Source organism: Halichoerus grypus, chromosome 9, assembly GCF_964656455.1.
Source record: "Halichoerus grypus chromosome 9, mHalGry1.hap1.1, whole genome shotgun sequence".
Taxonomy (NCBI): Eukaryota; Metazoa; Chordata; class Mammalia; order Carnivora; family Phocidae; genus Halichoerus; species Halichoerus grypus.
The window spans coordinates 24040703-24112791 of NC_135720.1; positions in this window are offsets into that span (position 1 = coordinate 24040703).

Genomic DNA, 72089 nt, shown 5'->3' on the forward strand with positions numbered 1-72089 from the left:
TGCCTTTTCATTTCTGACTTTGAGTCTTTTTTTTCTTAGTGCATCTTGCTAAAGATTTGTCTATTTTGTCTTTAAAAAAAAAAACAGTTCTTACTGTTCTGAGTATTCTGAGTTTATTATGGAAAGGATATGTTAGGTTTAAAAGGGCGAGAAAATTTTGTTTAGAAGTTATAAAATGTGTAACTAAAAATTTTATACAGATTTCTATAAACGCAGGTGAGGCATTGTATATACATATTTTCCCAGAAAATATTTTTACATAAAGTTTATGTTCGAATTTTTAATTTAAATTCAATTATAAAGATAATATAAAGTTCCAGTATATGCTCCACAGAGATGCCCCTATTAAAATCTTCCATGAGTATGCTATATTTGTTAAAATTAACAAGTAATATCAACATGTTATTATTAACTGAAACCTATACCCTCTTTAAAAATCCTTACTTTTGCCTGATGTTTTTTACTGTACCAAAATCTCATCTGGAATACTAAAATACATTTAGTTATCATGTCTCCTTTTTCTCTTGTTGGCTGTGACAGTTTTTCAGACTTTCCTTGTTTTGGAAGACTTTCAGAGTTTTGAGGAGTATATTGGTCAGGTATTTTATAGAAAGTTTATCGCTTGAGATTTGTCAGCTGCTTTGCTCACAATTAGATTGAGGTTGTGTGTTTTTTGGAGGGGGAAGACTACGGAGGTAAAGGGCTCTCATTACATCATACTATCAACATGACTGTACAAATTATCAACATATTTATCACTATTGATGCTAACTTTTGTCCAAGGGCTGAGGTAGTGCTTATAGGTTTCTCCACTACAAAATATCCTTTTTCTTCCTATCTTTCCACACTGTACTCTTTGGAAGGAAGTCACTATTAGCAGCCATGGTTAAGTAATGGAGAGTTTTGCTCAATCTGTTGAGGGCCAGGTTTTTGCCTCATGCATTTCGATCTGTTTTTAGGTGCAGACGTGTCTAGGATTGTTATGTCTTCTTAGATAATTTACCCCCTTATCACTATAAAGTGTCCTTGAAAACCGATAAAACTGTGTTCTGAAATGTGCTTTGTCTGAAATTAATCTAGCTGCTCCAACATTCTTGGCTAGTCTTAGTGTCACTAGCTAGACGCCAAGACCTGACCTTTACTATCCACCTGCTTATACTCACTAACCTTTGTCTTTCATTTTTCCTTAAGCACTTCTTTCCCATTTACCTCATAATTCAGGCAAATGAAACCCAAAACCACCCCTCAGGTGATAGAGACTGTGCAGACAAGACTTCCTTACGGCCCAGGCCACCCAGACCCTTTGAGCGAAATTTCCAACGTGTGCCTGTACAGATGGACCATGGAGTTAATGCCTGGAATGACCTAGTTATCTTTACCTCATTATAATACTAAAATCTCTGGTCAAGGAGGAGCCTCAGCCTCATTTACATAATAGACAGTGATTAAATAAACATATTTCCTTAAGGCACATGTGTGACCTTATGCCTGCCACTACATATCATGACAAGAATTCCCTATCTAAATATTCATCTTAACCCTAAACAAAAGGATCCCACTTCACCCTCTCTCAGGGAGTCATGGCTTTGAAAGCTATGCCCCATGATCTCCTTATTTGCTGCAAATAAAGTTTTCTTTGTAAATGGGATTGTTTTCTTAATTTCACTTTCTGCTACTTTATTAGTAGTATATAGAAGTGAACAGATTTCTGTATATTGATTTTGTATCCTGTTGAGATTTGTCAGCTACTTTGCTCACAATTAGATTGAGGTTATGTGTTTTTGTATCCTGTGACTTTACTGAATTCATTTATCAGTTTTAGTAGTTTTTTGGTGGAGTCTTTGGATTTCTATGTATAGTATGTCTTCTGCAAATAGTGAAAATTTTACTTCTTCCTTACCAATTTGGATGCCTTTTATTTTTTGTTTGATTGCTGTGGCTAGGATTTCCAGTACTATGTTGAATAAAACTGGTGAGATCCTTGTTTTGTTTCTAATCTTAGAGGAAAATCTCTCAGCTTTTCACCATTTAGGTTTTTCATATGTGGCCTTTATTATATTTAGGTATGTTCCCTCTAAACCTACTTTGTTGAGAGTTTTTATCATAAATGGATGTTGTATTTTGTCAAATGCTTTTTCTGCATCTATTGAGATGATCATATAGTTTTTATCCTTTCTCTTATTAATGTTATGCATTATGTTGACTGATTTGTGAATATCTAACCAACCTTATGTCCCTGGAATAAATCTCATTTGATTGTGTTAAATGATTTTTTAATGTATTATTGGATTTGTTTTGTTAATATTTTGTTGAGGATTTTTGCATCTATGTTCATCAGAGATATTGGCCTGTAGTTCTCTTTTTTTTTGTGATGCCTTTATCTGGTTTTGTGTCAGGGTAATGGTGGCCTCATAGAATGAATTTGGAACCTTCCTCCCTTTTCTATTTTTTGGAATAGTTTGAGAATAATAGGTATTAAATCTTTTTTAAGTGTTTGGTAGAATTCACCTGTGAAGCCATCTGGTCCTGGACTTTTGTTTATTGGAATTTTTTGATTGTTGATTAAACTTTATTGCTAGAATTCATTCTGTTCAAATTTTCTATTTCTTCCTGACCTAGTTTTGGAATATTATTTTTTCTAGGAATTTATTACTTTCTTTTAGGTTGATCAATTTTTTGGCATATAATTTTCATAATATTGTAATTCTTTGTATTTCTGCAGTGTTGATTGTTATTTCTGATTCTATCTGAGTCCTTGCTCTTTTTGGGAGGGGTTAGGTTTGGGAGGGGGCGTTTGTTGATCTTTTCAAAGAACCAGTTCCTGGTTTTATTGGTCTGTTCTTTTTTTTATTATTATTATTCTCTATTCATTTATTTCTGCTCTAACCTTTATTATTTTCTTCTTTCTACTGACCTTGGGCTTTATTTATTATTCTTTTTCTAGCTCCTCTAGGTGTAAGGTTAGGTTTTTTATTTGAGATTTTTCTTCTGTTGGTAGGGCCTATATTGCTATAATCTTCATTCTTAGAACAGCTCTTGCTACAAAGATTTTGGACAGTTATGTTTTCATTTTCTTTGTCTCTATGAATATTTTGATTTCTTGGTTGACTCATTTTTTGTTTAGTACCATGTTATTTAGTCTCCAAGTATTTGTGTTCCCCAGAATTTTTCTTGTGATTGATTTCTGGCTGTGGTCAGAAAAGATGCATGACATAATTTCAATTGTTTTGAATTTGAGATTTGTTTGTAGTGTAACAGGTGATCTGTTGTGGAGAATGTTCCATGTGCACTTGAAAAAACGTGTATTTTGCAGTTTTTGCATGAAATGTTCTGAATATGTGTTAGATCCATCCAGTCCAATGTATCATTCAAAGCCAGTGTTTCCTTGTTTATGGTGTGTGTATGTGTGTGTCTGGATGATCTATCCATTGATGTAAGTGGAATGTTAAAGTCACCTACGGTTACTGTATTCCCTACTGTTAGTTGCTTTATGTATCTGTGTGCTCCCATATTGAGTACATAGATATTTGCAGTTGTTATATCCTCTTGTTGGACTGTTCCCTTTATCATAATGTAGTGTGCTGCTTTTTTTTTTAATTATTATGTTAATCACCATACATTACATCATTAGTTTGTTTTTTTTTTAAAGATTTTATTTATTTATTTGACAGAGAGAGACACAGCGATAGAGGGAACATAAGCAGGGGGAGTGGGAGAGGGAGAAGCAGGGAGCCCGATGCGGGGCTCGATCCCAGGACCCTGAGATCATGACCTGAGCTGCAGGCAGACGCTTAATGACTGAGCCACCCAGGCGCCCCACATCATTAGTTTTTGATGTAGTGTTCCATGATGGGTTGTTTGCGTATAACACTCAGTGCTCCATGCAGAACATGCCCTCTTTAATACCCATCACCAGGCTAACCCAGCCCCCCACCCCCCTCCCCTCTAGAACCCTCAGTTTGTTTCTGAGTCCATAGTCTCTCATGGTTTGTCTCCCCCTCCAATTCCCCCCCCTTCATTCTTCCCCTCCTGCTATCTTCTTTCTTTTTTTTTTTTTTTTAACATATAATGTATTATTTGTTTCAGAGATACAGGTCTGTGATTCAGCAGTCTTACACAATTCACAGTGCTCACCATAGCACATATACATATACAATGGAATATTATGCAGCCATCAAAAGGAATGAAATCTTGCCATTTGCAAGGACGTGGATGGAACTGGAGGGTATTACGCTGAGCGAAATAAGTCAATCAGAGAAAGACATGTATCATATGACCTCACTGATATGAGGAATTCTTAATCTCAGGAAACAAATGGAGGGTTGCTGGAGTGGTGGCGGGTAGGAGGGATGGGTTGGCTGGGTGATAAACATTGGGGAGGTATGTGCTATGGTAATGTGCTTCTTTGACTCCTGTTATGGTCTTTGTTTTAGAGCCTTTTTGTCTGATATAATATCACTACCACTGCTTTCTTTTCACTTCCATTTGCATGATAAATGTCTTTCTATCTTTTCAGTTTTGATCTACATGTGTCTTTAGGTCTCACATGAGTCTCTTGTAGGCAGCATATAGAAGGTCTTGGTTTTTTATCTATTCAGTCACTTTATGTCTTTGATTAGAGCATTCAGTCTATTTACATTCAAAGTAATCATTGATAGGTATGTACTTATTGCCATATTGGTAGATGTTTTAAAGTTGTTTTTGTACTTCTCTGTTCTTTTCTTCTCCTACTCTCTTCACTTGTGGTTTGATGGCTCTCTCTAATGATATGCTTAGATTCCTTTCTCTTTATTTCTTGCATATCTAGTACAGGTTTGGTTTGTAGTTACCTCTAGGCTCATATATAGCATCTTATTCATATAGCAGTCTATATTAAGTTGATGGTTGCTTAAGTTTGAACTCATTCTAAAAGCACTAAATTTTTACTCCCTCCCACCCAATTTTTATATATATGATGTCATATTTACATCCTTTTATTTTGTGACTCTCTTGACAGATTTTTATAATTAAACACTGTTTCTTGCTGGGACCATGATGGCTAAAGCAGTAGCACCCAGCTCAGGTTCTACCACAAAGAAGGCAATCACTAAATGTTATATTTGTTTTATTGTTTTAGGAGAGAGAGAGCGATGAGAAAGAAAGAGAATGTAGTAAGAAAGGATATAAGGTTTTGAGCCTGTTGACTTTAGATTTCTGCTGCCATAAGAGGAATGAGAAGTCCTATACCTAATTTGTCAGAAATATAAGAAAGATTGGATAAAAAGTTCAGTGTGGGACACGGAGATAAATGAGACATATGATGGACAAGAAGTCAATGTAACATGCAACTGAAGAGGCCTGTTGGGAATACAGGCTAGAGATGTGATTTGTTGAAACGTAAATTTGGGATTAATTTATACATAGATGAGAAGCAGTGCATAATAAAACAAAGAAAAACTTATAAAATAATGCCATGTTTAGAATGCTCAGAGAAAAAATAAGATCCCATATAAAGACAGGAAAGGGCAAGAAGTGAAAGTAGGTGATTCCATGTCAGAGAAGACAAAAAAGGAAAATTTATGTTTTTAATAAATTGGTCTATAGTTTTGAGGATGTCAAAAATCAAGAGGCTTTTGAATGTAACAGCTAGCAGTGATTGTGAATTTTCAAAGAATAGTATTTCTTAGTTTTCCCACCAAATATCACTGTAACAGAGAAAAACAAAACTATTTGGGCCTGGAGTTAGGGGTGAAAAAGTGGTGGTATTATAATATTTCATCTTATTCCTTTTTTAATTTGTAAGAAAAAAGGAACCTATTTTCCACTCAAATATATCTTTTGTTTTATATGGAAAAATATTTTTAAACTACCATATTTTTCATAGGGCATCCATAACACATTACCACCAATTGGGTGGCTTAACACAACAAATATATTCTCTCACGTATCTGGTGGTGAGCAGTTCAAAATGAAAGTGTAGGCAGGATTGGTTCCTTCTGGAGAATCTGAGGGAGAAATCACCCCATGCCTCTCTCCTAGCTACTAGTTCTTGCTGGCATCCTTGGCATTCCTTGGCTTGTAGATGTGTCACTCCAATTTGTTTCCATTTATACATTGCATTCTAATCTGTATGTCCATGGTCATTTGCTCTTTGTATTTAGGGTTTCCCCTAATCTAATATGAGGTCATCTTATATCTACAAAGACCCAAATCCCAAATAAAGTCACATTCTGAGGCTCTGGGTAGACATGGATATTGAGGGGGCATTACTCAACCCATTATAACTAACACATTAAAGTAATTTTTTTTCCCAGAACAATACCTCTACTTAAAGTTTATACTCTGACACAATTTGCCATTTTTATCTAATTGATGGCTTGACATAACCCCATGAGAAATGATTATGAATAGTTTCAGTAGGATAAGCGCTGGAAAATATGAAGGCACATAAAGAATAAAAGTTCAGAAGGTGTGCTGAGTCTTTGCTAAGGAGCTTCACTTCAGAGACAAAAAGGGAGGGGGAAAAGGAGGGGCATATGTAGTCACTGTAAGACAGAGAAGGGATGTGAGGGGAGATCCATCCAATATGTTGTGGCATCTTAGATGCCAACTTTTTGAAAAATTTTAAACATTTTTTCCTTTAAAATGTAACCTATTGCAATCATTTATGACTGTCTCCACCCTGTGGAATGAAAAGTAAACAAAAATAAAACATACCTTTTGAATTAAGTGGATTTTGTGGGAAAATAGAAAAAAAAAATCTATCAGGGAAAATGTTTTCTTTAATGTTTAAGATTGAGATATTTACTAATTTGAAGGGAAAAAAAATTCCTCTGAATTTTTACAGGAATCTAGTCATTTTAGGTTCCAAGCTGCAAACTTTCTCTTCCATTAACAGCAAATAGAGTTTCTTGTTTAGGGCCTGTAAAGCAATTCTAATAATCTGAATAAGCCTGGAGGCCCTTCAAAAGCTTTAGTAGGAAAATTAATTGAAGATTCACTGTCCTTGGAATTTACTATTGGTACTTAATAGCTCAGATAAAGTCTCTCTCATATGTTTCTGAATTACTGGGGCATATTAGCACTTTTCTCTTCTAGTCATTGTTCTGTGTGACCACAATTATATCCATATTTATATAATTCCCCACACCCTCATGAGTACCTGTTTGCTATTTAATTCATAGGAATTTTAAAGGATTATAAATTTAACTTAAGCTTTTTGCTGTCTGTATTATCACATAATATTCAGTGTTAATTGGCAATTGTTCTTTTTCTGATTCAATTATTTTGTTTTGAGTTGAGATTCTCTTAAGGAGAATTAGCCTGGCATTACAAAAAGGAAGAGTAATACTTGAACACATAAGAGATACACACAACAGCACTCAGACCTAAAATTCGTTTTGCCCTTCTGGCAATGTGGTTATGTTCTCTCTTGCTATTGCCTTCTTGTCTCTGGTTATTGAAACTGAAAGACTAGAGTAAGATAAAGAGCTGCTACTTCTCACAAATTCATTTACTATGAATGTTTAGTAGCTCTGTGTTCATTAAATGAAGCCCCTACATACATTTTGGTTTTTATTGAGCAATCTATAGCCCTGAAGAGAAAGATCCACTTCATTCAAATCAGACTTTGCCCCAAAATGTAAAGTAGTTGTGTTAATCCAAAGATGACAAAAACAATCCTGTATTAAAATTACCACACCCTAAACAAACATGACCAACACTTCAGTTTATGCATTAGTCTAGGTGTGTGCATTTTTCCGTGTTTGCGAGAGACTGAGGTGACCAAGTTATTGAAATGATAATGGAGTAGGTCACAGGCTCAAACAAAGCCTTAGCTTGTGTATTACAATTCAGTTTCTTGGTGGAAGGGAATGCCCCAGGAGTAGGCAAAGGAAAAGCAGCCATTGTAGAGCTATTGCCATCTTTAGGAAGGAGCGCTGAGCTCAGAGCCCCTGAAATTCATTGGCTGGGCAGCACCAGGGAGGAACTTCAGTAGCTGGTCTCCTGTGTGCACAAATCAAATCAAAGCATATGTGTTGGAAGGTATGCTGTTGGCCTTAGGGCACCTAGGAACTCTGAGGCCAGGACCATTCAGGAGTTGAACAGAATTTTTTAAATATCTTTAAGTAGTTTGTTGGAATGATATTCAACACAATTTGAACTTACACAGCTATTTGGAAACTACACATTTCTGAGAGTGTGGCCTACATTTCCAGCTCTGACTCAAGACTTAAGCAGAGTGTGTTTTGCATGACCTTTCTCATTTTGATAAAAACGATTTAAGAATCAGGCTGATTTCTGCCTAATCAGCAGGGATGTTGAGAACTCACTCCTGCAGTTTCTGCTGACACTTATTTATGGGATTTGCTGATGGCAGATAAGGAGACATGAGGATGTAAAAACCCATGGGTGGGAGAGAAAAGAGTGGATAACAAGGCAGATGCACTATCTAGTTAATTTCAGTAAAAACCCAAACTTTAAAGTTAAATGAAAGATTGAACTGAAGGATGTACAAGATAGGAGATGTGAAGACTCATGCAATTTCAAAACTGATAAATCTCTGACTGCTGCACAATGGAGGATCTTCCATTTAACTATGTAGCAACGTTCATAAATCCGTTGGCTGTGGAAACTGCACTATAAGAAAATGCACTCACATTTTTAAAGCAAATATGTCTGTGCTCCAGCACTTACCTGTGCGTTTGATACTCACACCTTTGATTTTTATTGTTAACAAACAGTAAATTCTCAATCTCCCGTAAGTGTTAGAGAAAACAAACCTATTTTATATTTTTAAGTTTTTATTTATAAATCTTTTTTCTACATACTGGTCTTCCAAATCAGCAAGAGTTTTTTTTTTTTCTTTTGAGAAATTATTAAAGACATACATGAGTAGGTGAAAAGTATACTGAAGGCCCATATTGCCATTCTCACATATGTCATTCGCAACAATTCTGCACCTTTTGCAAACTTTATCTGTTAGAATCACCTGTTTTGTTGGGAGTATGTCAAAACAAGTCAAGTCACATCATTCAGAATTCTTCGTATCTATTTACTAATGATAATGACAATTGCTAAATAAAATTTACCATTAGCACACCAAAATAAATGGATAATTACCATCTAATAATTACAAAAATTCCCCAACTCAAGGATGAATTTTACTGTTGGTTTGCTCACATCACATGATTCCTACAAATTCCACACATTGCCACACTGCATTTAATTTTATTCCAAAGTCTAATTTGTATTCTAGAGCAGGCTGTGTGTGTGTATGTGTGTGTGTGTGTGTGTGTGTATGTGTGTATATGTACATATACATAATTTAATTGAAAACCAGGTCATTCATACTGTAAGATATCTCACATTCAGGATATGGCTAGTTGCTTTGGCATGGTGTATTACCTTATTCCTCTAACCCTATAGGGTTGGGAATAGGTTATAGGTATATATAGGTTATAGGTTAGGTATAGGAATACACTGGATGCTTGATTTACGATCTTTATTTATTTATTTATTTTTGGTTAGCAACAATGTTTTATAGGTGCTGCTGTGTACTTCCTACCAAATCTCATTACATGATGCATATGAAATCTGCTTTTCCTACTGTTAATAATTACGTTATTGTTTACCAGATCTCATCATTATAAATTTATCAACATTTCATGTAATGGTTGTCGCATCCATTGATAATTTTTGTCTACATCCTTTGTTTTCATTATTTAACTAGGTATTGTCAAATGGTATATTTCAATTTTGATTATCCCTTGTCCATTTATTAGCTAGAATCCTTCTGTTAAAAAAGAAACTGCCTTATCTACTTGGCTTTCTTAAAATTAAATTTTATTAGGAAAGGCAGGATAAATACTTTGAAAATTAATAAAGGGAAAAAGCTATGAGTCCATCACTAACAGATTTCAGTGGGGACTGATAATTATTTGTCGTATCATAATGAACATGAACTGATGGTTTATCATGTATTTATATGCCCGCTATGTTTTTCAAAATACCCCACTGCTGATGGCAGAGTCTTGCTTAGGAACTCTAGAGTTCTGCCTTGTGTTAGTATTACACTGGGCCTTGCCATAAACTCCACAAGGCATGTTTATTACCACCAATACCTCTAATAGTATTGGGTTAGCCAGATTATATGGTCCAAGTATCAGGGCTGCTTAATAGCACAACCTGAATCTGCTAAGTCCCTTTCTATCTTTTTGTGCAATCAATACGGTCACCCACTGATATCACCTGTCTATGGATCAGAGCAAGATTCATAGGTCTGAAGTATCCTTCTTGAAGGATACTGTCAGATGTTTTCCTTTCTTAGATTTATATTTGTCCAATTCTTGGACCTACTGCAGAAGGCTTTCCTTCTCTGGGCTCTAATCAAAACTGGCAGCCAGTCATGTCACCTGGACTGTAGTCTACCCAACTATAAAGTACATTGTCTACAAGAACCAGAGGAGTCTAAAGTATTACACTTTTTTCTCCATGGTGCGATGTGTGAAACAATGTATTTTGGGAGAGGTAGTGTGGTGGCGAGATGTTTTAGCATGTCCAATACCAATGGACACCTAGAAATGTCTGAGTATTTGTAAAGTTCTTAGGATTTAACTCCTACCCTCTGAAGTCCATACATCCAACCCAGGCAATGTAATAGCTACTTCTTGCCTGACTGGTCCTATTAGCATGAATTCATCAATGTAGAGGCCTGGTATGCTGTTCTGCCCAAAATATAGTTGGTCTAGCTTCATTCAGACTATATCATGACTAGATGGCAAAGCTATAATTTTTGGGAAGACTGAAAATATAGACTTTGAGCCATTCTGAGTGAACCCAAACTGTTTCTGATTATCCTTTTTGATTGGGATAGACAAGAATGCACTCATCATTTAATGGGCACATACCATGTACCTCGGGTGCCTTAATGTGCATTATGATAGATGCCACATCTGGCAAAGAGCTTCCATTACGTAGCTGAGTGTGCAGCAGTATTCTTCCTTCAGGGTGTGGCTCTTTCTTATAGAGACCCAACTATGAATTAAATAGAGGGGTAATGGGGACCACCACCTCTGCATCCTTTAGGTCTTTAAAGGCAACACTTACTCTACTAACCCTCCAGAATGTGATGTACACAATAGATTTTGATCTTGGCCAGAAGTTAGAAGCAGTTTCGGATCTTTCCATTAGACTTTCTCTACTCTTACTTTTTTTTTTTTTTAAGATTTTATTTATTTATTTGACAGAGAGAGACACAGCGAGAGAGGGAACACAAGCAGGGGGAGTGGGAGAGGGAGAAGCAGGCTTCCCGCGGAGCAGGGAGCCCGATGTGGGGCTCGATCCCAGGACCCTGGGATCATGACCTGAGCCGAAGGCAGACACTTAATGACTGAGCCACCCAGGCGCCCCTTACATTTTTTTTTTTTTAATTACAAGTCACAAAATCAATGAAGGCATGGTCCCACATACCAGATAAGTTCATTTTATTCCTACAAAGACAGATTAATCATAGCATCTAGACACAGTGGGATGTTATAAAGTATACTGAACAAGCAGTTCATTAGCTACACTGGCTCGCATATCGTCCCACTCTAAATTGGAGGCTTAATGATGTCCAGATCTTTGGATATCAGACCCTGTGAGCAAAAATTCTATGATATTTTTACTGTTCCCAACAAGTAATTACACAATTGTTTCAGGTTCTGTTAGGGAAGAAATTGAGAATCATATACAGTTTTCAGAGTGCTGCAAAGTCCTTGATCCTGCAGTCAGGATCTCACTTTTAGGATTGGGTTCTTGTTCAAACACTGACTTAGGTTCAGAAATTGGGAAATGTATAGTGTCTTTGATTGGAAGTGATGCCTTTTGGTTATATAGATTAATACCATTCCTGGTTGTAGATCTATTTGCCTCCAGGGTTACCAGATTCTAGTGACCATCTCCATACCTTTCTGTAAGTCAGGACTCACTGGCTGTTACTCACGTTTTGCAAGTACAATTTTGTGTACCTCGATTCTAATGATAAGCTGCACTTTTCCCACCTCTCCCCAACCCTGTCTTATTTTAGGATCCTACCATATTTATTGCTACCAAGGAGTCCAGTTCTATAATTGTCTTGTATCAGTCCCAACCTACAAAGGAGAAATGTTGTACTTCTCCATCATGCTGGTGCCCTTCTCATTCGTATATTCCTTACTACTTTAAAAAATATTGTATCCCAGTTGATACCTATGAAACACATTCATCTGCTAGGTTTTCTGGACTTAGATAGCATACCCATTCTTTTTTTTTTTTTTTAGATTTTATTTATTTATTTGAGAGAGCGAGGGACAGCACGAGAAGAGAGGGAGTGGGAGACAAGCAGACTCCTCACTGAGCAGGGAGCCCAATGCGGAGCTCAATCCCAGGACCCTGGGATCATGATCTGAGCAGAAGGCAGACCCTTAACCAACTGAGCCACCCAGGCTCCCCAACATATCCATTCTATAAAAATAATTTTCCCATGCCTTTTGATCTCTGCCACAGCAGTGTTGACATTTCTGAGTTCATGTAGAATGTGTCCTAGTTTTCTTTATCATTCTAAGAGCTGTTCTAGAAGAATGTTTACCTTGTCTCCCAACATATTTATCTGGTTGTTAAGTGTTATGCCCTAGGTGAGTGTTCCCATATTAATAGTTTTCCTTATGCAGCTTTATATTTTGCTTCTCTTGATTCAGCCCTCCCAGAATCTAGTTCTGTATTCAGTTTCCCATCCTCTGCTAGTCCCATTATGGCTGTCTCTTTCAATGAATACTGTCTTTATTTCCTTAAAAAGCTCAGTTATGTTTTGATTTAGTCCTAGTTATTGGCCGAGTGGGCACGGGAGAACATGGGATAGATTCTGGGAGCATGAGCATGTGTTTGTTGTCTTGCAGGTGAGAAGCAATGAGCACTATTCTTAAACAGGGTAAAATGGGCCACTTCTGTAGGCTCAGAGGATTCAGGAGATTGAGAATATAAGATTTTTGAGTGAATCAACCCATTATTTCTGGGTGCTCATCCCATATCTTAGGGTCTCATTAATTCCCCTTCAGGATCCTTACTCAGCAAGACTGATTTGCCTAACTTGAGAACTTAACCTCTGGAGCATATCTGCTGTTACATTTAAGTCTTTGCCTTTGTTTCCCCCGTTTTATTTCTGCCATATAAAGGCTATAAGGGTCTCTTCATGATGTGACAGTTTAAAAAAAAACAAAATAATTTGATACTCTTCCTATTGAAGGTAGGGACTGTGCCCCTCTCCTTGAATCTGGGTGGGTTTGTGATTACTTTATCCATTACAGCAGGCTGAGGTTGATGCTATATGATTTCCATCTTATCTTCTGGGAAACTCCTTTTGGAGCATTGAGTCATTATTTAAGAAGTGACTACCCTGAGTCCTCCATGCTATCAGAAGGATGGAATGGCATGGATAAGAACTCCGGTCATCAGTCCCACCTGAGACAGATTTTTGAGTCATCCCAACATAGGCATTAGATATGTGGATGAAGATGCCTCCAGATGATGGCAGCGTCTAGCCCTTAGTCACACTCTCAACCAAGTCTTGACACAACTGTAGCATCAAGATACTTCCAGGCCAGCAGAATCTGAGCCGGTGTAATGAAGTTGTTGTTTTATGCAACTAAGTTTTGGTGTAATTAGGTATGCAGGAAGTTAATAAACAGAATTCGGTACCTAAAATACATGGCATATCTCTGGGACTAGAAAAGCAAAGAAGCTGGAAGGTTGAGGAGATAACTAATAGCTACAGCCTGGAAGAAAGTGTTGAGGGCTTAAAATGAGAAGAATGCTATTGAAAGCTGGATGTCATGGCAGAAAGTGTAGTAAAACTCTTGCCTGTATTAATGTGGAACATAGTACATATAATAATAACATGCATACTGTGAAGGGAATTTCCAGACAAAATGTTGAAAGTGCCAACTGGCTCTTTTTGCTTCTTATGATAAGCTACTAATAGAATGACATAAGCTAAAAAAGAAATGTTTGCTTTATAAACAACATTTAGAAGGAATATAAATTTTCAGCCCCTCCAGTCAACAAAAGAGTATCAAGTTAGGAAATTTATTTGGGTAAAAGACAAATACATTTTGTCAAATATATTTTTCTGAAATCCTCAGAAAAATATAATACCTAATAGAAACATTTTGCTAGATAGAAAAAAAAAAAGAACTGAAAGTGATATAAATGGTATTCCCCATTATAAATAGAGCTCCTGAGAATATCTTAATATTGAGGACATTACAACTCAGCATCTTTACAGTGAGCCAAAAGTAGACAAGAGCAAATCTTGAAGAGGTTGGTTCATGTGGCTTTTGTCTAACAGAATCAATTGTAAATTGATCATTGGAAACCCAAAAATGGTCTTGAAGGAATTATACCTGTTGGGACCTAAAGGGAGAGAGAGCATACAAAGTGCATATAGACTTTTGGATCCCCAAATTCTGTGGAATTTTGCTGCAACCACAGGAAACTCTGTGGAAATGGAATAATGACTAAAATGGAATAACCGAGAGCTAGAAGGGCTGAACAAAATGCCCTGAAGAATCCGTTCTACAGAACAGGAATAATCTCTCACAAAGGAACTGGCCACTGGTTCCTTGTTTAATTTCAGAATTACTGTGGACTAATGACTGCTATGAGCCTCTCGCATTCTTCCCCCATTTGAATAGGTAACAGACTTCCAATCCTTTCCCTGTTTCATGATAGTACTTTGGAGTATATGGGGCAGACAACTTGTCTCTTCGGTGCACAAAGTTTCAGGTGCAGATGATCTGTACTCTAAACACTGTACTAGAGGAACCTCATCTGCATATAGACCTGATGAATTGACAATGTCCAGGAATTTTAGCATGAGCCTAAAGTCAAAATAAGATGAGAATTGGAAGTGGCGGGGCGGGGGGGGGGGGGAGGCTTGGAAAGAGGTGAGTGTATTTCACATGTGGAAAGAATAGAAATAATTTGTTGCAAGAGGGTTGATTGTGAAGTTTTTAAAAATGATTGTAAATTCTTTGCCACTTCTCCACTGAGAGGGGATCGATTTCACATACCCTTAGATCTGACTTTGTTTGTGTCTGCTTCAACTGGTCTCGTGCAATAGAAGTAACTCTTACTTCTGAAGTAAGCTATACAATGAATTGCAGTTTCTGCCTCATGTACTGGGATGCTAACTTTTGGCCTCCTAAGCCCCAATTTACAAAGTCTGATTACTCTGAGGCCAACATGCTGTGAGGAAACCCGGTCCACAGGGATAGCCCATGTCCACATGGATAGCAATTTTCTGAGCTGAGCCAAAATTTTATGTCAGCCCAGCTTAGGTGCCAGACATATTAATGAAGACACCTGCAGATAATTCCAGAACTCAGTCATTGCATTAATCCCAGCTGTTCTGTCTCCCCAAATCTTGTGGAGGAGAAAGAAAGTCATCCTTGATATGCCCTTTCTGAATTCCAGACCACAGAATCTGTGAGCATAATAAAAAGGTTGATTTGTACCACTAAGGTTTTGCAAGATCTGTTATGCTGCAATAGTAACTGTAACATATGTTGCCAAGGAGGCCCTCTGGCTTTCACACTTAGCATTTAATTGATGATTAATGGCCCTGAGGAGTTTTTCATTATCTTTCTCCAGTGCAGGGTTCAGCAAACTAAAGCCCCAGGGCCAAATCTGGCTTAGGTTTGTTTTTGTAAGGACTGAGAGCCAACAATGGTTTTATATTTTTATAGGATTGTATAAAGAAACAAAACAGGCAAACAAAAAGTAAAAGAAAAAGAAATTGCTACAGAGACTCTGTGTGATCCTCAAAGCCTAAAATATTTACTCTCTGGTCCTTTACAGAAGATGTTTACTGCCTGCTCCTCCACATCATTTTACCCAAGAAATAGCAAGCCAATCCCACTGTCAATATAAAATTTCTCATATATTACGTAATTACTTACTACATTACTCAAGCTTTTGAATTCCTTCCTCCAGTTTTAGGTTGTAGTTCATCACCACTGGCAACTTTCAACAGCCATTCGTAATAAAAAGTCTCAGCAAACTAGGAATAAACAGGAACATCTTCAACCTGATAAAGGATATCTACAAAAACAAAACAAAGCCCTACAAGTAGCATTTTATTTTCAAGTGAATGATTGAGAACAAAGTATGAATATCCAACCTCTCCATTTCAGTTCAGTTTTAAGTCTTAGCCAGTGAGATAAGGTAAGAAAATGATTTAAAGGCATATAGATTGGGAGAAGTAAAATTTTTAATATTTGAAGATACATGCTTGTGTTAATAGAAAATACTGAAGAATTTAGTTAAAAAGGTTACTAAAACTAAGTGAATTTCACATCATCAGAGAATACAAAGTGAGTCCCCAAATTCCATTTTAACATAAGCAAAAGAAAAAAATATATACTAGTATCCATAAACTTGAAATAATTAGGGACAAATGTAATAAAATATGTGCAGGATTTGTACACCAAAAACTATAGAAAACAGAATTTTTTTTTTAAATAAACTTAGAGATACAGTATTCATGGACTGGAGAACTCCATGCTTTACAGGATCAATTCATCTATAGATTTAATGATAGATCCCATTTCCAAATTTCAGCAGGCTTTTTATAAGATTTGACAAGCTGATTCTACAATTACTTGCAAAAACAAATTATCCACAATTCGACAATATGATTTTGAAAAAGAAAGTTGAAGGACTTTTAATTAAGTTAAAGTACTTAATTTCTTAACTTCAAATGTAATCTAAACAGTGTGATATTTCTATTTGGATAAACCTAGGAAAAAGAAAACCAAGAGTCCAGAAATTGACCCACACATCTATAGTTAATTGTTTTGAAAATTAGTGCCAAGATAATTCTTCGAGCAAAGGGTAAGTTTTTCAATATGTTTCTGCAAAAATATTATCTATATATAAAATGTAGAAATCTGAAACTTGACACTTACCCCACAAAAGAAAAATGGTGATAAGTTGGATTTCATTGTTAAGAATAAGCATAAAAGAAACAAACAAATGTTTTTCAAAAAAGAAAACGAAAGAGAAAGCCACATACACTGGGAGAGAATATTGTCAATAAATCTCATAACAGACTTTTGTGCAGATTAAATAACTATTATAGCAATAGCAAAGTCAAATCTCAAGAAACAATGTGCAACAAATCAGAACAGTTATTTCATAGGGGTATGTATGCAAGTAACTGATAATTGACCACTAATAACTTTTCTCATTGGGAAAGTGTAAATGCTTACCATCTAAATTAGATATTACTACCCAACCCCTGGAATGGTCAAAATTAAAGAGACCAACTTTACCAAACATTGGCAAGTGTGTGGAACCCGTGGGACTCTCGTACACTGTTGGCTGTAATGTCATGTGGCACAAACACCGGGGCAAGCTTCATAGGCATCGGGCTAGTGCAGGTGCATAGCGCAGGCTTCTACCTCAAACGGCTGTTGTGTTTGGCTTAAAACTCTGCTGTCTCATCTTGAAATTCTTAATTTTTGAACAAGAGATCGCAAATATTCATTTTGTACTAGTTCTCATAAATTTATGTAGTTGGTCCTGACAATCATTTTGGTACACAATTTGGGACTTTCTTACAAAGTTAAACATGCTTGCTATATGATGCAGTTTTTCTACTCCTAGTTATTTACCAAAGAGAAATAAATATGTGTGTCCTTAAAATAATTTTTAATGAATGTTCATAGCTGCTTTATTAATAATAGCCCCAACCTCAAATAAAAAAGTATAATGTGCCTCCATAATGGAATACTAAGTAGCAGTAAAAACAAGTTATTGATCAATGCAACAACATGGATAAACCTCAAAAGCAACATGTGAGTGAGAACAGCAGGTTAGAGTATATACACTGCATGAATCTATTTCTCTAAAATTCTACAACAAGCAAAACCTAGAGAGATAGAGAGCAAATCAGATGTAGCCTGGTGCCAAGCTTTGAGGGGTATACAGATCAACGAGGGAAGAGGAGACAGCTTTTGGTTGGACATAAATACCCTAGATCTTGAGACTATCTATAGATGACTGCATAGGTGTATGCATTTGTCAAAACTCATCAGACTGTATTTTTAAAATGGTTCATTTCAATATATTTGATTTTTAAAACTAAAAACCAGAAAAGTCCTTAAAGTTAAAAGTGAAATGAAACAATGTAAAACATGATGATCGGAGCTAATACTGCTATATGATACATAGAAAAGCTGTTAAGAGAGTAGATCCTAGGAGTTCTCATCACAAGGAGAAATTTTTGTCACCATCTATATGATAGAGAGAGAGAAACCAAACCTGTGGTGGTAATCATTTCACAGTATTTGTAAGTCAAACCATTGTGCTGCATACCTTAAAATTATAGTGACATATGTCAATAATTTCTCAGTAAAACTGGAAAAAAAAATATAAAGTTGAAAGTATAATCTAAAAGAGGAAAAAAAAAATAGCCCAAGAAACTTTTGAACAGTTTAGAAATACGAAGAAGACAAATCACAAAATTACAAAGTGATCTTGAACTTTACCTAGTAAATTTAGTTTTTGGCAGGGGCTTCAATGTTCAAAGTCTATTTTGTGCATCCTGTTAGTTTAAGCAAATGATTAAGTATGGTGAGATTTGGGGGAGCCACATATTTCACTGTAGAAGGAAGATAAAGTTATGAAACTGTGGAAAGACAGAAATCACCTTATTGGGTTGAAACATGAGTTCAACAGCTCTACCCTGAGAAAGGGACTAAAAATTTAGAGTACAGGTAAACTATTAATATCTCAAAAGAACCTGGGCTCCTTGGAGAAATGGATGATTCCATTACTAAGGCAGAGAAAGTACAGGAGAGTCTAGAATATTTTTCATTCCAGGATGGAAAAAAGTTCTGACTTATGTGAATTTGTCAAAGGATCATAGGATCCAGTTGAAGGGTCTCTCACTGGCCTATGTAGGAATACCATGAATGCATTATAGAAATACAAAAATGTCAGTGAATCTGACAGTAAAAAATCCTAAAGATGTATAGATGGGGTGGTAGTAAGAGTTATTTTTCAATAGAAAAAATTACCACTAATAAATGTAGAATAAATAAAATAATTAGAAAATAACCATTTGTTACCACTCTAATAACTGGTTAAGTCAGGAATCATCAATGGATGTTAAAATATTAGGTGAATAGTTGTTGAGTAATTGGATATTTACAAAATTCTGAATTATAAAAATATAAATTGTTAATAGAAAAAAGTTTCTTAAAATGGATAAATCTGGTGATACTATCTTAACCAAATCGTCAAACTTAATATTACCATAACTGACATCCATGCAAACCATGATAAGATGTAATAAACATGTAGATCAACCATGTATTAGTCCCTGCCAAACTCTTTAACCTGAGTATAATCTACAAGTAGACAAATACAAATTTAGGGATATTCTACAAAACAATTGTCCTAGATACATAAAAATATCAACATCATGAAAAACAAGAGTAAATAATTAAAAAGAAGAGTTGGTAAACCCTTCTAACCACTAAATATAGTGCATAATTCTTAATTGGTTTCTGGATTGAACAACAACAAACAAAAACATCAAATAGCTATAAAAGACATTAGGGCAATTAGGGAAATTTAAATGTTGATAATTATATTGTAGCATTTGTCAATGTCAAACTTAGTATAACATTATATTCATCTTAGTATCATCTTTCTTAGGAAATATATGCCAAAGCATTCAGAGGAGAAGCAATGTTATTACTCTAAAATAGTTCAAGAACACAAAAAAAGAGTAAAAATGTGGTAAAACGTAAATTAGTGAATCTGAAATTCATTTATAATTGTACTGTTCTTACAACTCTTCTGTGGGTTGAAAAATTTCAACTACAGTTATTGGTTATATAAAATAGGCTGATAAAAAATAAAAGATAATTTAGATCATTGATCAAGCTATAAAATATAATATATAAAATATTAAAACTATCATAAAAATTATACTCTTGTCAATAAAGTATATCAATATAATTATATTATCAATAATTTAGGTTTGAATACCAGAATAGATCAATAAAAACCCCACATTATGGGGATTAGGTACACAAGTATGTATAATTTTCATTTCAAATAAGGTGGGGGTTGTTCAATGAATAACTTTTGTTATAATAAATTCTATTGCATTTAAATACAAAGTGTTTTCCAAATCATGAAAATTAAAGAATCCAAAGTTATTTTTTAAAGAAATATATAGATAAAAAATGAAAATGGAAAGAAAAAAAGGAACTTGTAAAGGAGGCTTTAGTTAGAGCTATAACAAAAATCAGATCACTTATATTAGCTAAATATGAATGTATTAAAAACCTTTATTGAATTTATATCTCAACCAATCATCCAACTATATGAGATTCAACAAAGAAATTTAATAGACATTTGAAAAACTGGAAAAAAAACAACTTGAAAAGAGAGAATCTTTTTTAAAAGTGGCATTCTGAATCATTCTGGTTCATATGGAACAAATATTTATTTCCTTTCCATTTTTCTGGAGGACAGACTTGAGGTTGTTAGTACTTTGGAGTAAATATGCCATTTCTTGAAAGCAGCTTAAATACTATGCTAACAATGTTTGAAGATGAAAACACAAGAAACAACAAATGTTGGGGAGGATGTGGAGAAAAAGGAACACTTGTGCACTGTTGGTGGGAATGCAAACTGGTGCAGCCATTCTGTAAAATAATATGGGGGTTCCTGAAAAAATTAAAAAGAGGACTACCTACAATCCAGGAATTACACTGCATGTATTTACCCAAAAAACACAAAAACACTAATTCAAAGGGAGACATGAATACTTATGTTTATTACAGCATTATTTAGAGTAGCCAAATTATGGAAGCAGCCCAAATGTCCATCTATAGATGAATGAATAAAGAAGTGGTGTGTGTGTGTGTGTGTGTGTGTGTGTGTATAATGGAATATTATTAAGCCCCTGAATGAAATTTTGCCATTTGCATCATCATGGATAGATCTAGAGAGTATAATGCTAAGTGAAATAAGTCCAAGAAAGACAAAAATCATGTGATTTCACTCATATATGGAATTTAAGAAAGAAAACAAAGAAAAGGGGACCAAAAACCGACTCTTAACTATAGAGAACAAATTGATGGTTACGAAAAGGGAGGTGGATGGCAGATGGGGGAAATAGGGGATAGGGATTAAAGAGTACACTTATCATAATACAAAAAAGTAAGTTTGAAGATGTTTAGATGTTGCTTTTCATCAAGCAATTGTCCTTTGAAAAGTCCAGTCAAAATAAAAGCATTTTGAAAAACTTATGTAAGAAATATTTATTGCAGAAACATTTAAACTGGAGAAAACTTGATAGGATAAGTGTCCCCAAATAGGAAATTGAGTTAATGATTATGGAAATGGAATAAAATGTCACATTGTTTAAGTATGGACGATTATGAAGCCAATAATATTGAGGTTTTCAAACAATTTTAATATAGTAGGAAATTTTATACTTTTGTAATTAAAAGAATTCTATATGTTGTATGATCTCAATTTGGTAAACAAAAATTCATGCATTATACTTGTGTATACCCATTAAAAAACTCAATCATATGTATGTATTTACATAAATGTATACAATGTAGGTAGCACTTATTACACAATAGCTCCAGAAAAAGCAAAACTACATCAAATATTTCATATCATTATCTGTGTTTGATAGCATTATGTGTGATCATGTACTATTAAAATCAGAAAAGGAGTAAAAAATAATTTGTAAATACAACAAAAGAGCATAGAAAACATTGAAGAACATACTAAGAAATTTAATTCAATGTGAATTATCTGTATTTATGGCATAAATTTTCCACCAAAAAATGTAAATAAAAACGTAATAATAAAAAATGTAAATAAAAACTGAGGAACGTGTGAGGTTTTATATTCTAGTAAGAAGTGATGCGATTAGATAGGATATATCTGAACTCCACAGGATGAAATACAACAAGCTCTTGAGATTGTAATAAATCTCCATATGCATCCACAAATTCAAAGAGCAAAATGCAGTTTCAGAAGAATAGACAAACTCATTATTTGTTGATGGATTGAGACTATGGGGGGTGTGTGTGTGCGCATGTGCTGTTATACGGCCTAATGGAAAAAATCGATAGCATTCTTTTAGATTATAAATACAACTGATCAACAAATTATTAATGTATCTCAAAGAATTATTTGCTAGGAACACAAATTCACATGGGAAAAGAAAAATGAAAGAGAAGAAAGAAGAAAAAGTACCCTGGCAGAGTAGAGTTGCTTTAAAGATATTTTGTAGATTACCGGGAGATTTAAAATATTTTCCAGAAAAGTGTTTCTCATTCTTCAAAGCCTAGCCTTAAAATGGAGAATGGGAAGCACCATTTCTGCAATTAGATTTTCTAGACATGTTTAAGCATATGCTAGCCACAGTGCTGATTCAGGACAGCTGTTAAGAGTGTGTACCCTCTAGATCAGGGGTTGGTTAACTCTAGTTTGTTGGCCAATAAATTTGGCCTGTAGCCTGTTTTTGTATGGTCTCAAAACCTAGGACCAGTTTTCCTTTTTTTTTGTTTTTGTAGTGAGAGGACCTGGAATCTGCTTTTTAACAAAGTTTCAGTACATAATACAGTATGAACTGATCATCATGCTGTACATTAGCTCTCTAGACTTATTCATCCTTTTTTTTTAAAAAAAGATTTTATTTATTTATTTGACAGAGAGAGACACAGTGAGAAAGGGAACACAAGCAAGGGGAGGGGGAGAGGGAGAAGCAGGCTTCTCGCTGAGCAGGGAGCCCGATGTGGGGCTCGATCCCAGGACCCTGGGACCATGACCCGAGCCGAAGGCAGGCTCTTAACGACTGAGCCACCCAGGCACCCCTAGACTTATTCATCCTACACAACTGCAACTTTGTACACTTTGACCAACATCTCCCTATTTCTCCTACCTCCCCACCCTTGTAACCACTATTTTATTCTGTTTCTGTGTATTTGACTTTTTTTGGATTCCGTATAGTGAGATCATGCAGTATTTTTTGCTTTGTGTCTTCTTTTACTTAGCATAATGTCCTCCAAATTCATCCATGTTGTAACAAATGGCAGGCTCTCCTTTTATTAAGGCTAAATAATATCCATATTTCCCTTAATGTTGTCCATAATGTCTATCAATCTGCATTTCCACCAACAGCACACAAGGGTTCCCTTTTCTCCACTTCCTTGCCAACACATGATATTTTTTATCTTTTTGATAATAGGCATCCTAAAAGGCTTCTAGAAAACGAAAAGATTAAGCGGATTATGTAATAGAGTCACAGGTAGTCTGCCAAGCCTAAAATTCTTACTATCCAATCCTTTATAGAACAAAGTTTGCTAACCTCTGATCCAGATGGTCATCAGGTAGCAGAGAAATAACAGCACCTGTGGAAAAGCAGTATGTGTGGTGACATGGTCGTGGCTTTGGTGTCAGGCAGATTCAACTTCAAGCCTAAGCTCAGTCACCTAATAGTTGTATAAACTTGAGAATAATATTTTATATCTTGTGTAAAGTAGGGCTGACTAGATCTTCCTCAAAGGGCCCTGGTGTTTAAGTTAAAGTTAGATGTAAAGAACTTAGCCATGATCACTGTTATCACATACTGTCCGTGCTTATTTCACCCCTTGAGACTGAGCGGTTCTGAGACTTGTAGGCATAGAAAGCTATGAGCGGTGGCAGCCAAAGAAGAGGAATTAGTTGAGCAGTGAGATGTGACAGGATATATTTTCTCAACTGTCCAAAACTTGGCTGACTGCAATTCAACATACAGTCCTTAAGAAACCTGTCTGGACCTTCCCTGGCAGCTGCTGATTCCCCGACTACATTTAGAAGTCGATACACAAAGTTATTCACCTTCATTCCGAGTGGAGCGAGACAGTGAGAAGTTACCATGGCAAAAAGAAAATAAAAGTCAGTGCCTTGGCAATGTATCTTTGCCAGAAGCAAAATATAATGTGGTAAATCGTTACGTTGTTTCAAGATTTTGGTATATTAACACAAAGAGTTTGGAAAATCTGAAAAAAGACCTATATAAAATAATACCCAATGTGCTAAGCATGGGATTTAACTATTATAATGATTTTATTCCTGGCAGGACTGTTCTCCCTTTTAGCTGAACGTTGGTTATTCTTTTTCCTAGAAAGGTCATTATTGTATATTTATGTGGAAATCAAATGTTTTTCTTTCAAGAACAAGGTTCTGACCTCCAAAGGAAAAAACAAAGTATCTTCTAAATGCTGTGATGACTTTGTTTTGCTTTGTTTTGATCTCTGGTATCTCTGTTAATATCTGTGACCTTGTATGCTACTTTGTTTTGTATTTTGTTTGCTTTCTCTTTTATCATTTCTCTAAGAGCAATTATAGACATCACTGATTGTGAAATATAATGTCCTGAAATTTATCAGATAGTCTTATAAGTTTATCTTTGATTCCCTTAGTAGAGATTTCAAGGGGAAAAAAAGAGCCCTGAGAGATAATTCAAGATTTTTAATCTCGTACTAGTGGAAGCAAGGCTGAAATAGCTCACTCTTGATTCTGCGTACCTGTCTGAAGCATATATTTATCTGTGGCTCTCTGACTGACTACATGACTCTTTACCAAACCCCCTTTTTTCTTTAACTGATAGTGCTTTGCTTTAGGATCTGCTATTTAATATTCCTATATTTCTCCTTTATCATTATGGAAATATTTGAAATTTTTTACATTTGAAAGAGAACAGCTCACATTTCATCAGGAAAGAATTGCATGTTTCCACCATAAAAGAAGTGACAAGAGAGATAATGCCTTAAAGTAAAATTATGCATAGCTATGGGAAACTCATCTAAAAAAAAAAAAAGATACATTTGTTTTCAATTACTTAAACTATTTTATAAGTAATGCAGTTAAGCACAGCTTAATTTATTTTCTTAATATTTTAAAATTTGTTATGTAATTTCATGACTAAGACATTTAATGAGAAAATTGTGAGGTTAACTGAACAATTTTTTTTTTTTTTTTCTATTTATCAAATTGAGTTAGGTAAGCTTGCCTGGCCTGGCCACATGAATTAGCTTTTTAAAATAACAAGAAAATGTTTAAAGAAGTGAACTGTCTCATATATTTTAAACTATTAACCATTATATCAAGCCCTTTCAAGACTTAGAGTGTGTAATACTCCATATTTCTAAATTGGACTTTAAAATATAAATTATAAGATAATATATATTTTTGGAATATATTTTATTAATGTTGATTTTTAAAGTGTAGATAAATATAACAATCAGGGGCCTATCATATTCTTGCTACAATGTTTTACAATACAATCCAGTACATTCTAAGTCATAACATAAACTAGATTTTCCATATATATTTTGAAGATAAATTTTCAAAACACTAACAGTTAAGTATTGTTTTCTTTTATCTGTGTTACAAATGTATTCATTAATTGAAAAGACTCCATGATGTAATTTAATTGCATTTTGCAACATATAAATCTGTGTTAAGCAACATAATTCAATACAAGTAAGAATTATTGACTTGCATTTACATCACTGACTAATTATAGTTGTAGAGTAACAAATTCATACATTTATAATGTTCAAGTAAACACAAAAGAAGTTGTCTCTTTTTATACAAGTTTCAGTCTTAAAGGAGTGGATATAAATCACATAACTTCATTTCAAAAGTATTGTAATGGTGAAATTTAGTGGATGTACCTACCAGAATTTATTAAAATTGTCCTCTATAATCAGATGAATATTGCTACAATTTTAATGTATAAAAATAATGGACAAAAAAGATTTTTATTCACTTGAGAAAAGAAAGAAAATAAGCACAAGTAAGCAGCCTTCATCTTTATGATTATATAAAAACATCAATATTTATTATTATGATGACAAGAAGTGAACAGTAATCATTGTGGCTGCCAGGGATTTTGAAGAGTGGGGATGATTTCAACATCATTCCAATGAATTTTCAGATCACAGAAAAATCTTACCTTTCTTTTCTCTCCACTTTTCCTTTTTAGAATTTAGACTCGTTATAAGTATATATTTTATGCTCTGGGATTTTGGTACTATGTGTAATGACAACTTTTGATTCCCTCAATCATGCAAATCTACAAATGCTGCAATTGTGGGAATTTAAGCATAATCTCTGAGACAATCAGCATATTCTTCCTTTTTTCTCCTGGTAAGACCTTTTTTGTTGAATGGGACAGTTTATTTTTACTACTTTAAAGTTTGTAGTAATAACTGAGGTTCATGGGGATCTTACACAGTGCTCTGGAGCTCCATTATCATGTCTTTACTCATAGAAATAGGTTTTAAAAATTCTTTATATTAATGATGATACTAATTTAAGCATTCATGACTTCAAATTCATGAAACTATATTCAGAGACAGTGTTTTCTGCTCTTCCCGAATACTGGTGCAGTAACAATCCACTGGTCCTTGAGCTCAATATTCCTGATGTTCACTTTCAGAGGAAAGAATGAGAACACTGACTATCAATCTTCTGAGTTCTGGGCATGTTCTTGATCTGACAACTCTTGCAAATATATTATTTGCACATATGATAAAAAACCACTTCCAGTGTGGTAACTAGGAGCTCATTTAATTAGACATTATTTTTAATTTTATTTCAAACGATTTGGGACTTTTTGCAATGATCTAGTTAGCATGGAATCATGTCCTGGCTCCATTTTGAGCAAGATGCTTAACCTTTCTGCAAAAATCTTTCTTCATTTATAAAATAAGCATAAGAGTAACACCTAACAGGAAGGTTAATAAGGTTAAGTGGGTGATAATATGTAATAGGAGTGTAACATTGCCTGGTACTGAGTAAGTAATCAATTAACATTAGCCATTATAACTGATACTGAAAAACAGCATTAAGCTGAACACAGTAAGCTTGAATGTCTTTGAATCCATAATCTCCAACAATTACTTTTTTTGCCCTCTTCTGTTTATGTGTTTACTTATTTATTTACTTAGAATGGTTTTTACTCTGTCCAAGAGAAGAGAGGATTCAAGCCCAGTCTTGATTTCAAAGTATTATGCTATCCAGGCTAGGCATGCTCGCAACAGGAAATATCCAAAGGAAAACCTAAAAGTTTGACACAAGGCATAAAAAGTTAACACTTCGTAAAAATGGTTTTGCTTGTTGGGTTGACTTGTTTTATTTGTTGATTTGTTTTCAAAGACCCAGAGTACTTAAAGCAAAAAGTTATAGGCCAGTCATTCTGAATCAGAATCACCTTTAATACCCAATGGTATTAGGCTTTTTAATTTTTATTTTGTTTTGTTTTCTCTGTTCCTCAATCATTTGTTGGGAAATTTTCTTGATATTAAATCAGTATATCTTGTCTTTATACTGGTTTGAAAACTAAAAGTAAAATTCCATATTTTCTGGGCCTCCTCATGTAAACCAAATGGGAAAGACAAATCAGTGAAAGAAATATGTGTATATGATGGATATAAAAGATAGTAACTGAAACTGGTATAAAGAAGACAAGATGATTTCTTGCTTCAATTTAGCTAGGAATATAAAATATGTTTATGCATATAGTTAAAGAATAAGTGACAGGCTAAATGCCAACTGAATGGTATAAAAAATCGGTATAAGATGTGGATTTAAGAAGTGATGACTTATAGGGTGCCTGGGTGGCTCAGTCGGTTAAGCGGCTGCCTTCAGCTCAGGTCATGATCCCAGGGTCCTGGGATCGAGCCCAGCATCGGGCTCCCTGCTCAGCCGGGAGCCTGCTTCTCCCTCTCCCTCTGTCTGCTGCTCTGCCTATTTGTGCTCTCTATGTGTCTGTCAAATAAATAAATAAAATCTTAAAAAAAAAAAAGTGATGACTTATATTGACTTGATATTTGACATAACTGGTTCACATCTATTAATTGCTCTTCCTGCTAAATATTAGAAGGTATAGTAGGCAGCTCTAAAATCTACATGTGAGATTTTTGCCACCTAAAAAAGCCAATTTCTGCTTAGGTAAGCTTTTGCAGTCTGGTTTTGCGTGTTATATGATATATGACACATGAATCTGCTTTGCTATTATAGGTACCATTTCTTTAGATGTGACAGTATTTTTCTGCTTTAAGGGAAGAGAAAAAAGGGCAAAGAAGTTACAAAACTTTCCAATAAGAAAAATCATATTCTGTTCCTTCCAAAGATTTTCATAGGAGATTTTTTCTATAATTTTGATTTAATTTCTACTTGAGTTTTATACAATTTCTGATATATATTCCTCATGTCCACAGTATTACTGATAAGTCAATGCTATTAGAATTTATAATTTCTATAACATGATTTCATGAAATATACTCTAATTACCTTTTATTATTACCTATTTGTTGTGCTCTTTCCACATATTTTCATTCTGAAAAAAATAGATCTTATGTAAGCTTATTTGATTTTAGTTCTAAATGAGATTCCATTATACCATATTGAAGAATTTTCTAATTTAAGAGAATATACATTCTTCCAGGTCTTTCAAAAAAGCAATTAAATATTTATAATTGGATTTTATAAGCAGATGTTCCATTTGAAAAATAAATTTCTATTATCTTCTAATAATTTTTATCTCATAAACACTGTGATAACTACTAAAAGATTATTTCTTTATATAAATTATTCAGTTCTTTATAACTTCTAAAAAACAAAGCTAATAAGCTTTCTTCTTCTGGAATCTCTACCCTAAATTTCTTGGTATAACTTCTATAGATACTAATATCACAATGCAAAATATATATTTATGATAAAATATATAAAGGAATTACTATTCTTTCTCTTAAATCATTTTTGTATATATTTTTTCTTTTCCTTTAACCTCAGAATTAAAAAAATCAAACTGGTCTTTGAAAGGAAAATTTAGTTAGACTACTATGGCGATTAAGCATAGAAACACCAAAATGAGAAGCAGAAATATGGAGTTCTGTTAAAATAAAAGCAGGATCCAAAAACTACTGAGTAGGTTTCAAGGATGGATGCTATAAGTAAGAATAGCTTGTAGCAGTCTTCAAAGAAAGAGAACAGTTTATTAAAATTGGCTAGAGCATTTAAATCAATTGCTTGGAAAAAAAATTAAACAAATTGGGCTGGACAGAAAGCAAGTAGACTCAGAAATGTCAGGAGGCATTTTGTAGGGCTAGTTTTGACAAGAGACTTGGGCTAAATATGCTTGTAAGATAATTGCGTTGCCAGAGACAATGGAAAAAAAAAAAAAAAAGAGTCATTAAATTGTCAGGAGTGCCAATCTAAAATTCTAAGCTTTTTCCAGAATACATTGAGCCATTTGAATTTTTTTTTTACAGTGGAAACACTTATTTTTTGTCATACTATAAGTATTTTAAAATGGTACCCAAGAGACTTTAAACCAAATAAAATTGTAATTTGTTAGAAATGTTGATATTGTATAACAAAGAGTACAAAGCCTTATTTTAATATCTTAAATTTTATCCAACCAGAAAATATTAATATTTCAGTTTTTTTCAATATGAGAATAGTATAAAATAATTTTTTTATCTTTAAAATAAAGAGAATATATTTTTTCCTTGCTTATACTATTTGTTTTTAAGATGTAACCATCCCCACTCTCACCCCTGCAAGGGAAACTATTGAGTGGTCATGAAAAATCCTACTAAAAATCAGTATCCCTTTTTAATTAAATAGAAAACTGAGACTGGAGAAAACATTCTTATGTGTTTATTTCTTCTCACTTTCATATTCTTTTTTCATATATGGCCATATTTTTTATGTTGCAGATGAAATGAAGGCTTTTTGTACAAATGTTTAGTTTTAACAGATTTGCTTTATTTGGAGTATTTTATTCTCTCCAATAAATTTTCCTTTAATTTTCCTGATGTAGTCCATGCAAAGCCCCACAAATAGTGTAGTTAATATTTTCACTGGCATAAAAGGTATTGCCTTGATGTGGGTCATCAAGGATTGAACATAAAACCACAAAAAATAGCTTCAGAATGGGCAAAAAAAAAAATGCTGTCAGAAGTGAATAAAGATGGAAAGAGAAGTAATATTTCAAAAGAATGTTTACTTTTATGTCTGCAGCATGACAAATCAATATTGACTGAGTAAGGTTTCAAAAATAAACTGAACTGGGGTCTTCTACATTTCTCTTGAGTGAGGCTTTACTTTATGACAGGAACAGATTAGTTTCTCCTTCAGTGATACAGGTTTCTGGCTTGTTGTTGCTGTTGTTTTATCAGACATTATCAATGTTACATATTTATTGACTCTGCCCCCAGTTACTTTTTTTCCTCATTATTTTTAATGGCATTACTCTTTCAGGAATCTAACCTCAACTCATGTTGAACTGATAGGTATTCCGTACTTTTCTCTTTTACCAAAACTGTAATTATTTGTGATTGTTTAGTTTCAGTATATTCCACTAGACTCTAGGCCAATAGTAAACATGTAAAATATCTGTTCTATGAACCGCACTTTTCACATACTGTGGAATGAAATTTCTTTTATTAGATTTTTTTTTGATGTTACTGGAAAAAACACATTCTTTAAATGATAGTCACAGATTGGGTTCCCCAGATTATTAAGGAGTAGTCATGATGTCAAACTTGTGGAAAGGAAGGGAGGAACATGGTCGGAGGGAGGGATGAGGCTGAGCTGCCCTACAGGCCTGAATGTCTCAGCGAAATCCGTGGGAAGCTCTGGAGTTAAAATGCCCCTTCAGACTGATTGCATATTGAACCAAAATGACTACCTTTCTGAAGAACCCTTACCTAGAATAGGTATTAGATGTGGCCTTCCCCTAGAAAGATACGACTTTGGAAAAGGCAGATCTCTGCAGTTGGGGAAATCCCTCAGAGCTGACTTAAAAAGCCATAAGTGTTGAAGGGATGGCGCATTTGCACCTACCATAGATAATCCATCCCTTGCACCATTCAAAATTTCATATATGTTTGTTGAATACCTCCTCTTATAGTTCACATTGGCCTCCCATTCTGGGGGAAACATAAAAAAGAAAGGTGAATGGGACAAATTATAGCCCTTTCTATTACAGCTAGTCTTGTACAGCTAATACTGATTATTTCTTTTCTACATTACCTAAAAGTCCCTTCATCCCCAGCTAACATTTCTTTTTTTTGTTCCATCTATACCTTTATTTTTTTAAATTTAAATTCAATTAATTAACATATATTATTGGTTTCAGAGGTAGAGGTCAGTGATTCACCAGTCTTATATAACACCCAGTGCTAATTACATCACGTGCTCTCTTAATGTCCAACACCCAGTTACCCCATCCCCCCACCCCCCCTCCTCTCCAGCAACCCTCAGTTTGTTTCCTATGATTAAGAGTCTCTTACGGTTTGTCTCCTTTTCTGGTTTCATCTTGTTTTATTTTTCTCTCTCTTCCGCTATGATCCTCTGTTTTGTTTCTTAAATTCCACATATCAGTGAGATCATATGGTAATTCTTTCTCTGATTGACTTATTTCACTTAGCATAATACCCTCTAGTTCCATCCACGTTGTTGCAAATGATAAGATTTCATTTTTTTTGATGGCTGTGTAGTATTCCATCAGCTAACACTTCTATTGGTCTCAGGGCTTGTCTGGTGTTGTGACCCATATTCACAACCATGGTCCATAAACCCTGGTCAGCAAAATCTTATCATAATCAGACAAAGTCGTAACAAGAGGCACCCAAATGGATCCACCCATGTACCAAACCTATCCCTCCCTGCCCCATTGTGTAGCAGTGCCCCAATTTTTTAATGATGATCAGAGTCAATTACCACTGCCAAGACAATGGTAATTGCATGTTGGTCCTTTAGCATGAAAACCCAAACTACCCAGGTGAAAGCTTAAGTAAAAAAATGCAGCAGGACCTCTTTGTATTTTCTGATGGAAGTATTCCTCCAGTGGGAGTCAGGAGCTCTAACCATGCAGAACATAGAATTGTGGCGATAGGGAGAAAATATTCCATAAGGAGGACATTGGCAGTGATGACAGTAGGCCACTCTTACTCCCAACGCTTAGTTTCCAGGCTTATGTATTCTTATGAGAAAAAAAAAAAAAATACAACATATAAATATCTTTGATTAAAAGTATACACTGTGTCTTGGAGAACGTCACCCAATATTTTAAAGTATTTGCTTTAAGCTAGCACTTCATCTATGCCTTTATAGCTTTCTGAAGACTAGACTTGTGGGTGTGATAATGGATATGATACTGACTGACTAACTTGGTTGTGTTGGGGGTTACTTTCAGAGACTTGAACTTGTCTTTACTCACTTTAATAGCTTTTACCTCACATATCAGAGAGACAATGTGAGAGTCATACCAACTACCACATATATCTATTCTGATTATAAATTCTGAAACCACAGAAAAAACTACTGGCTGGCTCTGTTAATACAGTGAACACACTATGATCTAGACCTTAGCCAGGCCTCCATTTATTGCCTGGTTTCCAAAAGCCCCTAACCTAACAGAGGGAACATAATGATGTTCCACATTCCTGAGTATCAATGTCAACTTAGACTGTGTCCAACAGTCCTTAAAATGTTTGGATATTTCCCATTTGCCTATGTACAGTTACCTGAGTGGCCATAAATGTCTTTGGGGAAGGACTATAGTTGTCATTACCATGTAAACATTCCAGAATGTTAGAGTGTCTTTCCTGCTAGGGACCTGACCTCTAATGCTATTGATGGGTTCCGTATCTAAAAATCAGCTAAGACCTGTAAATAGGGTAAGGGATCTTGACATTTTACTGGGGCAACTGCCATTGATCTTTTGATCATTCAACCATTTTTTTTTTCTGGTTCCTTTTTTTTTAAAAAAGATTTTATTTACTTATTTGACAGAGAGAGAGATAGGGAGAGCAGGAACACAAGCAGGAGGAGTGGGAGAGGGAAAAGCAGTCTTCCGGCTGAGCAGGGAGCCCAATGTGGGGCTCAATCCCAGGACCCTGGGATCATGACTTGAGCTGAAGGCAGACGCTTAACAACTGAGCCACCCAGGCGCCCCTCTGGTTCCTTTCTGAGTAGTATGCTTGTTGGATGCTGACCTAATTTACCCATAGGGATCCTGTGTTCTTTCAACCATTTCCATAAATATCTATGGGTCAATTCCCTTTGGCAGCCACTTCAACATTTTTTCCATCTTCTGACAGGGGCTACTGCCTTGCTGCTCTTGTTTTGTGAGGGCATCATCACCACTGCAAAGGGTGAAGTTAGGTCTGTAAGAGTGTCTCCTAACAGCATTGGCCCACAGCAAGGAACCGCCTCCGAAATTCTTAGGGATGGTGGTGCTTCTCACCAGAGCATTTTATATGATTTCAGTATGTGATGTACCATTAGGCCTTCACATGAAACATCCAACTTTATATAACATATATTTTCTTGTATAACAACTTGTCTGAGGCTTTTAATCCCTTCTTCCACCATCTAACACAGCACTTCTAATATTATGACCTCACTGAACACAAGTCATTTTGTTTCACATTTATCAGCCATACTAATAGTGAGTTTACAGTATATCTGGGGGCCTTTCCAGGTATTGAATCCTGAACCTCAAGAGAATGAATGCAATTTAGTTATCATGCTCTTAGCCAAATTTATCCTTTTATCAAGACCTCGTTAAAATCAGTCCCCCATATTCTTCCTCAACTACTGCTGTGACAGACTTTTAGTCCAGCAAGGCCTCTCAGGTGGATTCCTTTTCTCGTCTCAGGCCCAGCACATCCCTGGCTGAGTTTTGTTGCTGTTCAGCTGTGATTAGAAGCCTAGTGACCAAGAAGGGAGTTGGAGCCAGAGCCTGAGAGATTCATATGTAGGCTTGAGGGGGAGAAGCCTTTTATTGTCTTCAAGCAGGAAGATGTATTGTCTTTTCACTATCAATTACCCGTGGTTTCTCTCAGCATTTTATTTTTTTCCAGCTCTTCACTAGATTTTAGAAAGCCATCCAATCCTATCATTCTGATCACTTCTATCCTCTCCATATTTTTCAAATGTCTGATTTATCTCATGAGTTAGTACATTCCCTTCTACCATTTTGTAATCTCAATTCACCACAAGATTTTTTAACAATTGTACTTTTAACTTATGTCAGGGTATCTGTGTTCTACCTAACACCACAACTGGGTGTTCATTGCTAGTCTGGGTGCCAGAGGATCCAGCCTTAAAATGATATCTTAGCATGTGATTTCTGGGGTTACTCCAATCAACAACTTTCACAATTCAGATTTCACAGGAAGCAGACTTGAGACAGAGCTTAATGTAGAGGTTATTTTTGAGGGAGAACCTTATGATCAGTACCTTCAGAATGGAGGAAGAGGAAGCGCAATTGAGAAGAGAGAATTTGCTCTGTAGTGTGGCCAGAAAGCCTCTGCCAACTCAAGAGGGAATGCCCTTACAGTGGTCCCATTTTGGTAGACCAAAATGACTGGTCCTTTAAGTCTTTAGTTCAATCAGTCATGGGAGTTGGTCAGGGTACATGTGTGAGCTAGTCATCAGGGAAACAAAAATCAAAATGTCATCTCACACCTGTTAGGATGCCTATTATTAAAAAAAAGAATAAAACCAATGTTGGCAAAAATGTGGAAAAATTAGAACCATTGTACACTGTTGGTAGGAATGCAAAATGGTGCTATGGAAAACAGTGTGAAGAGTCCTGAAAACAAAACAAAACAAAACAAAAACTACCATATAATCTATAATATAATCCTGTAAGAATTGAAATCATGATGCCAAAGAGTTATTGGCACTCCCTGTTCAGTGCAGCACTATTCACAATAGGCAAGATGTGAATATAACCTAAGTATTAATGTACACACACACAGAATATAATATAATTCAGCCTTAAAAAAGGAAATCCTGCCATATGGAACAACATGGATGAATCTTAAAGACATTATGAAAAGCAAAATAAGCCAGTCAGAGAAGGACAAATACCGCATGATTTTACTTATGTGTGGTAACTAAAATAGTCAAACTTACAGAATCAGAGAGTAAAATGGTGGTTACCAGGGGCTAGGGGGAAGGTGAAAATGGGGGAGTTGCTAATCAGTGGGCATGAAGTTTCAATCATGCAGGAAGAATAAGTTCTAGAGAACTGCTGTACAATATTGTGCCCATAGCTAATATTATACTCTGCATTGTACACTTAAAAATATGTTTACAAGATCTCCTAAGTGCTCCTACTATAATAAAATAAAACTTTAAAAATACTCTTTAATAAATTTTATTTTTGTATCCTGTTTATCAAACTAAATCAAAATAAAATAGGCCTTCAAAGATAATAGTATTACATTTATTAAAATAAAGCCTTCAGAACAAAGTTAATATTCAAATGAGTTTTGAGTCCTTACACCAACTTTTACAAAGTTATAATTAGCCAGTTTCTTAACTTAGGTGGTATTTCCATATAAAATGGAGGTAAATGTACTTAAATCATACTTTACATAAATTATTGAGTATTCTTTATAGTTATTTTCTCCAGTGTAGTAGTGTGCTGGTTTTTTTTTTTTAATTGAGGCACAATTGACGCATCAGTTTCAGGTGTACAACATAAGAATTTGATATTTGTATACATTGAAATTATCACCACAAAAAGTCTAGTTAATATCTGTCACCATATATAGTTACAAACTTTCTTGTGATGAGAACCTTTAAAATCTCTTAGTAACTTTCAAATATGCAATACGATATTAACCATAGTTACTGGGCTTTCCATTACATCCCTATGACCTCTTTTATAATTAGAAATTTGTGCTCTTTGATCCTCTTCACCCATTTTGCTCATTCCCCACGCCTCATGTCTGGCAACCAGCAATCTGTTCTCTGTATCTGGGAGAACTCCGTTCTTGTTTGTTTTTTTATTTAGATTCTACATTTAAGTGAGGTCATGTGGTACTTGTAGTTTTCTATCTGACTTACTTACTTAGCATAATGACCGCAAGGTCCATCCATGTTGTCACAAATGGATAGTGTGTGTGTGTGTGTGTTCATTTTCTTTATTCATCCATTGATAAATACTTTAGAATTTTAAACATTATGTTAGAGAATTGGTTTCAAGCTACCACAAAGTACATGTTTTAGTCTTTCCCCACACACTCCAAACTCATCTTAGAAATGATATAAAAGAATATAAAAAGGTAATAACTACTTTATTGCCTTTTTTTGCCAGTTCTGCTGGGGATCACATCTCACTTTGCTGTGGTCAGTACCTAGAACTTCTGGATACATCATCTGAAATAAAGTCATTCCCTGTGCACAGATGCTAGCAGAGGAAGAAATGGGGCAGGTCACTCATCCCAATTATTTAAATTTTCACAAAATCCAATGCACAAGACAGTACTAGCATATACAGTGTTCTGTACTGCATTGGTGGACAAAAACATGGTGAGAAACTATCCCATCTTCTGAATCCAAAGGAAATAACTTTAGAAAGTCAAAACCTTTACTCTGAGTTTTCTCTGTGTAAATATACCCAATTTTAACCTGGCTCCTTTGCCCTCAGTTCCTTTCTTCCCTACTCCCCTCATTTTTCAGTCTCCGTTACCTGCCAGGAACCCCAGCTCTCTGTACAGGGTTTGAACTCATCTTATCCATTTCTTCCAACAGTATCTCTCTCCAAATCTAAGTAATTTTGCACGGATTTATATTGCCTTAGGGTGACTTCAGTCTGACAGTTGGTGACAGTGCTTGTATCATTGAACTTCACTAAGCTTCAGCAGTTCTGATGGCGGAGAATTGGGGTTTAATCCCAGAATCATGAAATAGCATTCTAAATTCTCTTCACTATCTCCCCCACTGTTCAAAACCTCAGGCAAAACTACATTGTTCCTCCCTCTGTGAGTACTGGTTGCCAAGATTATGCATTGTCCAAAGACATGACTTTATTTTCATGTTGATTTACATTTCCACCTCATTTGTTAAGAGACTAAATCCAAAAAAGGAGTCCACATTGTTCATTACGATATGGAACAGAGATTGTAACTTTAACTCATACCTAATCCTAATAGTATCTTTTATTTATTTTAGATTGAGAAAATGTTCCAATACTTTCAAATAGGTATTAAAATTTTATAAATTTGAAAATTTTATTTATTTTGCCAATGGTCTAATTCTCCCAAGAAGAATTATTTCGCAGTTTACAGGTCAGCTCCATTGTGAAAAGAAGCCTAAAATTGATAGTCTTTTTTTCCTTCATTTTTTGGTATGGCTTTTACAGATACTGCTAATAAAATTATAAAAATTTAAAAATTATTATCAATCAGTATCACTATTATTAACTCTATTATTACCTTAGGAAACAGTCCAAATTATATTTTCCACAATCAAGCAACTGTTTAGTTAAAAATTAGGAATTTTGGAGTGCAATATTAAAAATTTTTGATGATTGGAATTAACTTCATTAAGTTTCTTCTCAACTAGAGTAACAACAGAATCTTCTAGAAGAAACTGGCACCTAACATTCCATAGTGTTTCTCGATTAACTTCCAAATTGAATTTATGAGAAATAACCCTGAAACGGTAATGTCTGACATTCCTCAGAAAAAAAGTTCAATAGTTAGTAAATATCTGCACTCTCTCTCTCTCTCTCTTTTTTTTTTTTACTCAAGAACCACTTGCATAGGAGGTGGAGAGATTGAAATAGCATCTCTCTCATTATTCCATCCACATGGCTGGCAAAATGTAATTGTTAGAAAACAGAGCTGCTTTACTTGACTGTCCAGTAAAAGCCATTTGGACCTGGAAAAGATTGTTTGCTTTTTTTTTTAATTTAATTTTTTGACTCTGGACAAGTTTTTGGAAGTAAATCTTGGACCTGAACCAAAGTCAGATTTTAAATAAAATTAGCAAATATTTTACAATGTAGAAATAAAAAAAATTCATATTATTCCCCAAGACAAATATTGTTTGTTCTCTTCTCTTAACAAGATACTAGAATTATCATGTCTGGATGCTTTTTAAAATGGAGTCTTTACGTGTCTATATTGTTCATTTTACCTTTCTGTTTGTAAACTAAAGTGATCTTTTATTTTCATACTAATGTTTGATTCTATTAAAAACTAATTTTAAGTTATTTGAGTTGATTTGTTCTTTTCTGTATCGAACATACAAATTATATGGTGGTGGAAGAGGTTTCCCTGACTGAATGTGTAAACAGATGATGTCTTATGGAAAGAGTCATTGATGAGGAATGACATACAATAAAAAGTGGGGTAGCAGGGTAGAGAAACTAGGTGCTTAAATATATGCTTTAAATTGCTATAAAACAACATAAGATAAAGGAAATAAAATCTTTTCAACTTCTAGGAAAACTGTTAACATTCTAAATAACAAAGGAAAGTACAAAATTGTATATATTGAATGAACACAACTGCATAAAAATGGAAGAAAAATAAAATAAAAATGAAAGAAAAAAATCATATAATACTTGAATTAAAGATGATACCTTAGTATCAAAATATGGGGCATTCGTATGAGGAAACAGGGTCTGATGAGGTTGAAACTTACTCTGGAGCGTTTAGGTAAGTAGTGGAACATTAGGGATTCAAGTTTTCCAAATTGATATCTATATCCTTGTGACCATAATGCTTTATTAAAATCCAAACATCTCCTGATTTACTTCTGGAATGGCGTAATAAGAAGCTGGTGAACTCACTCTTTCACTAAAACAATGGAAGTAGTAACACAGAATCAACTATTTCAGAATTCTGGTAATTCACCAAAGCCACGGATTGAATGAAAGCACCCCGTATCCAAGAGAAACTATTGACCCTCAATAAGTTGGTGGGGTCTGTGACTTTTATGACATCAGGCTGTATCCCACCAACCCTTCCTACAAAATTCTGTAGTATAGTAGCTAAACCTGGCAGCATTGTATACGGAGGAGATTGCGAACCGCTTTCCGAATCCCATGAGAAGCATCGTCCCCATAGCACAGTAAATATTTTGTCTGAACTTGAAGATCTCTGGAAAATCTCTATTTTCAGGGTATAATGATAATTTGATTTGACTCGGGGGTGGGGGAGTTATCACCATGGTTTTACCAACACAATAGCAAACTCTGGCAATATCTCAGCTATTTAAAGCTGTGATTTTAGTTTAACATTCACTTTACATCCACACAAATTGGGTTACACTGTACAACTGTGGTTTTTAAAAATTCTTAAGTCTTTATCATTTTGACTCCACCAAATCCATACATATCAAACTACCTTATTTTCCTGATTTTATACTTGGTAACATGCAAACTCTGTTTAACTTTCCAACTTCTCAATGTGTTCAGATGGGTGCACCTGAAACACACATACACAAACACACACACACATACACAGTTATACAACCATGCTGACTGGTCTACAAATTAATGACCAGAATCCCAAGTGAGTTGGTAATGAGTCTGGGCAAGTCATGCCATATTTCCCTGGTCCATCAGTTGAGATGACTATTTCACATATTTCTTCTCTCATTTCCAGTCTTCTCAGCTAATGAGACCTTCTAACTCACTGAGAAAATTGAAACAGTCAGATAATAGACTTGACAAACTCCATTTACCATGAGTACCCACTTTCACCCACAAATGAACCTACCCTCTATCATATTTTCAGGGATGTACTATTGTTTCTCTATCTAAAATGTCTTCATCTGTACATGAGATCACTTCTCTTGCCTAATCAGTACTATACCGCTCCCACAATTTTCCTCATCTTTTATATCATCCATGTTTCTAGTACTTCAAGGATTTTTCTCATTAGTATTTAAACATCCTATACTTTCTTACATCTTATTAAACATCTTCTAGCAGCAGGAACCAAGGTGCCATGGTAAGATGAATGGGAACAAGATGCAGCATGTGGAGCAGCCTCCTGGGTGGATCCCTCCCTTCAACCTCCGGAAGTGACATTTTAACCAGACTGGTTAAAATTATTTGTCCACACAGTTGACCCAAGAAAAGATGCTCACTACGGTCTCCTAGCCAAAAAAGGAAAATGAGCAGCCTGAACAAATTAGAATTGACAATGTTAAACTGGGATGCCTAGATGTATCCAAGTAAATTTATCAAGAAATGTTGCTAGAGACTGAAGATTGGCATTACCATTGCAGTTTTGTGGAGACTTGAAACACTAGTTGATATGGTTAGAAGTACCAAGCTGTCCACATTTGAATGTATGAAGGAGGTGAGCCAGCTCTCAGAAAGATCATGAATAAACTCAGAAAAATCAGGAAATTAGGGGATTCTGTAAGGAAGTAGTATTCTTCTGTCTAGGAAGAGGTAACTGCTATTGGAGCTCAGTTTCTGAAATGAGCCTGACCCACATGGTCAGGACTCTATGTATATGAACTCAGGTCTTAGCAATTCACCAGGAACTATAATTGAATGGGTTCAATTACTTTTTGAGTAGCAGAATACCAATTTTCCCAAAATTTGTCTATAGCTTCAACAAAGTATTTGATTTCAGCAGACTTTGGAAAGACAAATGAACCTGAATAGATTAAACAATTCTGAAAATCCAAAAAAAACTACTACAAGTGTTTTAGTATCATTTCTTGCAAAGACTAATATTTCCCAAATGAATTGTCTTAACATCTCAGTTGAAAATCAATTGACCATAAATGTAAGCGTTTCTATCTGGACTCTCAATTCTGTTCCACTGATTTGTAAGCCTATATTTATGCATATACCAAGCTGTTTGAAAACTTTGTAATAGGTTTTGAAATTGGGAAGTAAAAATCTTCCTAAAAAACTTTAGATGGTGTCTGTAATTTAGGAAACATTGATAATAAAAAGACAAGTCACAGAATGGTAGAGAATATTGGCAAGTCTTATTATAAAGGACTTACATCCAAAGTATATAAAGGGTTCTTACAACTCAGTAATCAGAAGACAAGCTAATTAAAATAGGAAAAGTTTTCTTTCACCAAAATCTATAAATGTTTAACATAAAATGTTCAATCATAGTACTTAAGGAATTGTAAATTAAAAATATAATGAATTTCCACTTCACATCCAGTAGAAAGTCTATAATTAAAAAAAAAAAAGATCATATCTAAGTGTTGAAGAGGATGTGGACAAACTGGAACTTTCAAAAACTACTGATGGGAATATAAGATATTACAGGCACTTTGAAACAAAATTTGGCCATTTCTTAAGAGGTTAAACATAAATTTATCGTATAATCCAGTAATTCTACTCTTCGTATCTATCCAAGAGAAATTAGCATATATGTCCATGCAAAGACTTCTACACAAATGTTCATCGTAACATTATGCGTAATAGCCAAAAAATGGAAATAATTCAGATATCCATCACCAACGAAAGGACAAACAATGGAATAATACTCTGTAATAGAATGCTAATATACATTATGACATGAAAAAATCTCCAGTAAATTATGCCAGATGCAAAAGATAGCATATTGTGTAATTTCACTTACATAAAATTTCCAGAAATTTACAGAGACGGAAGTAGATTAGTGGTTGATTGGGCTGAGATTGAAACAATGAGTGATTATAAATCTTTCTCACTGTCTTGATCATCTTCTACAAAGGTGTGCTATATACTATATCATCCCGATTTTCTGATTGCTCAGTCCCCAAATTTTAATGTCATCTTTGCATCTCTTCTTTTCCCATATCCAATTCACAAATTTATGAGTAAATTAAATTATTTTATACTTTAAATTCTGGAATAAAACTCTCTGTTGGAAGACTACATATAATCAGACATTAAGTGTATGGGTCTGAATCTAGTTGCTCCTATGGGTTTGGTTCAACCTTTACTCTGTGTGTGTTGGGGTATGAGGGGAGTTTAGGATAGGTATAATATTTATTTTCATTTTTTTAAATTGAAATAAAATTAACATACAATGTTGTATTAGTTGCAAGTATAAAACATTGATTTAAGAATTCTGTATGTTACTCAGGGATCACCTTGATAAGTATTGTCATTATCTGTCACCAAAGTTATTACAAAATTATTGACTATATTCCCTATGCTGTAGTTTTCATTTCTGTGATTTATTTTATAACTGGAAATTTGTACCTCTTGATCTCCTTTATTTCATCCAAACGTTCCTCTATGGCAACCACCATTTTGTCCCCTGTATTTGAGATTCTGGGTTTTTTTTGTTATTGTTACTTTTTTATTCATTTATCATTTAGATTACACATATAAGTGAAATCATATAGTGCTTGTCTTTCTCCATCAGACTTATTTCACTTAGCATAATATCCTCTAGGCCCATCAATGTTACTGCAAATGGCAAGATCTCATTCTTTTTATGGCTGAATAATATTCCATGGTGTGCATATATATCATATCTTCTTTATCTATCTAGTGATGGACACTTGGATTGCTTCCATATCTTGGCTATTGTAAACAATTCTGCATTAAAAATAGGGGTATATATCTTTTCAAATTACTGTTTTTTGGGGCGCCTGGGTGGCTCAGTTGTTAAGCATCTGCCTTCGGCTCGGGTCGTGATCCCAGGGTCCTGGGATCGAGCCCCGCATCGGGCTCCTTGCTCTGCGGGAAGCCTGCTTCTCCCTCTCCCACTCCCCCTGCTTGTGTTCCCTCTCTCACTGTGTCTCTCTCTGTCAAATAAATAAATAAAATCTTTAAAAAAAAAATTACTGTTTTTTTTTTCCTTTGGGTAAACATCTATAGTGGAATTACTGGGTTATGTGGTATTTACATTTTTAATTTTTAAAAGATTTTATTTGAGAGAGAGAGAGAGAGAGAGAGCATGAGCAGGGGAGTGGCAGGGGGAGAAGCAGGCTTCCTGCTGAGCAGGGAACTGGATGCAGGGCTTGATCCCAGGACCCTGAGATCATGACCTGAGCCTAAGGCAGATGCTTAACTGACTGAGCCACCCAGGCAACCCCAATATTTTAAATTTTTAAGCAACCTCCATACCATTTTCCAAAGTGCCTACAACAACTAATATTTCCACTAATAGTGCAGTAATTTCTTTTTTTCCATCCTTTTCAATACTTGTTATTTCTTGTTTTGATTCCAGCCATTCTGACAGGTATAAGGTGATATCTCATTATGGTTTATTTTGCATTTTCCTGATGATTAGTTGAACATTTCATGGGTTTGTTGGCCATTTGTATGTCTTCTTTGAAAAATGTCTATTCATGACCTCTGTCTATTTTTTAATTGGATTGTTTGTGGGGGTTTTTGTTGTATAAGTTTTTAAAATATATTTTGGATCTTAACTGCTTATTGGACATATCATTTGCAAATATCTTCTCCCTTTCAGTTGGTTGCTTTGTTGTTTTGTTGATTGTCTCCTTCACTGTAAAAAGTTTTTGGTTTTTGTTTTTTAATTTTGGTGTACTCTCTATAGGTTATTTTTGCTTTTGTTTCCTTTGCCTGAGGAGACATACCTAGAATAATGTTGTTGAGGCCAGTGTCAAAGAAATTACTGCCTATGTTTGCTTCTATGAGTTTTATGGTTTCACGTCTCACATTTATGTCTTTAGTCCATTCCGAAGCTATTTTTTTTGTATTTGGTATGCACAACTAATGAATCATTGAATACTACATCAAAAACTAATGATGTACTATATGTTGGATAATTGAACATAATAATAAAAAATGGGGAACAAAAGAAAGTGGTCTCGTTTCATTCTTTTTCATGTAGCTGTTCAGTTTTCCCAGAACCGTTTATTGAAGAGACTTTTTCCCGTTATATTTTCCCCCATATAATCTTGCTTACTTTGTTGTAGATTAATTGACCATAAAATTGTGGGTTTATTTTTGGGCTCTTTATTCTGTTCTATTGATCTGTGTGTTTATTTTTGTGCCAGTACCATGCTGTTTGGAATACTACAGCTTTGTGGTATATCTTGAAATCTGGAATTTGCAATACCTCCATATTTGTTCTTCTTTCTCGAGATTGCTTTGGCTATTCAAAGACTTTTGTGGTTCCATACAAATGTAGCATTATTTGTTTTAACTGTGTGAAAAATGATGTTAGTATTTTGATAAGGATTGCATTGAATCTGTAAATTGCTTTGGGTAGTTGGACATTTTAACAGTATTATTCCACTCAATGAGCATGGAATATATTTCCATTTGTGTCAACTTCAGTTTGTTTCATCATTGTTTTATAAGTTTCAGACTACGGATCGTTCACCTCCTTGGTTAATTTTATTCCTAGGTATTTTATTCTTTTTGGTGTAATTGTATATGTAATTGTTTTCTTAATTTTTTATTTCTGCTATTTCATTATTAATATATAGAAAGTCAACAAATTTTTGTGAATTAATTTTGTATCCTGCAAATTTACTGAATTCATTTTTTACTTCTAATAGCTTTTTGATGGAGTTTTCAGGGTTTTCTGTATGTAGTATCATGTCATCTTGAAATAGTGACAGTTTAACTTCCTCCTTACCAAAATGGATCCTTTTAATTTTTTTTTTCTTGTCTGATTGCTATGGCTAGGACTTCCAGGAGTATGTTGAATAAAAGTGGCAGAGTAGACATCCTTGCCTGTTCCTGATCTTAGAGGAGAAGATCTCCACAGTTTTCACCATTTCATCATCATTTTTCACCATTAGCTGTGGGTTTTCGATATATGGTCTTTATTATGTTGGGGTGTGTTCCCTCTAAACACACTTTGCTGAGTGATTTTATCATGAACAAATGTTGAATTTTGTTAAATGGTTTTTCTGCATCTATTGAGATGATCATATGATTTTTCTCCTTCATTTTATTGATGTGGTGTCTCATGTTGATTGATTTGCAAATATTGATACACCTTTGAATCTCCAGAATAAATCCCACTTGATAGTGGTGTATGATCCTTTTAATGTGCTGTTGAATGTGGTTTGCTAATATTTTCTTGAGAATTTTTGCATCTGTGTTCATTAGGGTCATTGGCCTGTAGTTTTCATTTTTTATAGTCCCTCTTCTGTTTTTGGTAATAGTTGAGGATAAGTATTAACTCTTCTTTAAATGTTAGGTAAAATTCACCTGTGAGACCATCTGGTCCTGGACTTTTGTGTGTTGTCAATTTTTTGATTACTGACTCAATGTCATTAGTAGTAATTGATCTGTTAAGATTTTCTATTTCTTCTCAATTCAGTTTTGGAAGATTGCATATTTCTAGCAATTTATCAATTTTTTCTAGTCGTCCTATTGAGAATAGAAAATGGGTTTATTTGTATATAATTTTTCATAGTAGTCTTTTATCATCGTTTGTATTTCTGGGGCCAGTCCTTACTTCTCTCTCATTTTTATTTATTTGGGTCATCTCTTTTTTTCTGATGAGTCTGGCTAAAGGCTTTGTTTATCTTTTCAAAGAACCACTTCTTGGTTTCATTGATCTTTTGTTTTCAGTCTCTATTTTATTTATATTTTGATCTTTATTATTTTCTTCCCTCTATTCACCTTGGACTTTCTTTGTTCTTTTCTAATTCCTTTAGATGTAAGGGTAGATTGTTTATTTGAACTTTCTCTTGTTTCTCAAGGTAGGTCTGTATCACCATAAATTTTCCTTTTAGAAGGGTTTTTGCTATGTCCCCCAATATTTGCACTTTTGTGTTTTCATTTTCATTTGTCTTCGTCTATTTTTTTATTTCCTCTTTGATTTCTTCATTGATCCATTTGTTTAGTAGCATGTTGTTTAGCCTCTTTGTGTGTGTGTGTTTGTGTGTGTGTTTTCCCAGTTTTTTTTTTTTTTCTTGTTATTGATTTTTAGTTTTATACCACTGTGGTCAGAAAAGATGCATGATACGATTTCAATCTCTTAAATTTATTGAGACTTGTTTTGTGGCTTAACATGCCATCCATCATGGAAAATGCTCCATGTGCCCTTGAAAAAGAATGTGTATTCTATTGTTGTGGGTTAGAAGGTTAGAATGTTCTGTATATATCTGTTTTGTATATATGGTCTAATGTGTTTAAAGACACTGTTTTCTTATTGATTTTCTGTGTGGGTGATGTCAGTGGGGTATTAAAGACCCCTACTATTATTGTATTACTCTCAATTTCTCCCTTTATATCTGTTAATATTTGTTTTATTAGGTACTCCAAGGTTGGATGCATAGGTATTTACAATTGTTATATACTTTTATTGGACCTAATCCCTGTATCATTATGTAATACCCTTCTTTGTCTATTGTTGAAGTCTTTGTTTTAAAGTCTATTTTGTCTTATGTAAGTATTGTTTCTCCCACCTCTTTTTTTTTGTTTCCATTTGCATGGAATGTAATTTTGCATAGGCGTAAAAAGGCATATTTCAGCTTAGGTCATGATCCTAGGGTTTTGGTATTGAGGCCCACGTCAGGTTCTGTGCTCAGCATGGAGTCTGCTTAAGATTTTCTCTCCCCCTTTCTCTCTGCCCTTCCCCCACTCACATGCTGTCTCTCCAAAATAAAAAAATCATAACTAACTAAATAAATAAAAGTAAAATAGCCCATATTTGAAATCATAATTCAAGTAATATCTATTTTATCAAAATGTGACCCTCAGTTTCTTTCTTCTCATGATAACCCATTTTCTATTCTCAGAATAGAAATCATTTGAGTTTAATTACTTGGTAAGTCATTCGTAACTTAGAAATCAATATCTAGTAAGGATAACATGAGAAATAAAGATCACAGGCCAACATTACTCCTATCCATACCATCAATTCCTAAACTAAATATTAATTTATTAAATCCAGTAATATGTGAAAATATATAATGACCAATTTGGGTTTATTTCAGGATTTTGGGTTTGCTTTAATATTATAAAATCAAAATAATTTGCCAAATTAAAATAAATTTTGAAAAGTCATAGTCATCTCAAATAATATCAAAAAGTGTGATAAAATTCTATATTAAGTGGACATGTATGAAATCTAATTAGAAAATTAGGAATGGTAGGAAACATCTTTAATTTGTAAAATGTATCTATGAAAAAACTGTAGTAAATATACTAAACTATGAAATATTGTAAAGATAGACTATATCCCTGATTTGGAGGTAGGAAAATATTTCTTTTATAAGATGTCAAACTCACAATCCTAACGAAATATAGATTCATTGGAATACATAAAATCAAGATCTTCTAACAAAAATACCATTGAAAGTAAAATGGAAGACACAGACTAGGGACTTTTAGGCATACTGTTGTTGTTGTTGTTGTTGTTTTTGTTTGTTTTAAAATCTGGTGGTGATTGCATGATTATTTGCGATAATCCACTGAGATATGTACTTAGATATATTGTGTTATACATTTAATATTGAACAGTTAAAAATAAGGTACTGTAAATCTCTCACCTTTATGCAAGACACAAGGAAGAATTTTAGCATGGATTTTAGAATGGAAGGGCACTGGAAATTACCTAAGCAATCTTATTTTGGGTGCCAAAGGATTAAAAAAAAACATAGGCTCATGGGCAAGTGACCTGTTCAACAAGCTCTCTTCATATTTTAAACATTTACTCATAATCAGAGTCAGTGTACTATATTAATTTTGTCTTTACTTGTTTTCTGCTTTTGTTTTTAAAATCTACTTACAGTATAAAGGTTTGTTTTGTTTTGTTTTTTCTGTCCTATGTGAAGTTCTGGAAGCCGAGGATAGGACTCCCAAAGCACAAGAAAAAAAATATTTATATATATGTCATTCTGACATTTATAGGTAAACTAGAAAATGATCTGAAAGTGAAACTATGGAAAAACTAGAAAATACAATATTTGAAAAAGGAAATTTTAATAGGTATACATATATATGTGACAATAGGCATAACATTATATAATTTTTTAGATATAGTCAAAATTAATGGTAATTTTTTTTTTCATTTTGAAACCTAACTTGTTAGGTTAACCTAATATTAGGTTTAACCTAGTATTAATATAGCCACTCTTGCTTTATTTTGTATAGTACTAACACAGTATTTTTTTCCATTCTTTTACTTATAATCTGCCTTTATAGTTGAGGTTGACATTCTTAGTAGGAAGCATTTAGGTGGGGCTTGCTTTGTGATATAATCTGATGATCTCTGCTTTTATAATTTGGGTACTTATGCCATATATATTTAATGTAGCTTTTTATGGTTGGGTTTAAGTCTGCCATCTTGCTATTTGTTTTTAATTTCTTCAATCTGTATTCTCTTTTTTCTTTTTTATAAAGCTTCTTTTGGATTGAGTGTTATGATTCCATTTAACTTGCTTCCTGACTTATTAGCTATAACTCTTCATTGTGTTATTTTGTTATTTTTTATTGATATTTAATTAATCACAGTCTACTTTCAATAATATTTGATATTCCATGAGGATATACTTTATAACCACATGCTTCCATTTCTCACCTTCTGGTCTTTGTGCTATTATCATTTTGCATTTTACTTCTACTCTGGTAATAAGCCCCATATTATATTGTTTTATTTTTGTTTAAACAATCAATTATCTTTTAAAGATATCTAAAAATAACAACAACAACAACAAAAGACTATATATTTAGTCATGTAGTTACCATTTCTAGTGCTCTTCCTTGCTATCTGTAGATCCAGGTTTATTCTGATAGTATTTTCCTTATTCTTGAAGTTATTTCTTCAACATTTCTGGTAGTATTGGGCTGATAATCATAAAATCCTTCAGATTTGTGTAGTTTTTATTCCTGTGTCTTCAAGTGCACTGCTCTTCATTCTACAATGATTAATTTGTTGTTAATTTCATCAGTGAATTTTTATCTCAAATATTGTAGTTTTTATCTGTACAAATTTGATTTAGGCATTTAAAAAATATCTTTCATGCCTCTGCTTATCATGTTTCATCTTTCTTCTGAGTTCTTGAAAATATTGAATGCAGTTATAGCAACTGCTTTAATGTTCTTATCTACCAATTCTATCATCTGTGCCATTTGGGAAGTAGTTTCATTAATTTACTTATTCTTCACATTTCCCTGCTTCTTTGCATGCCTGGTAAAATTTTTTGTTGTTGTTTTTGGCTGTTACAATTTTTTAATTGAGATGAAATTCATATAACAAAAATTTGACTATTTTTAAAGTGTGCGGTTCAGTGACATTTAGTCTAGTCAGAGTGTGGTGCAACTACCACCTCTTTCTAGTTCCAAAACATTTTCATCACCCCAACAGCAAACCCTTTACCCACTTAGCAGTCCATCTCCATTCTCTCTCGCTCTAGCTCCTGGCAACCATCAATCTGGTTTCTTCTTTTTTCTTCTTTTTGTTGAAGTATAGTTGGCACACCATGTTACATTAGTTTCAGATGTACAACATAGTGATTTGACAACTCTATGCATTATGCTATGCTTACCACATTGTAGCTTTCATCTATCACAATACAGCACTAGTATAATACCACTGACTATATTTCCTATGCTATACTTTTTACCGCCAAGACTCATTCATTCAATAACAGAAAGCATGTGTCTACTACCCCCTTTCACCTATTTTGCCCATCCCCCTGGGCCCTCTGGCAACTATCAGTTTATTTTCTGTATTTATGTGTCTTTTTCTGCTCTTTTTTTAGATTCCACATAAAAGTGAAATTATATTTGTTTTTCTCTGACTTATTTCACTTAACACAGTACTCTCTAGATCCAGCCTAATTGTTGCAAATATGCCTGGTAATTTTTTTATAGGATGTTCCCAGAATTTCAGCTCTGTCTGCTTGTCTCAGGAAACCTCAGAACACTGGAAATTTTATCCATGCCATCACTTGGGACAATTGCAGGGCTTATATATATATTTTTTCTGTCTTTCAAGGATCATTGCCCTTCATTGCCTTATATCCTTATTCTTATATAAGATATACCCAATTCTTAAATAAGAGTTGACAGTGGTTGTTTCCTATATTTTACCTGACATTTTAAAGTTCTTTCATGTAGGTTGGTAAATCTGGTCCTTGTTGCTCCATCTTAATCTGAAGAGCAGAAATTCCAGGTAGTCTCTAGTCTAATTTTTTATTCACCATTAAAAATGAAACATTCTTATAGAAAAAGTAGGGCTATGTTACTCTCACTATCAAAGACAAGGGGGTATCAAAGCATTTATAAATAACTCTATTATTTACTATGTATTTTTTTTAAAGATTTTATTTATTCATTTGAGAGAGACACAGAGAGAGACAGAGAATGAGCAGGGAGGGGAGAGTGGAGGTAGAAGCAGACTCCTTGCTGAGCAGGGAGTAAGACATGGGGCTCAATCCCGGGACCCTGGGATCATGACCTGAGCCAAAGGCAGACCCTCAACAGACTGAACCACCCAGGTGCTCCTTTACTATGTATTCTTAATGATTAGGAAGCATAAATATTGTCATGGGCCACATTAAATATCTCAGAAAGCAGATATTGAAGTTTTATTTTATGTAAACACTAATCTCTGTTCATGTATGATGAATCCACAGAGACTGTTGCTTCATAGTGTAATTATTTGTTCACAGTGTAAAACATGCTGGAGGGAACTATCATATCAGCTGGTGTCATCAAAGTGATTTGACAACTTAATTCATGTCAATGTGTTCCTAAGGAGCATAAATGATTTACCGATTTGTGAGCTTTGTTTTAAACAAACTGAATCAAAATCTCTAGATACATGGTCTGGACCTTTTTATTAAAATAAAATCAAATTAGAAACAGAGAAAAATGTAAAATTACTTTTCACAGGTAGTGTGATTGTCAGGTTTGGGAAGAACTAAATAAAACTACCGTGAGCTGTAACCATAAGTATTTCATACAATAGAGAGGAGATCTATTTAGGATGTTGTGTATTTTGACAACGTGCAAATACTGCTACTGAGACTGTTAATCCCCCCAGTTAATACTAAATATTCATAGGGCTTTATTTAGTAATATCTTCCTTTTTTTTTTTTTTTTTTTAAAGATTTTATTTATTTATTTGAGAGAGAGAGAATGAGAGACAGAGAGCACGAGAGGGAAGAGGGTCAGAAGGAGAAGCAGACCCCCCGCCGAGCAGGGAGCCCGATGTGGGACTCGATCCTGGGACTCCAGGATCATGACCTGAGCCGAAGGCAGTCGCTTAACCAACTGAGCCACCCAGGCGCCCCAGTAATATCTTCCTTTTTTGAGAGAGAGAGAGAGAGAAAATACCCATAGTGGGGGTGGGGGACAGAGGGAGAGAATCTGTTTTCTCTTTCTGATCTATGTAGCAAGATTTCTGCATAGCTCCAGAGTTTTACAGTTACAACTTTAATTAATGAACAGAATAGCTCAATGTTTTGAGCTCCAAATCTAATAATCCTAGGGAGGGACTCTGTTTGTTGCAGGTTGAATTACATGTTTGCCTCTCATCGTCAAAGCTGACAAGGATCTAGGGTCTGCAGAAGTGACTGGGCTAGGACTACCTTCGGCTGCCTGCTGTTTCATTCATCGGTGCGAGCTACTGGATTGGTGGCAGCGAGGAGGCCAATAGAACAATTGTGATTACAGTAATGGCATGTATAGAAGTGGGCCAGCTCGGGGGCACCTCGGTGGCTCAGTTGTTTGAGCATCTGCCTTCAGCTCAGGTCATGATCTCAGGGTCCTGGGATCGAGCCCCATATGGGGCTCCCTGCTCAGTGGCGAGTCTGCTTCTCCCTCTCCCTCTGTGATCTCTCTCACTCTTACTCTCTCTCAAATAAATAAATAAAAATCTTAAAAAAAAAAAAAAAGAAGAAGTGGGCCAGCTCACACATAAAAGAATATGCTAGAAAACAACACTATGAAAATCTACCACAGTTTTTCATATACATTTCTTTTTCTCTACCTGAGAGAACATTGAATGTTTGAGTCAGTAAATACTTCTCTAAGTTTCGAGAGTTTAAAAAAAGACTGCAGAGTGATGGTTTTGTAAAAAAAGAAAATATTTTTCCCCAATATTTTTCTTCCTCTCAAGGCATTTTAATTTTCCACTTGTAAATTCTCTTTATTTCCCCTTCGACTGTGGAACAGGGTGGTTTTCTCACAATATAACTAGAATTCCACCCTTGCCCAACCAGGATATCTTGACTGAAAGATTATTATACTTGGTGGTGGAGTCAGTAAAAGAATACTGATCTTTTTCCTAAGCAAAGGCGCATGTTACTTTTTGGGCATGTATTCTGTATGTTTACATTAAAAAGGAAAGTCTTTTATTTACTTATTATCACAAATGGCATCTGTTGAAAATATATTAACTATGTTTGTTAGAAATGCCTATTAAACTATTTACGAATACTAATTAATTCCACCTGCTGAGATGCTTTAATTCTTAGGGGGATAATGTTATTTTTTATATATTTGGCATAAGAAATATGTCAAGTGTTTGTAGATGCAGTAGGACCAAATTCTCCTTGATCAAAGACACTAGGTAACAGGTTAGCAACATTCCAGAAATGACATATATCCAGTTTTTATAAATTTTCCAAGGCTTTATGGACAGAAGCATAGAAAGGAGGCCATGTTCTGTGTGCTTCTAAAAACTCCCCTGTAACTTTCAGAGGAAAACTGGAAACAATGTATGCAAAGTAGTACCATGAACACAGAGATGGCAAATATATCACGTGTAGAGCAGAAGGTGAGGATGAGAAAACTCTAGGGATACGCTCCTATAAGCCCTCTGACTCTGGAAGTGATACAAATAAATTTTAAGCCTGTGCAGGACCAGATGTGGGCTTGGCAGATTAATAAGGGAGGCTCCCTGTTTTTTAAGACCTTCAGATCTGCTTCTTCCCTGAATTACACTCATGACTCTCATAGATTCCTCACTATGGAAGAGGGAATCCCATACTGTGCCCTGCAGTTGAGCCCTAGGCCACTGCCTTCCTAAGAGTTCATCCAGCTGTATGAGTAGAAATTTCTCATCTGAACATCTCTCACTTTTGTACTCCCAGGCCCTTATGTGGGCTCTTTAGAAATGGCACCTCCTGACTTTATAATAATGAAGACTATTTAAATTCTACCCATGTTGGGAACCAAGGATTTCATCTTACTTCCCCTCCAGACATCTATCTCCCTGCTATAAATTTAGAATGTGGTATATTCTATTACTAAAATTAATCTTCAATATAGTAGAATTTATTTCTCTCTTTTAAGTAAATTGAGTGTTGTGGGAAAATAACAGGTTTAGATATCAACAGAGAATGTATTTTGTTGTTAAAAGAATACAGATTTTCATGTCAGTATAAATTTTATTGAAGGGAATTTCTTTACTTTCACTATAAAAGTCAGATGAGTTATAAGTTTAGATATAAGCAAATTCTGTGGAAAAGACAATGAATTACTGAAATAAATGATAATTATACAAAATCACATTAGGAGATACCACATGAATATAATGCTGCCTAATATAGGTCAAATACTGTTAAATATTTTAATCAACTGATTGGGAAGTACAGAGAAACATATGCTGATTACCTTAGCAGGTGAGAAATTGTGGAGGAAATTGTAAATTCTTGGGTGGCTAGGATTATGGTACCATGCTCTTTTGAAATTAGAATTGTCTTTTCATGAATAAAATGAGATTTTGCTAAAAGAAAAAAAAAGTCATGCAAGAAATGACAAGCAAATCTATATTTAAGAATAACTGTTGTTTCGGGGCACCTGGGTGGCTCAGTCGGTTGAGAGTCTGCCTTCGGCTCAGGTCATGATCCCAGCGTCCTGGGATCGAGCCCTGCATCGGGTTCCCTTCTCCACGGGAAGCCTGCTTCTCCCTCTCCTACTCCCCCTTCTTGTGTTCCCTCTCTCGCTGTCTCTCTCTCTGTCAAATAAATAAATAAAATCTTTAAAAAAAAAAAAAAGAATAACTGTTATTTCTTTTCTCCCATGTGTTCTCTCTGGCCATACCACACCTGAAATAAAGTATTGAATTTCATTTTATAAATACTACTTAGGAAAAAACCTTAAAATGATTAAAAATTTAGGATAATACAGAAGTTATATAAAAGGTGTAATATCTTATGAAAATAAAGCCTATGTAACATAATTTTGGAACTGGGTTTACCTTAGAATACTAAAGCACAAGCCTCTCTTCTTGTGTATTAGGAAGTTAGGGTAGAAAGACTTCAAAAGACATGCCAAGGTTACAGTGAAGAAAAGAAAAAGCCAAGGTTGAGGCTAAGCCCATTAAACTGATTTTATCTCAGCCTGCTGCACTTTTACTCAGAATAAAGTTTGAGGAGAGGTACCTGCCTGGCTCAGTTGATAGAGCATGTGACTCTTGATCTTAGGGTCATGAGATCAAGCCACATGTTGGGCCTAGATCTTACTTTGTAAAAAAATAAAATGAAAATTTTAAAAAAAATTAAAAATTAAAAAAAAAATAAAATTAAAAAATAAAGATTGAGGAGAGGTAAGAGACATGAGAAATCCTTCTGAGAATGAGTCTTTTGTGTCATAAAGTGAAGTATGTAATTTCACAAGATTTGTAATGTTTTGGTAACTAGACCTAGAGAATCAGTCTTTTAAGTAGTCTTAAAAGATGGGAAAACAAGGTCATATATTTTGTTTTGTGACAGACCTGAAACACATTTAGAAATAAAAACTCACTAGAGTAAATACCATGGTGTGTGTGTGTGTGTGTGTATAAATATATGTATATGTATATATATAATCTTAGTTGATAACACAGGTGGCTTGATGGTGGGAATGTACCATAACATATCCACTAGTGATATTCTGATAAATTTACATTTGTTTAAGAGAACACTATTTAGACACTGTGAGAACTTGATTCATTTCACTTATATCTTCCATATTGTGTGTCTGTGAAGGAGACATAAGTTATAGCTCTTCAGGGAGGAAAAACAAAACAAAACAAAACAACAACAAAAAAAACCCCAAAACATACACACACACACACACACACACACACACACACACACACACACACACACACACACACAGAGAATGGAAGGGACTGACTGCTTGATTATCAAAACCTCATCCAGCATAAATATTCAATAGGTTTTGCTACCTAAAATCTTGTCACCTTCTCAAAGCAAAAATTTATTTTTTAATTCCCACCAAAGTGTTTAATATATAACCAGGCATAGTACTTAATATGTTGAGTATCATAAAGATATACCAGGAGGAAAAATCTGTGGGAATTCACAAATTATACCACCTTTAATTAAATAAATGGGTTCTTGAATGGTTAGATAGAATAATTTTGGCAATATAGAATAATACACCAAAAACAAGACTGAGAATGAGCACTAGCCCTCTTACAGCTACATCTTTGAGCTTTCCTTTATCATGTGTTATATACAAAAAGGAGCGTATAGTCATTGATTCTTGTTGTGACAAAAACTTTTGAGCTACCTTTCCTTAGTAATAGAGTAGAAGTTGTAACAAAGATCTGTCATCATGGGTTATTCACTATGGATTTTTCTCCCTTTTTTCAATAGTACTGAAGTTGCAGTTGGACATTTTAGAAAAGGCAGGACTATGGAGACAGTAAGTGGGCATATGGGAACTCTGTACTTTTTGCTCCATTTTGCTGTGAGCCCAAAACTGCTGTATTAAAATAGAAACATACACATATATTTATATATGCTATGCATATATGTGATAGGCACATATATACACATATATTTCACAGTAGTCATGCTAAGGTGTTTTGGAAAGAAAGGACTAAGTGGTGTGTGTCGGGTACTTGCTGATTTATTTCTTTTTGGGTTTGTTGGATTACTGACTTTATTCAAGTGGGAACATTGACACCCAATCCTCAAATGCTTTTTACCAAACATAACATCGTCTTTGCTCTAAGATGCAAGATTAGGCATTAATAAAGGACATAGAAACTGGAGCTAAATAAAAGTGGCTTTTTGAAGGAGCAACCCAGATATTTCATCTTAATACTTTCAAATTTACTTTCCTAAGATCAAACACTACATATTAGTAGTATAATAAATATTGACAGGTAGTATGAATGATTTATCATATGCTTTTTAGATCTTAGAATTGGGTGACCTTAAAATAATGTAATCATAATCTGTGAACAAATCAGTATTTTTTAACTCTATATTTAGTGTAATGGTCCTTAACTGGAAATCAATCAAACTCCCATCAACAACAGAATGGACTGGTGGAATGTGGAATATTATACATTAACAAGAGTGAATAGCCTAAAACTATATGAAACAATATGGATAATTCTTGCAGACCTAGTGAAAGAAAGAAGCCAATCCAAAAGAGTATATATTATATGATTCCATTTTTTTAAAGTACAAAAAACAGCCAAACAAACAAACAAAAAACATTGATATTGGTTTCCCTTAAAGATGACTGGAAAGGGGTATAAAGAAATTTCTGACAATACTGATAATGTTCTATTTCTTGACCTTGAAACATGTTAAAGGAGTGAGTTCAGTCTGTGAAAATGAACCAAACCATACAGTAAAAATACTTGCCCATTTCTCTATGTGTATTACTGGAGGATATTTACTATATGCCCAGCAATGAAGTGAAACTGTCAGGGACAAAAGAAGAATAGTACAGTGCCTCCTCTGCATCCTTACAGCCTACACAAGGAGAGGAGCCTAACATATATGAAAACATTAAAATTTTTAACTGAGAAGTGTATGATTAAAGGTCAACTGTTACCAGTTTATTGTCTGTCTAGATCAAAGGAAAATACCACTAAGATCTAATATCTGTAAGAAATATTGGAGGAGCTTGTACTTGAAATATGCATTAAGGTATAAGTTTGGACAATTCTAGTCTCAGCCTAAAGAAGTGACAATTTGAAGATCTTCATTATAGTCCCCCTGGGGTATTAAAAGCAATAGCACCAACAATTAGCCTGTAAGACAATTCTCACTTGTAAGATATACTACTAATTAAATGTTCAATTGTTATTTAGTATCTTTTCCACTATGTAGTTTAGTTTGTGTGGCACTAATGAAGTCAAAGTTTAATAATATCTCAAATACATAGGCTATGTTACCTGATAGCTAAATCGATTTATCTTTTCAATGGCCAATGGCAAAAAATGACTTACAGGTGGAATTATGAGGTACTATCTATATGTTCCTTCTGAAATTAATTTGGGCTAAGAAGGAGTGGTGTCATTTTTATGTATAAACAAAAGTATGAGTATTTTTCCATATCTGTGGTTGTCTTCCATTTTATATTCTAATCTCTTTAAAGATTTATTCTTGTAATTTTATAATATTATCTATACAATCAAGCCATTATTAACAAAAAAGAAAGAATTAGCAAAGGGACCTTGTCCACATTCATTTAATGTGCAAGCTCTGAATTAAGTTTACATCCACTTTTATGCTTTTGGCTTACCCAAACTAGAGATGTGGGGAATTTTAACTGTTCATTTCCAGTGACTTTCTGGGCCAATATATCCACCTACCTGTTTAGTCCTCCGGAGCTAATGATCAAACAACTCACCCAATTCATTTCCTGATTTACACAGGTGCACATGGAGATATTCAATAATTCATAATTAACAAAGTTGCTTCATACCTGCACACAAATGAACATATTCTATGTAAATAAGCTAAAGAAAATCAGATTTGTATATAGTGAAATTGCTTAGCTAAATAAACAAATTAAAGTAAGCATCTAAGTATGTAGTTAAGAGTGAGCATTAACAATTATAATGAACTACTATTGAAGCATTAATCTTGTATCTTCGAGCTATATGCCAAAAAATGGAAATTAGAAAAATGGAAAAAAATATTAAACTCCAATATTCATGAAATTATATGAACCAGGTGCTTGTGAAGTCATCACCCAACTTTTTAGTAAATAAATTGAAACTTGTGAAATTAATACTTTTGGGAAACTACGCCAAACAACATCAGAGTTAGTTATTTTTCACAGACATACTAATGTTAAAGATAGGGAGAGGGGACTAAAATAAATTCCATCCTGGAAAGGGAAGGCATTCTTTAAATAGGATCCATTATTTAAGACAAGGAATGCTTTCATTAATGTGAGAACAGTGTTATTCAAGATAGAGTATAAGCTATATACTTATCTTTATTTTAACAAATAAAAACCATGAAAGAGCTTTAAAGGTTTACCAAGTTTTGTATATATGCCCTAGGATTGATCCTTGGCCACCTGCTGAAAGACCTCTTATGTTCTTGGACATGGTGCCCTGCACCACTTCATGAGTCCTTGTATTAGTTTTTTTTAGGGCTGCTGCAACAAAGTATCACAAACTGAGTGATTTAAACAACAGAAATTTATTTTCTCACAGTTCTGGAATTAGAAGTCCAAGATCAAAGTGTTGCATGGTCAGTTCCTTCTGAGGGCTGTAAGAAAGAATCTGTTGCATTCTTCTCTCCTCGCTTCTGGTGGTTGTTGGCAATTTTTGGCATTCCCCATCTTCTGCTCATCACCCTAATCCTTGCCTTCATCTTTACATGGTATTCTTTCTGTGTGTAGGTCTATCTCAAAATTTCCCCCATTTATAAGGAGAGTAGTCATAGCAGATTTGGAGTTTGTCCTTCCATTTATGTCATCTTCAATTTCTTTCATCAGTGTTTTATAGGTTTCAGAGTACATATCTTTCACTTCCTTGGTGAAATTTATTCCTAAGTATATTAATTTGGGGGAAGGGGGAAATTGTAAGTGGACTTGTTTTCTTAATTTGTCTACCTGCTACTTCATTAGTAGTATATAGAAATGCAACTTAATTCTGTATGTTGATTTTATATGTTGTGACCTTAGTGAATTCATTTATCAGTTCTAGTATTTTTTGGTAGGCTTTAGGATTTTTTATATATATAGTATCATGTCTTCTGCAAATATTGAGAGTTTTACTTTTTACTTAACAATATGGATGCCTTTTATTTCTTTTTCTTTTCTGATTGCTGTGGCTAGGACTTCTAATACTATGTTGAATAAAAGTGGTGAGAGTGAACATCCTTGCCTCGTTCATGATATTAGGAGAAAAGTGCTCAGTTTCTCACCACTGAGTATGATGTTAGCTGCAGGTTTTTCATATATGGCCTTTATTATGTCGAGGTATGTTCCCTCTTAAACCTCCTTTGTTGAGGGTTTTTATCATAAATGGAAGTTGTACTTTGTCAAATGCTATTTCTGAGTCTATTGAAATGATCATATGGTTTTTATCCATTCTTTTGTTGATGTGATGTATCATGTTGATTGTGAATATTAAACCACCCTTGCACCTCAGGAATAAATCCCAATTGATTGTGGGGAATGATTTTTTAAATGTATTATTGGATTTGGTTTGCTAATGTTGTTTAGGATTTTTGCATCTATGTTCATCAGAGATATTGGCCTCTAGTTCTCTTTTTGTGTGATTTCTTTATCTGGTTTTGGTATCAGAGTGATACTGACCTCAAGGATGAATTTGGAAGCTTTCCTTCCTCTTCTATTTTTTTGGAATAGTTTGAGAACAGATATGAACTCTTTAAATGTTTGGTAGAATTCACCTCTGAAGCCATCTGATCCTGGGCTTTTGTTTGTTGGGAGTTTTTTGATCATTGATTCAACTTCATAGATGGTAATTGTTCAAATTTCCTAATTCTTCCTGATTCAGTTTTGGGAGGCTATATGTTTCTAGGAATTTATCCCTTCTAGGTTGTCAAATTTGTTGGCATATATTTTTTATAATATTCTCTTCTGCTCTTTTTTATTTCTGTGGTATGGGTTGCTATTTCTCCTCTTTCATTTGTGACTTTGTTTGTCTGAGTCTTTTTTTTTAATGAGTCTGGCTACAGGTTTATAATTTTTTTTTTTAAATTTTCAAAGAACCAGCTCCTGTTATCATTGATCTGTTGTATTTTTTTTTTTAATTTCTATTTATTTCTGCTCTACTCTTTACTGTTTCCCTCCTTCCACTGATTCAGGGTTTTGTTTGTTCTTTTTTAAATTTTTTTCTCCCTAGGAATTCTTTAGGAATAAGGCTAGGTTGTTTATTTAAGATTTTTCTTCTTAAAGTATTGCTGTAAACTTCCCTCTTAGAACAGATTTGCTGCATCCCCAAAATTTTGAAGCATTGTGTTTTCATTTTCATTTGTCTCCATGAATTTCTTGATTTCTTCTTTGATTTCTTGGTTGACCCATTCATTGTCTAGTAGCATGTTATTTAACCTCCATGTATTTGTGTTCTTTCCAGATTTTTTTCTCATGGTTGATTTCTAATTTCATATGTTGTGTTTGGAAATGATGCATGGTATGAATTTAAATGAAGTTTTAAATGTTGAGACTTGTTTTGAAATGTTGAAGACATGTTTTGCAGCCGCTATGTGATCTGTTCTGGAGAATGTTCCATGTGCCCTTGAAAAGACTGTATTCTGCTGTTCTGGAATGAAATGTTCTACATATATCTGTTCAATCCATGTGGCCCAGTGCGTCATTCAAATCCAGTTTTTCCTTATTGATTTTCAAGATGGATGATCCATCCATCGATGTAAGTTGGGTGTTTAAATCCCCTGCTATTATTGTATTACCATTGATTACTCCCATTTTATTATTTTTAATTTTTTTAAAATTTTGCATTAAGTTTTATTATACTCAAGCTTGTCACGTTTCCTATCTTTAGGGGCCCGGGGCCCCATCATGTGTCATAATTGGCCTCTCCCAGCATTGTGGTTCTCCGTTAGAACTTCAATCTCTCACCTTCTCCAACTGCCAATGAAATACACATGTCTGGCTTCCTATTGGAAAGAACTCTGCTGATATAAAGTCTGTACACTTTAACATAGATCTCCTGGGAAGAATGTTTTACCCTGGGACGTTTTTAAAGATATGAACTTATATACCTTAACAGGTAAGAGTGAAAAAGACTTGAAAGCGGGTGGAACCCTCTTTATTCCTTAAATCTCACCACGTAAGTGATTCTGTGTTGTACATGTATATGGAGTTGGTTCTCTTGTTTTGTCCTGACCTTCCACTAGGTGGAAGACTAGAGCATTTTGCTCCAAATTCACAGGCACTTACCTTCGAACAGTTAGCATGCGGTACTTATACTCCCATTTTAATTTTAGCCAGTTTATGTATTTGGGTGCTCCCTTGTTGGGTGCATAAGTATTTGCCCTTGTTATATCCTCTTGTTGGATTGTTCATCATGTAGTGTCCTTTGTCACTGGTTAGAGCCTTAGTCTTAAATTCTATTTTGTCAGAAATACGTATTGCTACCCCAGCTTTCTTTCACTTGCCTTTACATGGTAAATAATGTTCAGTCCCTTCACTTTCAATCTACATGTCTTTTTTCTTTTTAAGATTTTATTTATTTATTTGACAGAGACACAGCGAGAGAGGGAACACAAGCAGGGGGAGTGGGAGAGGGAGAAGCAGGCTTCCCGCAGAGCAGGGAGCCCGATGCGGGGCTCGATCCCAGGAGCTGGGACCATGACCTGAGCTAAAGGCAGACGCTTAACGACTGAGCCACCTGGGCACCCCTCAGTCTACATGTCTTTAGAGTTAAAGTGAGTCTCTTACAGGCAACTTATTCTTGGGTCTTGCTTTTTTATTCATTTCATCATGCTGTGTCTTTTGATCAGAATGTTTAGCCTATTTACACTCAAGGTAATTATTGATAGATATGTATTTATTACAATTTTGTCACCTATTTATGCTTGTTTCTGTAGTTCCACTTTGTTCCTTTTCTCTCTCCTCTCAGAGATTATTGGCTTTCGTTACTGATATACTTAGATTCTTTTCTCTCTCTCTCTCTTTTTTTTTTTTTGCGTATCTATTAGCATTTCTTATTTGTGATTACCATTAGTTTCATATATAACATTTTTATTTTTTTTAAATTTTATTTTCTTTTATTATGTTAGTCACCATACATCATTAGTTTTTTTTATTTATTTTTTATTTTATTATGTTATGTTAACACCATACTTTATGTCATTAGTTTTTGATGTAGTGTTCCATGATTCATTGTTTGCATATAACACCCAGTGCTCCATTCAATGCGTGCCCTCTTTAATACCCATCACCAGGCTAACCCATCCCCCCACCACCCTCCCCTCTAGAACCCTCAGTTTGTTTCTCAGAGTCCATAGCCTTTCATGGTTCATCTCCCCCTCTGATTTACCCCCCCTTATTTTTCCCTTCCTACTGTCTTCTTCTTTTTTTAACATATAATGTATTATTTGTTTCAGAGGTACAGGTCTATGATTCAACAGTCTTACACAATTCACAGTGCTTACCAGAGCACATACCCTCCCCAATGTCTATCACCTAGCCACCCCATCCCTCCCACCCCCCACCACTCCAGCAACACTCAATTTATTTCCTGAGATTAAGAATTCCTCATATCAGTGAGATCATATGATACATGTCTTTCTCTGATGACTTATTTCGCTCACATAATACCCTCCAGTTCCATCCACGTCGTTGCAAATGGCAAGATTTCATTTCTTTTGATGGCTGCATATTCCATTGTATATATATTTACCTCTTCCTTATCCATTCATCTGTCAATGGACATCTTGGCTTTTTCCATAGTTTGGCTGTTGTGGACATTGCTGCTATAAACATCGGGGTGCACGTGCCCCTTCAGATCCCTACATTTATATCTTTGGGGTAAATACCCAGTAGTGCAATTGCTGGATCATACGGTAGCTCTATTTTCAACTTTTTGAGGAACCTCCATACTGTTTTCCAGAGTGGCTGCACCAACTTGCATTCCCACCAACAGTGTAGGAGGGTTCCCCTTTCTCCACATCCCCACCAACATCTGTTGTTTCCTGACTTGTTAATTTTAGCCATTCTGACTGGTGTGAGGTAGTATCTCATTGAGGTTTTGATTTGGATTTCCCTGATGCCGAGCGATGTTGGCCACTTTTTCATGTGTCTGTTGGCCATTTGGATGTCTTCTTTGGAAAAATGTCTGTTCATGTCTTCTGCCCATTTCTTGATTGGATCATTTGTTCTTTGGGTGTTGAGTTTGATAAGTTCTTTATAGGTTTTGGATATTAGCCCTTTATCTGATAGGTCATTTGCAAATATCTTCTCCCATTCTGTCAGTTGTCTTTTGGTTTTGTTGACTGTTTCTTTTGCTGTGCAAAAGCTTTTTATCTTGATGAAGTCCCAATAGTTCATTTTTGCCCTTGCTTCCCTTGCCTTTGGCGATATTTCTAGGAAGAAGTCGCTGCAGCTGAGGTCAAAGAGGTTATTGTCTGTGTTCTCCTCTGGGATTTTGATGGACTCCTGTCTCACTCCTGTGTGTGGTGTAAGGAAATGGTCCAGTTTCATTCTTCTGCATGTGGCTGTCCAATTTTCCCAACACCATTTGTGGAAGAGACTGCCTTTTTTCCATTGGATATTCTTTCCTGCTTAGTTGAAGATCAGTTGACCATAGAGTTGAGGGTCCATTTCTGGGCTCCCTATTCTGTTCCACTGATATATGTGTCTGTTTCTGTGCCAGTACCATACTGTCTTTTTTTTTCTTTTTATGTTATGTTAATCATCATACATTACATCATTAGTTTTTGATGTAGTGTTCAATGATTCATTGTTCGCATATAACACCCAGTGCTCCATGCAGTACATGCCCTCTGTAATACCCATCACCAGGCTAACCCATTCTCCCAACCCCCTCCCCTCTAGAACCCTCAGTTTGTTTCTCAGAGTCCATATTCTCTCATGGTTCATTTCCCCCTGCAATTCCCCCCCCGTCATTTTTCCCTTCCTGCTATCTTCTTCTTCTTCTTCTTCTTCTTCTTCTTCTTCTTCTTCTTCTTCTTCTTCTTCTTCTTTTTAACATATAATGTATTATTTGTTTCAGAGGTACAGGTCTGTGATTCAACAGTCTTACACAATTCACAACACTCACCATAGCACATACCCTCCCCAATGTCTATCACCCAGCCACCCCATCCAGCCATACCACCTTGAATGCTCCCGATCTTGTCTGATCTCAGACGCTTAGCAGGGTCGAGCCTGGTTAGTACTTGGATGGGAGTATCATACTGTCTTGATGATTACAGCTTTGTAATAGAGCTTGACGTCCAGAATTGTGATGCTGCCAGCTTTGCTTTTCTTTTTCAACATTCCTCTGGCTATTCGGAGTCTTTTCTGGTTCCATACAAATTTTAGGATTATTTTTTCCATTTCTTTGAAAAAAGTGGATGGTATTTTGATGGGGATTGCATTGAATGTGTAGATTGCTCTAGGTAGCATTGACATCTTCAAAATATTTGTTCTTCCAATCAATGAGCATGGAACGTTTTTCCATTTCTTTGTGTCTTCCTCAATTTCTTTCATGAGTATTTTAGTTTTCTGAGTACAGATTTTTTGCCTCTTTGGTTAGATTTATTCCTAGGTATCTTATGGTTTTGGGTGCAATTGTAAATGGGATCGACTCATTAATTTCCCTTTCTTTTGTCTTGTTGTTGGTGTATAGGAATTACACTGATTTCTGTGCATTGATTTTATATCCTGCCACTTTACTGAATTCCTGTATGAGTTCTAGCAGTTTTGGGGTGGAGTCTTTTGGGTTTTCTACATAAAGTATATCATGTGCAAAGAGTGAGAGTTTGACTTCTTCTTTGCTGATTCGGTTGCCTTTAATGAAAACACAACTGTTCAAAATCTTTGGGATACAGCACAAGCAGTCCTAAGAGGAAAGTATATAGCAATACAAGCCTTTCTCAAGAAACAAGAAAGGTCTCAAATATACAGCCTAACCCCACATCTAAAGGAGCTGGAGAAAGAATCGCAAATAAAGCCTAAACCCAGCAGGAGAAGAGAAATAATAAAGATCAGAGCAGAAATCAATGAAATAGAACCCAAAAGAACAGTAGAACAGATCAACGAAACTAGGAGCTGGTTTTTTGAAAGAATTAACAAGATTGATAAGCCCCTGGCCAGACTTATCAAAAAGAAAAGAGAAAGGACCCAAATAAATAAAATCATGAATGAAAGAGGACAGATCACAACCAACACCAAAGAAATACAAACAATTATGAGACATATTAAGGGCAACTATATGCCAGCAAATTAGATAATCTGGAAGAAATGGATGCATTCCTACAGACGTACCAACTACCAAAACTGAACCAGGAAGAAATAGAAAACCTGAACAGATCTATAACCACTAAGGAAATTGAAGCAGTCATCAAAAATCTCCCAACAAACAAGAGCCCAGGGCCAGATGGCTTCCCAAGGGAATTCTACCAAACATTTAAAGAAGAATTAATACCTATTCTTCTGAAACTGTTCCAAAAAATAGAAATGGAAGGAAAACTTCCAAACTCATTTTATGAGGCCACCATTACCTTAATCCCAAAACCAGACAAAGACCCCATCAAAGAGGAGAATTATAGACCAACATCTCTGATGAACATGGATGCAAAAATTCTCACCAAAATACTAGCCAACAGGATCCAACAGTACATTAAAAGGATTATTCACCACGACCAAGTGGGATTTATTCCTGGGCTGCAAGGTTTGTTAAACATCCGCAAATCAATCAATGTGATACAATACATTAATAAAAGAAAGAACAAGAATCATATGATCCTCTCAATAGATGCAGGAAAAGCATTTGACAAAGTACAGTATCCTTTCTTGATCTTCAGAATATAGGGATAGAGGGTACATACCTTAATATCATAAAAGCCATCTATGAAAAACCCACAGCGAATATCATTCTCAATGGGGAAAAACTGAGAGCTTTCCCCCTAAGGTCAGGAACATGGCAGGGATGTCCACTATCACCACTGCTCTTTAACATAGTACTAGAAGTCCTACCCTCAGCAATCAGACATCATTAGTTTTTGATGTAGTGATCCACGATTCATTGTTTTTGTATTATACCCGGTACATTCAACATGGATGGGACTGGAGGAGATTATGCTAAGTGAAATAAGTCAAGCAGAGAAAGTCAATTATCATATGGTTTCACTTATTTGTGGAACATAAGGAATAGCATGGAGGACATTAGGAGAAGGAGGGAAAAATGAAGGGGGTAAATCGGAGTGGGAGATGAACCATGAGAGACTATATATAACATTTATATAGCAGGCTATATTAAGTTGATAGCTGCTTAAGTTTGAACCCATTTTAAAAGTACTGTATATTTACTCTTTACCTCCCCCCATGTTTTAGTCTGTTATGTCCTACTTTTCATCTTGTCTGTTTATGTGCATCCCTTGACTGACTTTTATAGATATACTTAAATTTACTGGTTTTGTGTGTCCTACTTTTCTTATTCCGGCTTATGGTCTTTCCTTTCCACTTAAATTGCCTCCTCTAACATTTCTTGTAAGGCTGGATTAGTGATGATGCATTTCTTTAACCTTTGCTTATCTGGAACCTGTATTCTGAGCCTTGTCTGATAGAGTATTCTTGGTTGCAGATGTCGTTCTTTCAGCACTTTGAATATATCATGCCACACTCTTCTGTCCCAAAAACTTTCTGCTGAACAATCAGCTGATAGCCTTATGGGGTCTCCCTTGGATGTAAGTGTTTTCTGTCCTCTTTCTGCTTTCAAAATTCTCTCTTTATCACTACTTCTTCCATTTAATTACTCTGTGTCTTGGTGTGGACTTCTTTGGGTTAATTTTGTTGGGGGCTCTCTGTGCCTCATGGATCTGGACGTCTCTTTCCTTCCCACATTTGGGCAATTTTCAGCTTATTTCTTCAAATAAATTTTCTGTCCTCTTTTCTCTCTCTTTTCCTTATGGGATCCCTATAATGCAAATGTTATTACACCTGATGATGTGTCTGAGTTCCCTAATCTATTTTCTTCTCCTTCTTCTTGCCCTTCCTCTTCTTATTATTAGTATTACTATTACTATTTGTTTTTCTCTCTCCTCTTCAGCTTGATTGTGTTCCACTTCTCTGTCCTCCTGGTTGTTCATTCATTTTTCTGCCTCCTCTAGTGTGCTATTCCCTCTAGTATATTTTTAATTTCAGTTATTGAGTTCTTCATCTCTGATTGGTTCTTTTTTATGCTTTCCATCTCTTTTTTGAGCATCTTACTGAAGTCCTCCACTCTTTTCTCAAGTCCAGTGAGTATCTTTATGACCATTACCTAAATTCTCTATCAGGCATATTACTTATCTCATTTCTTCTAGGTCTCTGGCTGTGATTTTGTCCTTTTGTTTTGGGACATATTTCTCTGTCTCCTTGTTTTGTCTAACTCTCTGGGTCTGCTTTTATGTGTTCAAAAAGTCAGCTATGTCTCCTCCTCTAGAAAGTAGCGGCCTTATGAAAAGAGGTCCTGTCTTGCCCTGAAGTGCAATGTCTCCTGTTTGCCAGAAACTGACACTTGAGGGGTGTATCCTGTGTGTGTTGCAAGCCCCCTACTCTTGTGACTGAGCCATGTCTGCCTTCAGTCTCATCACCTGCAATGGCTGTCTTTGCCTGTTTTGGACAGTGTTTGCCTGTTTGTTAGTGGGCCAGCCATGGGCTTCTTTGTGCATTTACCAAAGCTACAATAACATGGAACTGCAGGGTACTTTCCTGTGTGGTCCTCTGAGAAGCTTTTGTTCGTGGACAGGGCCTACAGTAGGACCAAATGTCTGCTCTCAGCCCATTGCTTGGACTGCCATCAAACCAATGCATGTGGTTATCTTCCCCTCTCCTTGGTTTAGGATCCACTTTTGGATGGTGCTGGCTCCTGACAGGGCTACTTGCACACTTCCATCCTTGTGGTGCTACTTTGGATGGACACATGCCAGGGGCATGTTGAAGGGTGCCTATCCACAGGAGAACCTGGGGATGGCACACAGTACCAGCAACATCCATGGTGTTCTGCTGAGGGAGTGGATCTTGATCCACTTTGGAAAACCATTGTGACCACATTGGTGGGCAGATCCACAGAAGATCAGAGGGACAGCCTCTTATCAAGTTAGATGGAGCACGTTGATGCTGTACTGCTTCCCGCAGGTGTCCTTGTATCTGGGCTGGGGAGTGGGAGAGAGAAATGGTGCCTAACAGCTCTTTGGTTCTTGGAGAAGTCTCCTAATGATTCTTACACCTCCAGCATGGGCTCTGAAATTAATAAATAAATCTCCTTTTCTCATTCCCTAAGCATACTTCAAACTGCTGTTTTTATCCTCTATCTCAGCCTGGCTGATTTTTGTGCTGTCTCTTTAAGGGCAGAGACTCTGTTTCCTATATCCCTCTCTGCACTCCCAGAGCTGAGTCTGCTTCTTTTTAAACTTCCATGTATTTATCCCATTGATTCTTAGACTCCTCTAGCTTTCAAAGCCAAATGTTATGAGGATTTGTCTTCCCCATGTGGTACCCTGTGCCTGCAGGGCCTGGTGTGGGATCTGTTCCTCTCTCTTCTCTGTGCTTGCAATATCCCCCTATTCTATGGACAGTCCTGTAACAGCTCTGTAGCTGTTCTTAAGGTTTAACTTGCTTCAAGGTAACACACTTCCTGCTTGCTGATTTAAGGCCCTTGATCTGTAACAGAATTAATTTACTTTCTTTGGGATTTGCAGACCACTGGCCTTGGGGAATGAAAGACCAGAACTTTCCCAGGCAAGAGAGGCCAGAAAGTCTGTTTGAAGCTGCCTTGGCCTTCTGATTAGCCCAGCAATCTTTTAGCACAATATTTTTATTTTTTAAGGTCATACAAATGACTTTACTGGCCTCCCTTTGTACATTTGTAGACCTTGCCCTTCTTTGCAGAAAGAAAAATGTACTGTTGTACAACCTCTGGGTACCAAGGAACCAGACCTTCTTGCACAACCTCCCCAGGATGCCAAGGAACTAGATGTTCTCATACAACCTCTGAGCACCAAGATAACTCTATAGCTGGCGTCATCAGTCTGCACATAATCAAGGAATGTCACAGAGCACTACCTTCCCATAACTGATTAAACTCCTATAAAAATCTCTGGGCCAGGCAGAAGCCTTAAAGTTGGCCTTTGGACAAGAGTCTGCCTTCTTCCCAGGTAGCCAGGCTTTTGAATAAAGCTCCTATTCCTTTCCATTCAAAACTTGTCTCTTGAGTATTGGCCTTTTGAGCAACGGGCTGCCAACTTGGGTTTCAGTAACAGTCCCACAGGTCAGTTTGGCTCCCAACTGCATCTCTGCCCTTCCTAACCACTTAGATGTTTCTTCTTCGCTACATTTAGCTGTAGAGAGTCCATTCTGCCAGTCTTCAGGCTGTTTTCTGGGTTATATATGCTCATGGGTGTTTTTTAGGAGTATCCCTGGGACAAGGGGAGCCTAGGATTCTCCTATTCCACCATCTTCCAGAATTGATTGTTTTTAAAATATTAAATCAACCTTGTATTTGTGTAATAAATTCCACTTCCTCATGATGTATCGTTCTTTTTATGTGTTACTGAATTCAGTGTTGTCCCAATATTGTGTTAAGAGATTTTAAAAGTATCCATGTTCATGAGGAATAAAAGTTTTTTTTAATTTTTTTTCCCTATAAAGTTTAATGTAATATTGGCTTCATAAAATGAGTTAGGAAGTTTCCCCTTTTTTATACTTACTAGAAGAGATTGTGTAGAATTATTATTTTCTTCCTAAGTATTTGATGAATTTCTAAACTATAGCTACCTAGGTATTTGATGAATGTCTAAACTATAGCTACCTAGACATTTGATGAATTTCTAAAATATAGCTACATAGGTAATTGATGAATTTCTAAAATATAGCTACCTATAGCTACTGACCTTGAGTTTTCTCTGTGACAAGGTTTTTGTCTACACATTTTATTTCCTTAATACATATAATGCTATTTTTCTGTTTCAACTTGTAGTTTTGCTAAGTTTTATGTTTTAAGAATTTTTTTTATTTCATGAAAATTGCTTAACTTACTGACATAAACTGTGTGTCATTTCTTCATTAGAAATATCTGTAAAATATAGACAGATAATTCCTCTTTTATTTCTGATATTGGTAAATTACATCTTCTCCCTTTTTCATGACCAACTTCACTGGAATTTTATTCTATTCATCTTTTCAAAGACTCAGCTATAGATTGATTTATATTCTTTATTTTTTTTTAATTATATGACTTCTTATCTTTACTATATTCCTACTGTTTGGATTTTACTCTTTTTTGAGTTCCTTTAGGTTGAATAAGTTATTTTAACCTCTCCAGATCTCTACTTTTTAAATAAACTCTCAGCAACATACCTGCCTTGTTTGTGATAAATATAAGAAGGAGAAATCGTTAAGATTTTAAATGATTTTGTGAAATATAGTATTTCTGGTTAAGAAACCATTAAGATATCATTTTCATATGGTGAAGGAAGTGCTTGTGAATATTAAATGAAATGATGTCAATAAATAGGCGTAATTAAAATTAGAGCCTTTTCTGTCTCTTAATGTATGGAATCTACATGTATAAAGGTGTTTATTTCCCTTAAGATATTTATGGTGATTTTTCCATAAGGGTCAAGGCTTCTTAGATTTCCTTAAAATAAACTGATCTTTATTGTTCAAATGACTCAAAGATCTTAAGGAATATTGTTTTAAATGTTTTTAATTATCTGAACTTCAAAAATTCATTCAGAATCTTGGCAGTTGGTATTATAATACAGCACGAAGAACTTGATCCAATGTTCTAATTATACATATATCTCCCTTAAGTTATGGAAGCCATTACACCATATTTCTAAATATGGATATAAATATTATATTCCATAATAGTCCTTTCATTATCCTAATGTAGACTAATGGAATAACTCGAAACTTCAATCTTCTCCTTTTCTAAAACATGAATTAAAACAATATTCTTTAATATATATAAGCATGACAGCAGTTATTTTAGAACTGGACTGGAAGATATTTAGTAAAATTCATATGAATAAAATGTGCTTTTAACAAGGAGTGTCATTGTTCTGTTTCCAAAAGTAGAGTAAGATAGTGTATTTTGTGAACATTTTTTATTCTATTTTTTAAAGATTTTATTTATTTATTTGACACAGAGAGAAAGAGAGAGAAAGAGCATGAAGCAGAGGGAGAGGGAGAAGCAGACTCCCCCCTGAGCAGGGAGCCCCATGTGGGGCTCGATTCCAGGACCCTGGGATCATGACCTGAGCCGAAGGCAGACGCTTAACTGACTGAGCCACCCAGGCGCCCCCATTTTTTTTTTTTATTCTAGAACTATTTTGCATGTTCTTTGTCAGATAAAAAAATAATGACAGTGGTTTATTAGCATTATTTACTTATTAGTTTGAGAAAACATGTTGCCATAAAAATACTTTTAGCTTCCCAGATATTATTAATTGCTTTTTAACAGTGTATCTTCTTCTCAGAAGCATTTATTGCCTCAAAAGTATTTTCTTTTTATTATATTTAGATCAATATATTTCATAGGCATTAAGACAAAGACAAATATGTCACTTTTGATTGGTGATTTCAAAATGTTCGTGCATATGTTCATATGCTTTGAAAGATTTTGTTGCAGAATAAAATGTCATTCAAGGCCAGAGATGGCTCTCGAAGGTAAGCCTAATATACTGTAATCTATACCTAGTGTTTTTCCACAGCTCATTAAAATCTTATGTGATTGGAAAACAAATGCAATAAAATATTTGTGTGGGTATTGGCCGTAGTCAATAATCTCCCTCCTCTGAGAGCCTTGTCTTTTTAATCTTCTGATGTTAGAAACAATCCCTTCTTTGACAGCTTCACATTTGATTGACTGCTACTGTTACCATTTGTCAATCTTTGCACATGTTATTCTTGCTGAGTGTAACTGAGCTTTTGGTATCAAGAAGAACAACTCAGTGATTATAGCATTGAAACCAACTCAGAGGGGTGCCTGGGTGGCTCAGTTGTTAAGCGTCTGCCTTCGGCTCAGGTCATGATCAGGTTCCTGGGATGGAGCCCCGCATTGGGCACCCTGCTCAGCGAGAATCCTGCTTCTCCCTCTCCCACTCCCCCTGTTTGTGTTCCCTCTCTCGCTGTGTCTCTCTCTTTCAAATAAATAAATAAAATCTAAAAAAAAAAAAAAAAAAAAAGAAGCCAGCTCAGATACACATTTAATGGGTTCAATGTATTTTGTTTAAAGTACTAACATGGCAGCCCTTAATTGAGTATTACACCATTATTTTTCTAAAGTCAAATGCTATTCTCATATGCCTCTTTATTCTTCCAGCTATCCATTTACCTTTTTGAATTTGATAAAGTCTGTTCTAGATTCTTACCTTAAATTTGTCCTTAGTGGTAAGGTGAT